Raw genomic sequence first — 68256 nt, 5'->3', positions numbered from 1 at the left:
CACAGCTGTAGAGGAAGGACTGGAATGGGACCAGCAAAGGAGGAGGCCAGACAAGACAGAGGCAGATCCTAGCCAAATGGGACAGAAAAGGGATGCTAGAATGACCTGTTGCCAGGGACCATGCTCAGGACCGCTATTGGAGGGAGCCTCTGATCTTCCCAGGAGTCAAGGAAGCCTGGGTGCATAGCCCCCCCACACTCCACATTACTCCAGCTGGCATAGCAGCTAAGTGGCCTGTTGGGATGCAAAGGCAGACTGTGTGATGACCAGGCACAAAGGAGGTCACATTTATCTTCCAGAGCCCAGAAGAGCCCCCAGAAACACAGACTTCCTGGTGGCTCTGTCTCCAGCCAAAGTCCTTGCCTTGGAGCCAGCTCTGCCCCTAGTCTGGCCAGCAAGACCCAACAGAATGCAGGGAGATGCTATGGCCTGGAGTTTTCCATTTATGCCTGCCCTCTTGACCAAGGATGCCAGGTGTGTGCAGCACACCTAGTGGGCGTCACCCTGAAAGGAGACACATTCTTCCACCACTCCTGGGGTCATGAGGGACACAGAGGCCAACCAGAGCAGGAGACTTCATCTAGAAGAAGACATAGGATCAAAGCCTGCAAAGTTAGGCCTGAGCGCAGGACTGAGAGACAAAGTAGGCAGAGAAATCACCCTAGCAAAGGTTCAGAGGAAGTCAGGGGACAGAGACACTTAAGCCTTCCATTGCTGCTGAGACCTAGGATGCAGATAGGGTTGTGGGGAAAGGCAGAGGGGGAGGCTGGGCCAACAGAGGTTTCTGTAGTTAATTTAGTGGCCACGCTTGGATCCAGGAAGGCCTGGGGTTGGAAAGACAATCTTCATTTAGTGAGGCAAAAAGGGTTTGAGTAAGCTTCCCGGAGTGTGGGGGGTGACAGTTGCAGGAACTGCTGAGCTTGCTTCCTGTCGGCTAGGACCAGAGGATGCACACAGAGAGATGGTGGGACGTGAGAACGCTAAAGCTGGGCTCATGTGCCTGGCAGGGGCAGGATCCTGCATGGGGTAGGGCAGTGGGAGGCCCCATCTCCACTCTTGCCTCAGTGCAAGAAAACACAGGCTGCTCAAACAAAAACAGCCGGGCAGCCTCCACCCTGCTTACAGAGAGAAGGCTGCATCTCCAGACACTGTCCCCAATGCCGTGTGCGCCCAATTACTCTTGGGCTCCAGGACTACTCCAAACCCCAACACCTGTTCTGACCACAGAGCACACAGAAGATGAACGAGGGAAGGTCGAAGGGTTAAAAAGCAGGCTCAGGAGTTGGCAAGTCAAACTACCAGAAGGGAACTGTCTGGGCTCAGAGCAGGCACCATGGAACAAGGCTTAGGGGCAAGACAGGGGTCCAGTGCTGGGATGAGCGCCACAGACCCTTCCAAAGGCACCGAGGGCGTTGGCAGCTCCATGCAGTCGCGCCACCTTGCTCATGCAGAGGGAGAGGTCGCTGTAAGTGTGGTTGGTTGTATGGACAGGCAGGGTTTGTGTGGGAGCCTGACGGGGTGAGAGGGAGGCTGCCCAGAATAAGGTTTCAGATGGTGCCGAGGTCTCAGCCTGGAGTTTGTGACTGGCTCTGTAGATCCCCCATCCCTACCCCAGCCAGGGGCTGTACAATCCCTCTCCCGTCCCCACCAGCACCATGTAGGTACCTAAGATACAGGCATGCATCCCTCCAGGTAAATCCTATTGTCCCTGTTTTGTGATGGAGACACTGAGGCTCAGACATGCACGCACTCCTTTGTCCAAGACTGCTCACTTCCAGCACCCCTGTCTGCCCAGAGTGACAGCAAGGAAACAGTTGAGAACACCTCCTCTGACACCAGACTGAGGGACTGGCACCCCAGAGGGACAACCAACAGCAGCAAGGACTACCACCTGAAAGAGTGAAGGCCACGAGAGTGCCCAGCTGGGGTGGCTAAACAAAACTTGCCAGGGAAACCCAGGCAAGCTCACACCTTAAACATAAGCTCTGGCTTCAGAAGACAGCTGAGCCGTCTGATGGAGAAAAGCCCTGCGGTGGGGAAGAAGAGGAACCAAGCCAGCACAGAGAAGGGAGCCAGGTGCCCTCGAGGTGGTAGTTCAGCCCAGGGTGGGAAATGTGAGGCTGAGCTATGCCAGCTTTGGGTGAGTTCAGCGTTCCCTGAACACACCCAGCCTCCAGGGCGTCGTCGAATGGGACAGAGGCACCCTGACCAGCTCTGCCCCAGTTCAGGGAGTCTCTGGAGACTTCTTCCAACGTTGATGTACGAATCCCCCAACTGAGAGACCACCCAGAAACATAGACAAAAAGATACCGGCTCCCATACGAAGAAGGCTAAGAGTGGAGGACCACGCGCAAGGCAGAGTGGCGCAGAGCACGGAAAAGTGAGTGTCCAGTCTGGTGCCAGGAGGTAGACCAAGCTGCCAGGGACAGAGACGAGAGCCAAGGGGGACACGAGGTGCGAAGTGGACAGGAGACCGACGGGCAGACCGACACGAGGATTGAAAAGCAGGAGGAAGGCAACATCCTCCCTTCGAGCAGGTAACGGACCTTGGTCTGGGCACTCCGCCAGGTGAGCGGAGGGCGGGGCCAGAGGCGGGCCGAGCCGGGTCTTACCTGTCCAGCGGGCGGGGAGGGGACCGAGGGCTCAGGGCCGAGCGCCTGCGGAAGCCGAGCGCAGCCGAGGGTAGAGCGGGACGGCGCCGAAAGGTGCTCGGGCGGCGAGAGGCTGAGCGGGGCTGCGAGGGAGGGAGGGAGCGAGGGGCGGGGACGGCGCTCGGGGAGGGGACGTAGGAGGGGCCGCGGGGCTTCGCGACCCCCCGTCGAGGGCCAGCCCCCGTCCGGGCCGAGCCCGGTGCGCTGCGGGCGTCGCGCCCTAGCCAGCTGCGCTCGCCGATCGCCGCCCGCTCCCCCGAGGCCTTGGCGCCGCCGCCAGGGCGCGGGGCAGACAAAGGAGGCAGACAAAGGCGGGCGCAGCCCCGCGGCCGCGTGGGCACCGGGCGAGGCGCGCCCTCTCCTCCCGGTGCGTAAGAGCCACCTTAGCTCGGCCCCGGGGCGCGTGGGACGGGTGGGGCACCGGGCAGCAGTGGCGCTTCTGGAGCGGCCCGGCAGGGGAGCGGGTGACAAAGGGTAGCGGCGGGGTGTTGCTGGCGGACCCCTCTTCCCCCCCCGCCCCAACAATAGGTCCAGGCTGCGCGCTCAGCTGCAGCAGCGTCTGACGGGGCAGGAGCCGGCAGGATCCCCAAAAGGATTATTCCGCCTAGGCTGTCAAATGGGACTGAAGAAATGCCCGCGGCGGGGAAGGCGGGACAGACAGCCGGCGCAGCCTTTGTAGCCTAAGAAAGTGCGCGGAGTGGGGGAGGTTCTCAGAGAAGTCCCTTTACCAAAAGAGGGTGTGCATGAGAACCTCAAAGTGATCGGACTTCACCCGGGTACAGATGACACACCTATACCCCCTTTCCCTGTAGGGGAGGAGAGACACACCCCCTCAACTTCACACACACACACACACACACACACACACACACACACACACACACGAGAGAGAGAGAGAGAGAGAGAGAGAGAGAGAGAGAGAGAGAGAGAGAGGGAGAGAGAGAGAGAATATGAATCTGCTTCTCTCTAGCCGGTCTTGCGCTCTACTCAACCCAGCCCATTCGGGACAAAGCCAGCCCTCGGGGCGGCTCATCCATCACCGCGCGGGGCGCCGTGTCCTGCCGACCCTGGGAGTCCGAGAATGCTGGGTTACGGGTCCCACGGCCCTCATAACTCACAACCGGGTCAATAGGGCCTCCGGCATTGCAAAGATCAAAGAGTACTGGGGCGGACCCGGCACGTGGGAAGCGGGAAAGGCTTCCATTTCCAGTGTGACAAATTGTGGTTTAGATGCTTAGGAGCGCGGCTCGACATCAGGCAAGATGCCTGTGTTCCTCCTCCAGTGCCAAACCTTGGGCAAATTATCTAACTTCTTCGAGCGCGTCATTGTAGGGAACTCGGGGGATTAAGGATTAATGGCCGTGGTCTGTGTAAGAAAAATGTTCTGAACCTCCCAGCTCACAAGAGAGGCTCCAGGGAAATTAATCCATTGTCATTGTGAGATTATCACATGACCATGGTGGGCACAGAAAGGCTTGGCGAGAATACTGGGTGCTTACTAACTGGAAGGTTCAAACCACTGCTCCTATTGAACACAGCTTCGTTATGACTCCGGAGCTTTCGAGAATGGACGGCAAAGCAGTCTAGTTCCCAGCACCCTCAAGGCAGCCCATAACCACCCTCAACTCCAGTTCCAGAGGGTTTTGATGCCCTCTTCTGGCCTCCCTCTTCTGACACACAAGAGGTGCCCAGACAAACATACATAGAAACAAATAAATCTTAAAACAAAGCAAAACAAAAGCGCTGGGCTTATAGTGCATACTTTAATTCCAGCCCTCAGAAGGCAGGGGTAGATCGCTGTGGGTTTAAGACCAGCCTGGTCTATACTGTGAGTTCCAGGACAGCAAGTGTAGAGATACCTTGTCCCAAAAAACAAACAGTTTGGCTCAGCAGTTAAGAGCACTGACTAATCTTCCAGAGGTTCTGAGTTCAATTCCTAGCAGCCACATTGGTGGTTCACAACCACTTGTAATAAGATCTGATGCCTTTTTCTGGCATTGTATACATAATAAATAAATCTTTAAAAAAATAGAGAGAGGGGCTGGAGAGATGGCTTAGTGGTTAAGAGCACTGCCTGCTCTTCCAAAGGTCCTGAGTTCAATTCCCAGCAACCACATCGTGGCTCACAACCATTTGTAATTCTTTTTTTTTTTAAAGGCTGAAATCAAGAACTGAATTTATGTAAAAAAAAAATAGGGAGAGCAGAAAGGAACTATACCAGAGAAGCAACTATATTTAATCTTTTTTTTAAGATTTATTTATTTATTATGTATATGGTGTTCTGTCTGCATATGTGCCTACAGACCAGAAGAGGGCACCAGATCTCATTATAGATGGTTGTGAGCCACCATGTGGTTGCTGGGAACTGAACTCAGGACCTCTGGAAGAATAGTCAGTGATCTTAACCTCTGAGCCATCTCTCCAGCCCTACATTTAATCTTAAAAAAATAAAAACAATGTGTGTGTGTGTGTGTGTGTGTGTGTGTGTGTGTGTGTGTGTATGTGTGTGTAATATCACAGCCTAGAAGAACCTTGTAAATATTATGCTTAGCCAAGCAAGGCAGATATAAGATGCTACGGAGGTCTAATTGCATTTTGGTTTGCTTGGTTTTTGTTCTGTTTTTCAAGTCAGGGTTTCTCTGTTTATCCCTGGCTGCCCTGGAACTGACTTTGTACACCAGGTTGACCTTGAACTCAGAGATCCACCAACCTCTGCCTCCACAATGCTAGAATTAAAGGCCTGCAACACCAACACCTGATGCAAATTTCTTTGTATTTTGAGCGTTTTAGTTTTTGCCTGTATGTATCTTGTGCACCATGTGAATGTAGCTCCCATTGGGGCCAAAATAGGATCTTGGATCCCCTGGAACTATAGTCCCAGATAGTTGTAAGCCACCAAGAGGGTGCTTGGAACCAGTCGGAGGTCTTTTGCAAGAGCAACAAGTGCTCTTAACTGCTAAGCATCTCTCTAGTCCATCTTTTTTTTAAATTAACATTTATTATTTTTTAAATTATTTATTTTTATTTTATGTGCATTAGTGTTTTTTCTGCATATATATCTGTGTGAAGTAATAGACAGTGGTGAGTCCCCATGTGGGTACTGGAAGTTGAACCCAGGTCCTCTGGAAGAGCAGCCAGTGCTCTTAAGCGCCAAGCCACCTCTCCAGCCCCTATTATTATTTGTGTTTGTGTATCCAAATGCAAGCATATGTGTGCTACTATGCATGTGTCGAGGTCAGAGGACAGCTTTCTGGAGTTAATTTTCTCTTTCTACCTATGTGTCCCAGCTTGTTGGCCTGACTTGTTGCTTATTGTTTTGATTGGCGAGAATGTTCTGGAATAAGGTAATGGCTGGCGATCCGACTCTGTAACTGTCCTAAAATCTGCCAAAGTACATAAAGAAAAATGCAAACTTTATAATTTATGGATTGCTTTTCAGTGAAGTAGTTATTCATTAGCCGAGTAGGGTAGTGGTGGTGCACCCATTTAATACCTGCTCTCAGGAGGCAGAGGCAGGTGTATCTTTGTGAGTTTGAGCTGGCCCAGAATGGTGGCCTCAGAGAGCACACAGGGCACACAGTAGGGCATACAGTGGTTCTGTGTATCTCTGAATGGAAGTTGCTACAATAAACCTTTCTAGTCACTATGCCAAGATACCTGAAGAACTAACTTAAGGGAGGCAGCATTCACTAACTGACGTTTGCCGAGGGCTTGGGGCGTCATCAGGAAGGGTAGAGGTGAGCAGTCCACATGATGGAATCTGAGACACTCTTTCCATGCCCAGGCCCATGAAATAATGCCATCCACATTCAGGTGTGGACCTTCCTTGCCTTCTAAAAATACCCTCCTTATCCAGATACTTCTTCCTTCCTTCTTTCCTTCCTTTCTTCTTCATCTGTTCCTCCTCCTCTTCCTCTTCTTCCTTTTTTCCAGACAGGTGTATCTGTCTAATTACCCTAGTTGTCCTGAAACTTGCTCTGTAGACCAGGCTGTCCTTGAATTCACAGAGATCTACCTACCTCTCTGCCTTCCAAGTGCTGGGATTAAAGGTGTGCACCACCACTACCGGGCGGACCCAGGTACTTCTAAAGCTAGCCTTACAGCCCATCGAAGCTGGTGGTGTAATGATATTTCATCTGTATTTTAATAAACACAGCTTGCCTGAAGATCAGAGAGTAAAACAGCCACACTGGTCAGCCATACAGACCAGGCAGTGGTGGCACACACTTATAATCTCAGTAGCTACGCTAATTAGCTATAGAGACTGGGTGGTGGTGGTACATGCCTTTAATCCCAGCCCTAGAGAGGAATATAAAACAGGAAGAGACAGGACTCAGCTCAGTCTCATTCTGAGGATTCCTGGAAGCAGAATCACCTTTTCAGTCTGACCTAGAGGTAAGAGGTAAGTGGTTGGCTGACCTTTGTTTTTCTGACCTTCAACTTGAACCCCAATACCTGTCTCTGAGTTTTTTTTTTTTTACTGTGCCCGTCTCTATCTTGCTAAATTCTTTTTTTTTAAGTTTATTAAATTATAAAAGTTTCCATTTCCGCCCCTCCTCCCAACACCCTCCCACTTCCCCCACTCCCTCTCCTCCTCCCTCTCCATCCCTAAGAGTAGTCAGGGTTTCCTGCCCTGTGGGAAGTTCAAGTTCCTCCCCCCTCCCTCCAGGTCCAGAAAGGTGAGTATCCAAACAGACTGGATCCCAAAAATCCAGTATATGCAGAGGAAACAAGTCCCAGTGTCATTGTCAATGGCTTTTCAGAAAGACTCCGGGCCAGCCACATTCAGAGAATCTGGTTAGTTCACGTGCTCATTCAGTTCCAGTCCAGCTGGCCTTGGTGAACTCTCATTAGATCAGTCTCCTTGTATCAGTGGGTGATGGCGCCCATCGCAGTCCTGATTTCTTTTTTCATTTTCTTCATCCTTCTGCTCCTCATTTGGACCATGGAGGGTTCCGTCCGGTGCTCCAATATGGGTCTCCGTCTGTATCGCCATCCAACGTCGGATGAAGGTTTCCTCTGCTCTTGCCCTCTTTGTTCACGTTCTCCTTCCTTCTGCCTCTTGTTTGGACCTAGGGAGCTAGGTCCAGTGTTTCGACGTGGGTCTCCGCCTCCATCTCCCTCCATCGCCAGATGAGGGTTCTATGGTGATATGCAAAATGTTCATCAGTATGGTTGTGGGCCAAGGCCGGTTCAGGCACCCTCTCCTCTGTCCAGAGAACAATCTGGGGATCTCTCCTTGGACCTGGGATCCCCTTTATACTCAAGTCTCTTGTAAACCATAAAATGACTCCCTTAGTTGAGGTATATACTTCCCTGATCCCATATCTATCCATTCTCCCTCCCCCCCATCCCAGTCCCCCGATCTTTCCCCATTCCTCCCCTACTCCCTTCTCTCTAACCCTCTCCCCTTCCAACAGCCCCCCCACCCCCCATGCACCCGAGGTTACCTGGCACTCTTGTCCATTTCCAATCTCTAGGAGGATAGCTACATCTGTCTCTGAGTTTTTATTAATCACACTACACGGTGATGTGTGTTGGCCCCTGTCACCAGCCAGCACATCCACGGAGGGATTGGTGTGTGGGGGCTATGTTCTAACTGAATGGTTGGACGTTGTCTTCTGTCACTGCCCTGAAGTGGAAGCTTTGGTGTGGGTCAGAGGTCAGCAGTGGGACCTAGGATCTGGGATAGTTGTACACATCAGGCCCTGCTCCAGAAAGCCAAGTGAGGTTGGAAGGATTGTCTACTGGTCACTACTTGTCATCTTTATGAATCTCATGCCGTGAGGATGTGTGTCCATCTCCCCCCAGAGAGCACCCAAGAGGCCTGTCTGTTGCCTCGAGAAATGGAAATGAGGAAGGGAGGATGCTAAGGATAAGTTATGTTTTGTTTTGAGACCCACTTTGTGTGTCTTAGGCTGGCCTTGAACTCACTCTGTAACTGATGTGAACTTTGAACTTCTGATCTCCCTGCCTCTGCCTGAGTGGTGAGATTACAGGTGTGTTCTACCATAGCACCCAGGGTATGAGATGCTGGGGCCAAACTGAGGGTTTCATGCATGTTAGGCATGCATTCTACCAATTTAGCTACATCCTAGACTCAAGGCGTCGTTTTGAAAAGCAGGGTGATTTTTCTTTATCCAGTGTGGTCCTTCTGAGGGCTTAAGTAGTCTGTGCAGAGTTTTTGTTTTGAGACAGAGTTTCACTGCCTTGCTTTGGCTGGCCTGGAACTCTCCACGTAGTAGAACAGGCTGTCCTCAGATTCAGTTATTATTTCCTCTGCCTCACCAGTGCTGGAATTTAAGGTCTGTGCCCCATGTCTGATGGTGTGTGTAGATCTTTTCTATTTGTTAGTCTTCATTTTTATTTATTGTGTTTGTGCATGCATGTGTATGTGTGTCTGTATGTGGATCAGAGGAGGACAGGGTGGGAGTGGGCTCTCTTTCATCATGTGGTCCCTGGGGGTTGAACTTATGTTGTCAGGCTCCTCAGTCCTGTGTGGATCTTATCATCGTCACATGGCCAGTCCGTAACCATTTATGCATCCTGTATTTATATAGAATTTTGTTTTATTTGGGCTGGAGAGGGTGGTTGAGAGCATTTGTTGCTGTTGCAGAGGTCCTGGGTCTGATTCCAAGCATGAATGTGATGACTCAGAACCATCCATAACTCCAGTAACAGGGAGTCAGAAGAGGGTGCTCTTCCTGACTTCTGCGGCATGGGGCACATGTGTGGTACACATACATACAAGTAGGCAAAACATTCATACACATAAAATAAAAAAGTCCAATAAGCAGAATTATATCTTATTTATTTTGGAGAAAGACTGTGTCACTCTGGCTGATTTGAACCTTGTGGCAAGCTTGCTGCCTCCCGAGTGCTAGGACTCAAAAGTGTACACCACCATGTCCAGATAACCCTTTGGGTTTGGATCTAGAGTTTCCCATTTCAAAGATGAGCAAGCTAAGGCTGAAAGAAGAAAGGTGTCTCCCGGCTGCATGAGCATCAGGGTCGTGGAGAGAAGCAAGTGGACACACAAGCGGGCTCCTGGAGGAGCAGCCCACAGTCTGGCCTTGCTGGCATCAGAGGTCTTAGCTTATTCTTTTTAAGGAAGCGGGGGACACACAGCTCAGGCCACTGGGCAGGAGCCTTCACGATCATATCTTCCTTTTAGCCGTTCACTGAACATGTGTTCTTGGAGAACCTGAGCTGGCCAGGCGCTAGGTGAGGTGTTAAACTAAAAAAAAAAAAAAAAAAAAAAAAAAAAAAAAAAAAAAAAGGAACCAGACAGACCTGGTCCCTGCTCCCAGTAGACCAGGAAGCTGAGGGAGCATCAGGGTGTCCTGGAACTGCCACCAGGCTGTGTGTGCTTGATTCCCTTTCTCTCTCCCTGCCCCATGTGTTTGTTTGCTGGGAACCTGAGACACTTGGGAAAGATGTGGTTCCTTTATTAATTACTCTGATTTATTTTGTACATTTATTTATTGATTGATTGATTTTGTGTGTGTGTGTGTGTGTGAGAGAGAGAGAGAGAGAGAGAGAGAGAGAAGAGAGCGAGCAAGCACAGTAGCATGCCTACTCTTACATGAGCCGATTTTCTCCTTCCACCATCCCACCATGTGGATCCTGGGAATTGAACTTAGGTTGTCAGGATTGGTGGCAAGTCCCTTTACCTGCTAGGCCATCTCGCCTGCCCAGATGACACTTTTGTGATCAATCCCCTCTGTGGACAGGACATTGGCTAGAGAAGCATGTCGCGAGTCTGCACACTTCCATGACGAGTGCTTTGCCCAATTCACTCTTTGTGTGTTTGTTCAGCACACCCTGAGAAGCCTCTGGCGCATCAGTGGAGGCTTAGTCTTTGCAGGGCTGGTGCTCACACGTTTTTATTATTTTATTTTATTTTTTTTCTAACTTATCTGTTTCCATTTCTGTATCTCTTGGGAGTGATTTTCCCTCTGTCCCCATTGAGGGCCCCCAGGGACCTGCTCTAGTTGGCAAACACATACACGCTCCCTTTTCTCCTTGACATCTGACTTTCCTTCCCAACCCCCCATTACTAGTGTCCTTACGGTGAAAAACATGCAAATAACATTGGAAAAAAACAGGCTCCTACCAAATGGGGATTCAAAAACAGTAACTCACTCCATAATGCAATCTCATCTCCCAGCCATCCATCACGCTGGTATGACTAAGATGAAAGAAAACCCCAGCTGGTTCCAAGCTATACCCCAGACTCTCCCCACCCCCCACCCACATCAGTGATGAAAAACGCTTCAGAAGCCCGGGGTGGGGGGGGTGGATAAAGGAGGATTCTGGCATTCTCCAACCCGCCCTGATGAAATCTCACTGCATTCAGGTATACAAAGCAGTCAGTTGGCCAGTCAGCTCTGTGAGGAAAGGGCTCTGTGGGACACGTAGCCATGTGGGCAGGGTTGCTGTGCCCACTCACAGATGTATCCACCCCTAAAGCCAAACCAGCCATTCTATGGTTAAGCACTGACCTGTTACAGAATTCAGGCACTCTCCGCTGGCAGTTCCCACATTTTCTTGGGCATACAAGTTCCCCAGGGAGCTTGTTAAAGAGCAGAGCACCGCTGTAAGCCTGCCCTGGTCAGGCGAGTCAGGGCAGCTGGGCAGCCAGGGTTTAATAGGGTCCCCGGAGGCTGAGATACAGACTTTTTAGGCCTGCATTTTGAGAACTGCTTTGCTCATATTTTGGGTTAATCCTACCCCTGGCCTACTATTTATCCCTCCGCGAGGAAGATGTAAATACAGGTTTGAAAGCTTCTGGGAAGGAGGGTGCGGGGATGTTTTAAAGCAATATTCTCTATGGAGACAGACTGAGACACTCTTATACCCCTGGAAGGTAGAGGCCAAGGCAGTGGTTCTCAACTTTTTTAATGCTGTGACCCTTTAATAAAGTTCCTCACATTGTGGTGACCCCCCCCACCATAAAGTTATTTTTGTTGCTACTTTATAACTGTAATTTTGCTACTGTTATGAATCTTAATGTAAATATCTGATATGCAGGATATCAGATACCGGACCCCTGTGAAAGGGTCATCCAGACCACTTCTTAACCTCAGGTTTCCTATCTGTTAAATAGAAGGCTGTGAGTTAAATGGGCTGTTTTACATCTATAGAGTGGGGATGTAAAGGCAGCATTTACTCCTAGGGCTAATGAAGGAACTAATATAAATCAGTTTGGGAAAGTAGAACACTGGCTGCTCTTCCAGAGGACAAGGATGGGGTGTTGGGTGTGGGGTTCAATTTCAGCACCTATATAGCGGTTCACAGTCATCTATAGCTCCAGTTCCAGGAGACCTGACGCCCTCTTTTGGCCTTCACCTGCACCAAGTACACACTTAGTGTTCAGACGTACGTGCAGACAAAACACCCACGCACATAAATAGATGGAGATCAGGGTTTGTTACATAAAATGGTTCCATATTATGAATGTAATTCTCGTACAACTAAAATGATCTGAGGCCCTTTTGGCTCTTCTGGAATTCAGTCCGTGCCCTCTGCAGGTAGGACCCCGGAACAGCACTACTGCCCGCCCCGTCAGCTAGCTGCGTGACACAGTCCTCAATAGGCTCATCGGCAGAAAGAAGACAGCCAGGAATCCACACCCTTTCTGAGGATTCTGCGAGTCAACCGACAGACACCCTGCTCAGGCGCCTAGCACTCGGCTGCTGCTTCCAAAGGTTAGCTATTGTGAAGCAAACGTGGGACATTTCATTCTTTGGGGAGGTCAAGCCCCAAGAGCACTTCGATTCCGGGTGGGGGTGGAGCGTCTCGGGTGCATCTCGGACCTCCCTTATCCCCGCCCCCAAGCCTGCGGATTCGCTTTCGGTTGGGCAGGCTGAGACTCCCGGGACGCTGACTCTGAACTAGCAGCAGATGTCGCTGCCCTCCCTTGGTCCCCAGCTGTGCTTTGCAGCTGGCTCTCACTTGCAGCTACATAAGGGAAATGCCCGAGAGGGGGAAACACAGCGATCCTGTGTAGAGGGCGCCGAAATCTCTTTATAGCTCCCACCTGAAGTCCAAAGGAGGCTTAGCTTACTCTCCTGAGATCCCTGTCGCTCAGGCGGGTCTCCGCCCCTAAGCCCCGCCCCCGAGGTTGCTCCACCTCTCCCAGCAGGGTGAGGCTCGGATTGGACAGTTTCGGGGTGGGCGTGACCGATGGCTGCGCTGGTTCCACGGGAGCATCTTGGTGGTTACTGAGGCCGGGGGGATACTGAAGGACCTGCCGAGGGTCCCGGCCGGTGGCTTCTGTCGCCCGAGCAAAGTTTCGTACCTGAGGCCGAAGCCCGAGCCGACGATCGGAGAGGAGCGCGGAGAGGGCGGGATTTCCGCCGGGAGGAATCCGGCCGCTCAGGGGGTGGGGCTTCCCCGACCGGGCTGCGTTTCCCGCGTGCGGGGCGGGGTGCCGTGGGTCCCTGCTGACACCCTCTGCGTCCTCCCCCCAGGCGGCCAAGGATGACCACGCTCACGCGCCAAGACCTCAACTTTGGCCAAGGTAGGGATCTGGGCCTGCAGGGCTTTGGGGTGGGGGTGTTCCTGTCTGGATCCCTGCTCATCAACTGTGTCTCCTCCACAGTGGTGGCCGACGTGCTCTCTGAGTTTCTGGAGGTGGCCGTGCACCTGATCCTCTATGTGCGCGAGGTCTACCCAGTGGGCATCTTCCAGAAGCGCAAGAAGTACAACGTACCCGTTCAGGTGAGCCCCGGTGCCCGGCTGGATTTAAAAACCTTTATTCTACCTACAAGCTCCCTCACTTCCCAACGGAGGCTCATAGCGGACAGCCTCCTGCCTTTCACCGCCACCAAGCTTTTCCCGCCCTGACCTCAGATGGGATCCTCTGGTTAGGGACCCTGGATAAGAGCTATTCCAAGCTTGCATTTTAAAGGGGTTTTCGAAGCTGGGAACCGTGGCTTGGGTAGAGCATTCCCACAGTGCCCAACACCTTTCTCTCCTCATTCTCCCTAAATTCTAAAGATTATTTTAAAAAATATTATTATTTATTTGAGATGGCGGTCTCACTGTGTAGGCATGGCTGGTGTGGACTTACACTATGTTGATCAGACTGGCCCCAGTGCACGGAAATCCTCCTGCCTCTGCCTTCTGAGTGCTGTGAACAAAGGCGTCAGCCACCATGCCTAGCTTTTTATTTAAGATTTGTATTGTGTGTGTATGTGCATGTGTCTATGTCTGCGTGTTTGTATGTAGGGGTGCCCACTGAGGCTAGAAGAGGGCATGGAAGCCCTTGGCATCTATAAGATGCCTAAGGTGGGTACTGGGGATCTGACCCAGGTAGTTGAGTGGAAAGGTCTGAACTGTCTCTTTAGAGCTTCCACACACCCCCGCCTTTTTAAAATCCAGATCTCATGTAGCCTAGCCTGGGCTCAGAACTATTAGGAACCTGGGGCTGACCTAGAATTCCTGATCCTCCTGCATCCGCCTCCTGAGTCCTGTGATTACTAAGGAACATTACCAAGCTTCCTGTTTTGTTTTCCAAGACAGGGTTTCTCAGTATGTCCCTGGCTGTCCTGGAACTCTCTATGGAGACCAGGCTAGGCTTGAACTTAGAGATCTGTCTGCCTGATGAATGCTGGGGTTAAAGATGTTCGCCACACTACTTGGTTCCTGGGTTTAACTTTGAAAGGTGAAAGAGTGGATGGCTGTCTCTCTCCCAAGTGCCTCTGCCATTGCAGTCACTCAGTCAGCCTGAGACTCATGACCTCTGACCACTGGGGGGTGGCAGAAGACATACAGCTACCAGAAGGTGTAGAGGAAGGTGCTACCAGGAGTGTCTTATCCATCTTCACCTTTATTAGATCTTCCCAGATGACATCATTAAGTTCAGAGATGTTAAGTAATCTGCCTGTGGCTACACAGCTCTTCCCCCTTCAACCTTCCCAGATAGGGTTCTCTGTATAGCCCTTGCTCAGGCTGATCTCAACTCAGAAATCCGCCTGCCTCTGCCTCCCCGAGTGCTGGTATTAAAGGCACATGCCACCATGCCTGACCCTGTGCAGCTTTTATTTTGTTTTTCAAGACAGGGTTTCTCTTTGTAGTCCTGGCTGTCCCTGAACTCACTTTGTAGACTAGGCTGTCTTCAAGCTTGGGAGAGCCACCTGCCTCTGCCTCCCAAGTACTGGGATTAAAGGCGTGTGCCCTCACTGCCTGGCTCTATACAGCTTCTTAATGTCAAATGCTAGTGCTTAGATGGAGTGCCTGTCTTTGAGTGTCTCTCCAGGGATAAATCCACGCACAGTTCTTACCACCATAATGGTGAGTTTGATCTCTCAGGCAGGGAGACCTTGGAAATGGCTGTTGTTTGTCCAGAACCCAGCAGGGGTGTGTGTGTGTGTGTGTGTGTGTGTGTGTGTGTGTGTGTGTGTGTGTTGGTGGTCTTTCCCCCATTCATCAACAGCCCTGTGGGGTTGTGTATGTGCAGATGTCCTGTCACCCGGAGCTGAACCAGTACATTCAGGACACTCTTCACTGTGTCAAACCACTGCTGGAGAAGGTGAGGGGGCCCCAGGTCCTAAGGGACACTCCATACCTCTTTGCTTCTGGGCTGACTCTGTGGGGAGAGCTCGTATCTCTTAACAACCAGAAGCTTCCACCCCACAGCTAGCACCAGGTTCCAGGGCACGTAGGTCACATCTGGGGTGGGCCAGATCTGGGTGGGGCCTGCTCTGGGTGATCCTGGGTGCCCTGGTCCGTCTCATGTCCCCATGGCCTGTCCCATCCTTGCTTCTCTGCTCCCCATTCTCTCTGGGCTGGCCACCCTTGGGATTTTTCTATTCTATCTTGTCCTGGTCTAAGACTTACTGGGGAACATTCATGGGAGCCAGGCATCTCCTACGAGACTATACCATGTCTTGGGAGCCAACTTGCACTTCTTGCTTGCTGGACTCCCAGGCAGCCTCAGCCAGTGCCCTGTCCCACCTCTCCCTGGGCCCCTGTGCATAGCACTGGAGCAGGGGTTCTTGTGCTTACAGAACGATGTGGAGAAGGTCGTCGTGGTGATTTTGGATAAAGAACACCGTCCGGTGGAGAAGTTTGTCTTTGAGATCACTCAGCCGCCCTTGCTGTCCATCAGGTGAGCCGTCACCCTCCCTCGGCTGGCTGCTGTAATCTCTCACTGGGATCCCTCTTCCAGCTCCGCATGACCTTAGTAAAGACCCTGAGATGGCAATACATACTGTTAGCATCTGAGACACACTGGCCACAGACCATTGTGAATGGTGCAGAGGTGACAGGGTCAGCCTGGGCCATCCCTGAGATATCCCAGGGAGTGGTGATTGTTAGTCCCTAGTCTTATTGTGTAGATAGAAAAACCAAGATCCAGAGAGGTGACCTGTGTGGTGTCACCTGGTGGTTGTAAAGCCCAGGACTCTGGTTACCATGGTTTCTACTGCAGCTACTCAAGTACTTGCTCTCTGTGCCGAGGTAGGGGTAGTGCTTAGCCAGGGGACAGGATCCAGCCTGTCTCCTGGCTAGGCAGCCTCCAATAAGCACTTTCTCCTCCTGTCTTGGGGTCCTGAAAGCATGCAGGGGCTTGAGCTGTGCCCTGGGTGTCTTCTAGCTTGCTGAATATTAGAACTGCCTGAAGGGACCCCTGCACCCTGCCTCCATTCTGTCACGGGGGTGGGCCTGGACGGGCTCTCTCAGGCACCAAAGGTATTTGGTCCAGTCTGCTTCCTGAGCGCACTGTGTGCTGGGGAGTGGCAGAGGAGCACAGTAGAATGGGAGACCTCCTTTCCCATTCCCAGTTCAGACTCCCTCCTGTCTCATGTGGAGCAGCTGCTGCGAGCCTTCATCCTGAAGATTAGTGTGTGTGATGCTGTCCTGGATCACAACCCTCCAGGTGTGATGCCCCACTCCCCCGCTGTTCCCCTGGTTACCTTGGCATGCTGTCTTCTTCCCAGTTAGCTGCCCTGAGCCACCCTCTTCTCCCCACCCTTCAACACTCTCCAGGACTAACTCTGTATTTCTAGCTCCCGCTGACACTGTCTTTTCCATTGTATACACTTTACATCTTGTGGGTGGCTCTGCCCAGCCAATGAGGGGCTTACCTTTGACCTTGACTAAGCATTCTCTCCGCAGGCTGCACATTCACAGTCCTTGTGCACACAAGAGAAGCTGCCACTCGAAACATGGAGAAGATACAGGTCATCAAGGTGTGTGTATGCGCGCGCATGCGTGTATGTGTACCATTTTCAGGGCGCTACCTGTGGCTGACACTGTTGTTTATGGCAGTGCCTGGCATCAAGCGGGCTCCCTTGCGCGTTACCCACCTGACCACATCCGTGTGTACCCAAGGGTGAGAAGAACCACAGTGGAGCCAGATGTTAAACAGCTAGCTCACCCTGGCTCTTCTGAACAGAGTTCTCCAGAGAAGGGCCCTTACCCTTCAACTTCAGAATCATTTAGCACCACACTGGGAATATAAATTGCTGGGGTTCCCAGTGTGCCCCCCATACAGTGTGGGTCGTAGAGGGGAGGGTTAGCCAAGTGAGGACAAACTGAGGTGTGGCCCCTTCTCACTGTCACTGATCCCATCTCTAGGATTTCCCGTGGATCCTGGCAGATGAACAGGACGTCCACATGCATGATCCCCGGCTGATCCCCCTAAAAACCATGACATCGGACATCTTAAAGGTGAGCTTTCAGGAATCAGAAGATGGAGGAAGCCTCCTTTAGGAGACTCAGGGCCCAGAACTAATTCCAGGCTAGAGCATGTGCTGTCCAAGGCCTGGGGGTTACCCTCTAGTTCCTACCCCTTCCTGAGTTTTGCCAGCAGATACCTCATGGTCTGACCAAAGCCGCTTCTCTATTAGATGCAGCTCTACGTGGAAGAACGCGCTCATAAAAACAGCTGAAGGCATGCCTGCCACCTGATGCCCAGCTGCCCCACTCGGGGACCCCAGCCAGGGCAGTGCTGCAGGGCCCCCCCGACTCCAAGTGCTCTTATCGCCTTGACATGTGGCCGCCCCTCTGGCTGGGCTGCTCGGTCCTGCTTGCCTTCTTGAGGCAGCCTTCCCCGGAGGCTAGGGAAGAAGAACACCAGGACAGACACCGTTTCTCAGCAGCCTCCTGGGGCTCAGCCGGCTAACACTGTCCATCTGAAATACTGTGTTGTGAATTATTGTTAATAAAGGGGCCCCAAGGGCTGACTGTATTGTCATTAACCAAAACAGGAGAAGTGAGTGCAGGGAAGCTGCTGGGGAGGCGGGGGTGCCGGAACCCCACCTACATGTAAACCCCAAACCAGGCTGGATTTACTGAAAACATTTATTACAACAAAATGTCAAGGCTGGCTTGATGGGTTTGCCGGAGGCTGTAGGGCAGGTGCTCCCGGGACTGGGGACCTGACTGCCGGCAGAGGTGGACAGACGGCTGTCAGAAAAAGTCTACCAACGGATGGATTTCTGCATCCAAAGCAGGGTGTCTTCCATCCATTACTACAGCTTCTTCAGGCAGAGGTCTGGCAGGGGCGGGGTTCTTGGCTGTCCTGTGGCTGATGATGATGCTGCTGTTGGTGACGCGGGGCCCGTACCAGCCTTTCCAAAACTGGGTGTCCTGGCCCCCATGTTGGAAGAGGATGTGGCGGACGCCTGGAGGGTAATCCGAGAAGGTGTGGGAGACCTGGGGAGGAGGAGAGAAGCAGCCATTGAGACTGGGGAGGAGGAATGTAGTGCCGCAGAACAATTGTCTGACTCCGGGGAAAGTGAGCGGCAGAGCAGGCAGGCGGGGTCTCACCTCCTTCCATGTGGCATCATTCCACTGCTCGATGGTCACAGGTGGAGGCTCGAAGGAGGCCAAAATGATGTAGTCGGCCGAGGCCAGCTGTACCCGGATGTGATAGGTGCAGCCGCAGTCTGCTCTGGGGGCAAACCTAGGGAGGATAGAGCCGAGGGTGGGTCCCCTGCTTCCGAAGGCTGGCTTTGGGGAGCTCCCATCTGTAAGCACCCCCTGTCCAGGACTGCTAGCAGGCTCTGCACTCCCTGTGTCCGGAAGCATCCATCTACATGTTGCCTCAGTTTTCCCATCCAAGAAAAGGGTGTGAGCTTGAAAACCAAAAAGGCTTTCTATGAAGATGTTGTCTTTCCAAGTCTGTCACCATATGGTACAGTAGATGGCAACCCGTGCAATGGCCTGCTTAGAGCTTGCTCCATTATCCCCAGGGGATTGGCCCCCAGAGTCTTGTGCCAGTGACTAGGCACAGAGGGGGAACTTGGGAAAGGGCAATAGGGAAGGGTTGAGGTTGGAGCTTAGCAGTGGAGAGTATGACAGCCCGAGTCAGGTCTGGGCTCCATCCATAGCACCAAAGAAATCAATACAAGATGAAATAACCAGAGGGGAGGAGTGGGAGGCACTATAAGAAGGCTGTGAGCTGCCACAAAATTCAGGAGGGCCGAAGTCCTCGGGTCCCAGGGCAGTTAGCTTATCTGAGGCCTTAGTGGCCATTTACGAACACAGTTGGAAGTTTTGTGCCAACTGTCACAGTGGCTTGGCGTGCCAACTGTCACAGTGGCTTGGCTGGAGGGAAGACACAGGGTGGGGACAAAGGCCACTCACCAGTCTTTAACCACAATGTCGGGCCGGAAGGTATCCATCAGCTCCTCCCAGTAGCCCTCAGCTTTGAGGTCCACTATCTGGGACTTGAGGCACATGCTGGGGATAGAGGACAAGACTTGCGTTGCCAGTGTGCTAAACAGGGTCCTTCCTTGCCAGATAGATGGCTCAAGGGCCCCCCACCCCTCACGGGACAGACCCTGGCTGAAGCTCCTCAGGTCTTTATGAGGGAAATGGGCGTTAGATCTGCTTTTCCTTGGGTAGTGTTTGATCCCACGGGACACGGTGGAGTGTAGCTGGCTCCTGCTCACAGCTTTATGTTCAGTGAGCTCCTGGTTACCTGAAACCTTCTCTCTGACTGCCAGCAACCTGCCACTAAGTTCACTGCTCCTGAACCCCTATTTGGGACTCCCTCCTTGAACTTCTAGAGGCCCCCACTTATCCTGGCAGTTGTCAGGGTCCCCCCGACTCTCTGCCCCCAGCATGACCTCCTCCAGCCTTCCAGCCTCTTCCACATCATTGCTTACCCATAAGAAGTGACAAAATACTTCTTGACCTTGGGGTCAGGAAAGTTTGTGCCATGTGCGCCAGGGAGGCTCTCCACCTTCCACTCATCCCCGCCATTGTAGTCTAACCGCCACGATCCCATGTTCTCTGGAGAAAATGAAGCGTAGGTGAGATTCCCTTCAAACTCTGCCAGCAGCTGTAGTTGCAGCCCTGAGGTACACCCTTTGAAGCCCATTCTAGTCCTGGGAGACTTCAGGGGGTTATGGATTAATCAGCTTGCTTCTTCTGGAGGGTACTCAGCAGCCATGGATAGCACCCCACCAGTCCAAGAGCATCCTCTGTGCCCTGGGTCCCCCGCATCACCTCTGACTTCAGTCTCACCCCTTTCTACTCTGCCCCAAACAATAGGACTGAGAATTTTGAGCTAAATCTCACTTCCCATATTGCCACGGGGCCCCACAACCACATTCAATCCTTACAGAATATGATCACGAGGGGTCTGTGATGGGGCAGACCTTAGGGCTGATGGGAGTTCCTCCCAGTGTGGCTGCTTACCTGGCCATTGGCTTTCCTAGGTTTAAGAGGAAGAGGCCCTGTTTAGCTGTGTGACCCAGATCCTAGGGGCCAAAGGAACCTACTGTTCCAACACCGTTAGATACCCTTTTCCTGGGCAAGTGCCAAGATGGCACATTGGTGTCCCCTGGGCTAGTAGCTGCAGGAGTCCTGTGTAGGGAGGGACCTCCAGGAATGGGGTCAGATCCAGGGACTCCCCCCGCCCTTCAGGCTAAGCATAGCAGAACTTGGAAAGCGCCAGTGTTACTTGTGGCCCCAGAACCATCACCTGGTGAGCTCTGCCATTCCACTCGCCCACCCCCCACGAGCTCACATCGTTTTCATGTATTCTAGGGGGCTCCCCAACACAGAACCAAAAGAGTGAGAGAATCTGAGGTGCTGGGAGATTTAAGCAAGGCTAGACATAGGGGCCACAGAAAAGGCAGAGTGGCTTGGTGGGGTCCTGAGCTGAGCTGGCAGCCTGGCTGGGCAGCTTCAGAGTGGAATCTGGGCCAAGCAGGGATTGAGTGTCTGAGGCACGGCCTGTGAGTCTGGACTGGTCTGAGCCTTGGTGATCCTCGGAGGATGGCCATTCTTAGCGCTAAATCAAGCAACACTTTAGGGTCCAAAGTACTCCACAATGTGGACAGCCACTCCCCACTGTTTGGGGACTTCCAGAATCATAGCGGGGACAGGGAAAATACGCCAGACATTAGGAGCGTACAGACAAGGCCTCTTTCTCCTTACAGAGTCCACGTAGCCCTAGCTGTCCCGGAACTCACTTTGTAGATCAGGTTGGCCTTGAATTTACAGAGGTGCTCCTGCCTCTGTCTCCCTAGTGCTGGGATTAAAGGTTTTCACTGCCACATCTGGCTCAGGCGTCAACCCAGAGAAGGAAGATGGCTAGGCAGGTAAGGGTACTGAGCTGAATCCCAAGGATCCGCATGGGTCCCTCAGTCGGCCCTCTGACTGCCACATGCACTCATCCCCCAAATCAGGCACACAGAATAATAGATGAAGGGGCTAGGCAGGTCTAAGGCCCAAACAGCAAAGAACCACACCGTGGTAAGTGTTGGGGACGTGGGAACATTGCAGGCAGTGTGGTCGAGCAAGCACAAAGGCCCCAGGTTCAGGAAAGTAGACAACAGGCTCTCAGGCAGCCTGGCCTTTACGACCCGCCCCCCACTCCCCGCCAGCCCACCTTCAGCACACGGGTTCCGAAGGAGGTTCCTCTGCAGGCTGCACAGGAAATAGAAGATCTTCCAGTCTTCCACAGGCTCTTCCCAGTCCTCGGTGATGAAGCCGTCTTGCAGGCTCTTGCGCTTCCATAGCGTCACCACATCGATGAGGTCTCGCCAGAGGCTGCAGACCAGGCGGCAGTTACACAGCAGCTGGCGGGCCGGGACGTGGGTGAACAGCTCCAGCAGAATGTTCTCGGGCAGCTCGTTGATGTTGACCATGGTGGCGACAGGAAGCTCTGCTTCCAGGCCTGGGAGTGGTCGAGGATGACAGTGGCGGTGAGCCCTGAGCAGAAGATCCGAAAGGACTGACTCCTCCCCTCCCAAGGTTCTAGAGCTTGCTAGGCCGGTCTTCCTCTGACCCGAAACCCTTAGAGGAAGCACTTATAGGGTGGGGGTGGGGTGGGGTGGGGTCCTTGAGATCGCAGGGACCCTGCTACTCGCCTTTGGCAAAGGGTGATACAAATGGTGTACCGGATTTGGTGGCTTGTGCCCCAGGTATCAAGGAGTCTGCTAGGGCCGGGCGGTGGTGGCGCACGCCTTTAATCCCAGCACTGGAGGGGGGGGGGCGGGGCAGAGGCGGGTGGATCTCTGTGAGTTCGAGGCCAGCCTGGTCTAACAAGAGCTAGTTCCGGGACAGGCTCCAAAGCTACAGAGAAACCCTGTTTCAAAAAAAACAACAAAAAAGTCTGCCTGGGCTACTCGGATTCTAGGTCAGCTCAGCCTGGGCTGGTTTTCAAAAGCCGCCACGAGAACAAAATTAAGCTTTTAAAAATTCTTTGCAGTGCTAGGGATGGAACCTGAGGCCTCATGCACGTCATTTGAACTATATCCCCGGCCTTGAGCCCGGATATATCAGTTCTGAGTCAGTTTGGGCAGCAGAACAAGACTTCATCTCCAAAAAAGAACAAAAAACAAAACAACCACAAAAAGACAAGATTCTTAAACTCCTCTCCCCCTCCCCCCATTGAAAAATAATTGTTTAGGAGCTGGGTTTGGTAGTGACCTTTTGTAATTCCAGCACTTGGGGGGTGGCAGAAAGAGGATCGAAGATTTCTAAGTCAGCCTGGGTTACAGGAAACTGTCCGTAACCCCTCACCCCAAACTGCTTTGTTTTAGATCCAGCTGGCCCCCTGACCCGGAAAGAGTCTTTCAGGGCCACTCCATAGTTCCTTAAGTTTTCCGTGTCTAGTCCTGACGTCACCGCAGTAAAACTTCGTTTTAAGGCCCAGGTGCTGATATGTTGCCTTGGGCGTTACGTGATTGGCAGGCCAGAATGGGAGTGTCTGTAAGCTCCAGGTCATTCCCGCCCCCTCACCTGCCCCAGGGGCGGGGTGGGCTGTACCGGGCTCTAAGCTGTCTCTCACAGGAGCACTGCTGCCTAAGCCTGGGGAAAACGCTTTCCCACCTACTTTCCGAGAAACAGAAACTCCCAGAAAGCTGGTGGCACGGGAAGGTGCGTGCCACTGGCTCCTGCCCTGGGGGAGTGATTACCACGAGGGGAGGAAAGGACCACAGGGATCTGGGCCATATTTAAATGCTTAGCCAGAGAGGCGGCTTCCAGGGGCTGGGGAGATGCTCAGCCTTTAAGATCACTGGCCGTTCTTTCAGAGGAACCGGGTTCAATTCCCAAACCCACATGACAGTTCACAACTGCCTAAAACTCAAGTTCCAGGAGATCTAACACCAATGCACATAAAATTAAAGGAAAAAAAAGGTGATAAGAGAAGCAGGGTACAGACTGTGATACGGTCTTCCAAATGCTTACCATTAAAAAAAAAGTGTCAAAATTATAAATAAATGAAGATCAGTGGCGGGACACCCTCATGGTCCCAGATAGCTCAGCGGGAATTTTGAAATTTTCGGCCCAACCCCATCAATTTATACCCTGTCTCAAAATAAAAAGTAAAAGTAAATAGGGCTGGGAATGTGACTCATTTGGCGGATGCTTGCTTGGCAGGAACTAGTTAGTACTTAGAAGCGAGAGGCAGGAAGACCAGAAACGAGCTGCCGGGTGGTAGCTTGCTTATCTAACACTTGGGAGACCCCAAGTTCCTCAGAAGTAACCGACAAAAACCCAGGTAAAAATATGTGGATTAAAAGACTTTGCCAAACTCCTGATCGCTGCCTAGTCACTGGCGCCGAGTGGGGACCTCCCACTGCCGTGGCCCTGGTGGCAATTCCGCCCCCAATGACACCTTCGCCCGCAACAAGCCACCTTGCAAAGGAGATAGCAGTGCCCCTGATGTGCCTGGGTGGAAAAATCCACGCTGGGCTCCGGCCGGCTCACGTTCGAACGTCCCTCCTTGGCGCCAGAAGCCCTCTGCACCAAGGAGAAGCCGGTGTCGCCACCGTTCCGGGCACTCGAGTACGGACCGCAGGCCCGGCGCCCCGGCGCCGGACTCGAGGACACCGGCCGCGCCTGGCCCGAGCCTCCCCGCGAGCGCGTGACCTCCGTCTCCGCCCCCCACCCCCGTCTTCCCTCCCCGATCCCCGTTGCCCCACCCGGCCGCGACCTGGGCACTGGGCGGCCGCAGCTCTGCTGGGCCTTAGGCCTGCACCTTGGCGACGAGCTCCTCGGTCGCCTCGCCCCGCCCCGGCCCGGCCCGGCCCGGCCCCCCACTCGCGTCACGCACCGAGCAGCGGCTCTCCGAGTCGGTGCGAAGATGAGCTCGGGGTCCTAGGGGCCCTCGCCACACTGCTGCTTTCCGGGCTTCGGTCTCCCCCTCCAGGCGACAGACGGCTCAACAGCCTGCTTCCACTTGGCTCAGCTTCCTTCTCCTGCGAAGGAAGCGCTACCTAGAATCTAATTCCTACGCCAGCAACCATTTATTCGCTCTCGCCCTCACCCACCCAGAGGGCCGTTTTTTCGATTTCCGGCTTTTTTTTTTGTTGTTGTTGTTTATTTGTTTTTCTTGTTGGTGTTTTGAAACAAGGTCTTTTTACTTGACCGTTGCTGTCCAGGAAGTCACGCTGTAGATCAGGCTGGCTTTGAACTCACAGAGATCCGGGTGGGATTAAAGGCGTGCGCCACCACCTGGTGTCCAGGTTCTTTCTGGCTTTGAGTGATTCTGAGGACCAAAACATTTTCTGGTCCTTGTCAAAATTAGCTCAAACGTTTACTAAGTGCCTATTTGAGGCCATCATCAGGGCTTGGGAAAGGTGAGTACAGCTCAAGGGGACGTCACTAATTCTGGTCAAGGCAGGTGACTGGTCCATCCCAGCTCACCCCCATCTATTTTATTGTTGAGTGAGATAATTAACTTGGACGAGTATTGAGCACTTACTGTGTGCTGTGCTCAATCTAAATCAGTAAGGCTCTGGGCAGGGGGACAACAGTAAGTGAATCCTGGCACAGCCTGCTTGGGCTGCCCAGATAAATTCACCACGATTGCCCTGAGGGCAAGAGGCCTGTAGCACTGAGGGCTCTTCCCCTGGAGCTAAGGGTTGCCATGACCACATCCCGAAATGGTCAGCCCCTCTCTGTAGCATGGGCAGCAGCGACACCCCTGCCTCCTTAGGGACAGGCAGGACTGTCCATGAACCCACCCTTCCCTCCAAAGCCACAGGGCACAAGGAGGCTGGGAAACGTTTTATTTGGCTGTGTGGTAGGAGGGATGGAGCAGAGCTGGGGTCAGGGGACAGTGTGGGAATGGAAGCTCCAACAGTTGAGGCTTGGACATCTCCAAGCCATAGAGAACTTGACCAGGTCCTTCTGCTCTGTTTCCCCATTCCAGCCCTCAAAATCCGGGTCTACCCCGCCCCCATCCTGACTGGGATTCCTCTGGGTCCTCTTGGGGGCCCAGATTCATTGGCGCCCACCTGGCTTTCTGGGATTTGCTGACGACAAGGACAGTCTGATCCTCCCCGCCTATCGGATACCAGTCCTGACTTCCAAGGCAACGCAAGGAGGACACCCAGGAGGACACCCAGGGCAAAAGCCACAGCTGACAGCCAGGCTGAAGTCTAGCTAGCAGAGAAAGCTTCCACCCCAGACTGTCCCCCAGTGTCTGCCTCATCACAGACAGTCCCCAAACCTGTCTGATAGCTTGCCTGTCCCAGAAGGAGTACAAGGTCGAAGGTACAGACAGATCTGGGCAAGCATCCGAGCTTGGGGATCTCTCTTTTGTAACTACGGAAACTCTTATATCCACCTAATCTCGGGTACTGCACCCCTTAGAAGGATCACCTTGCCGGAGCACTGACTTCTGGAGAGAGGAGTGCGTCCCAGACTCTAGAAGCTTTACAGAGGCAGCTAGGGGACCAAGACCAATCTGGGAGTGCCTGGCTTCTACCCTCCCCCTTCCCAAGCCTGGCCCTTTCTGATAGCTGTTTACCAATTAGGGTTCAGAGGATTGGGGCTCAGAGGCCATCAGGGCAGAGGGGGCCCGATGACGATGCTGCTGTTGGTGACTCTCGGGCCGTACCAGCCGGCCCAGTAATGAGTGTCCACGCCTCCGTGTTGAAACCAGATGTAGCGGACGCCGGGAGGATAGTTGGAGAATGTGTGTGAAACCTGAGGTGCAGACAGAAGGAGGGGAGCAGTCAGGGACTTCTATGTAAGACCTGTCTCAAAGAACAAAGCCAGGGGATGGAAGAGATGGCTCTGAGTTTAAAAGCATTGGCTGCTCTTTCAGAGGACCAGGATATGAGTCCCAGCATCTCCATGGCAGCTCCAGTTCCAGGAGATCTGTCACCCCTCCTGGCCTCCTAGGCACATAGGCAAAATACATATACACATAACATGAAGATAAATCTTAAAAAAAAAAAAAGGACAGCGAAAACAAAACAAAACAAAAAAATCAGAGCTGGGGATGTTAGATTCATTGAAAGTGCTTATGTAGCATGCTTGAAGCCTGGGATTCTGTTCCCAGCACCGTGATGGCACAGCCTCTAATTCCAGCACTCAGGAGGCAAAGGCCGGAGGATCAGAAGGTCATCTGTGGCTATGTATTGCCTTAGAGGCCCTCCTGGGATACTTGAGACCCTGTCAGAAAAGGATAAAAGAGTCGAAGCTGTAGCTCAGTGAAGTGCTCTCCCGGTAGAATAAAATGCATAAAGACCCGTGCTCAATCCTCAGCATAAACCAGGTGGTGGCAAACACCCGTGATCTTAGCCCTTGGGGGGCAGAGGCAGGAGGAGCCCGAACACAAGACTGTCTTCTGCTATGTAGTAAGTTTGAGACCAGCTTGGGCTATATGAGATCCTGTATCAGATAAACCACAAGTAAAAATAAAATTAGAATCACGTTTCTCAGCTTAGAAAGGGCTGGATTTTACTCAAGGTTCAACTGGCCAAGGACTTGTGTACATAAGGGCTCAGCTCACCTGCACTTTTGTTAATAAATCTTTACTGGAACAGTACCCACTTGCTGTCTAAAGCGGCTTTCTCACAGCAGCAGCAGAGCTGAAATGCTAGTCCTATGTTTGGGTGTCTGTGTGTGTATGTTTTTGCATGTGAGTGCAGTATCCACAGAGGCCAGAAGAGGGCGCTGGTGCTGGCAAGTTTCTCTGTGTAACAGCTCTGGCTGTCCTGGAACTCGCTCTTCCTAGGCCAGGTTGACCTTGAACTCACAGAGATTCACCTGCCTCTGCCTCCCAAGTGCTAGGATTAAAGGTTTATGCAATTAAAGGCAATGCAAGCACTCTTAACCTCTGAGCCATCTCTCTAGCCCTCCTGTCTGACTTAAACAACTTTTAAAATGACATTTAGCGGGGTGGTGGTGGCACACACCTTTAATCCCAGCACTCAGGAGGCAGAGGCAGGCAGATCTCCATGAGTTCGAGGCCGGCCTAGTAGACAAGAGCTAGTTCCAGGACAGGCACCAAAAACTACAGAGAAACCCTGTCTTGAAATGCAAATAAATAAATAAATAAGTAAACAAAATGACATTTATTACTGTACATGTGTGGATGCGCAGCAGTCTGAAGATGTTGGAGCTGGCGCTGTCTTTCCACTATGTGGGTCCCAGGGACTGAACTGAAGTCCTTAGTCTTGACAGCAAGTGCCTCTTCCTCATGAAACATTTATGTTGAAGGCCTCTGCCTGGCTTCTTGCTGCTGGAGTATTTATTTGTTCATTTTATGTGTATCCCTGGGTAGCCTAGAACTTGCTGTGTAGACAGGGCTGATCTTCTGCTTTTGGAGATCTGCCTGTTTCTGACTTGCCATGCCCACCTTGCCCAGATGTTTTGTTTCTTGTTTATGTATTTATTTATTTATTATTTTCTCAAGTAATTTATCTATTTTTATTTTATTGTGCATTGTATGTTTGTGTGTGGGTGTCAGATCTTGGGGTTACAAACAGTTGTGAGCTGCCATGTGGGTGCTGGGAATTGAACCCACGTTCTCTAGAAGGGCAGTCAGTGCTCGTAACTGCTGAGCCATCTCTCCAGCTCTGTTTTAACACCAGGTCTCTACAGCCTAGGCAGGCCTGGGGTGCACTACAAAATTCATGCTGGCTAGGAATAGTGGTGTACACCATTAATCCCAGCACTTGGGAGCCAGAGGCAGGAGGATCTCTATGTAGCTTTAGAGCCTGTTCTGGAACTCACGCTATAGACCAGGCTGATCTCAAGCTCACAGAGATCCACCCGCCTGTCTCTACCTTATGAATACTGGGATTAAAGGCGTGTGCTACCATTATCTGGCATTATTATTTTTTTTGGTTTGTTTTTCAAGACAGGGTTTCTCTGTAGCTTTGGAGCCTGTCCTGGAATTAGCTCTGTAGACCAGGCTGGCCTCGAACTCACGGAGATCCACCTGCCTCTGCTTCCCAAGTGCAGGGATTAAAGGTGAGTGCCACCGCCCCCTGCCTCAGACTCTTAAGTACTAGTATCACAGGCTTACATTACCACACCAGGATTTGTATCTGGCCTCAGTGGTAGAGCGCTTGCCTAGCATGTGTGAGGTCTCAGGCTCCGTATCTAATTCCACCAAATAAAAATAAAATAAAATAAAATAAAATAAAATAAAAAAAGAAAGACAGCATGTAAGACCATGGCGGTCTTCTCAACTGATGGTGGACAGGTGCAAACAGACCCACCACATGCGAAAATCCAGCTAAACTCAAGATATATTTGATAAACCCATTGCCCATTATAAAAAATATTCTAAGTAGAGTGCTGATGAGTGCAGAGGCTCCAAGACTTCCTGTGGGGTCACATTCCCATTGTAAAGTAAAATTTAAGTTGGAGGTGGGAGTGGGGGGCATTGGAGAGTTGGCTCATGACTAAGAGCACTGGCTACCATCAGGGTTCAATTCCCAACACCCACACAATACAACAGGGTGACTCACAAGCTCTTGTAACTCTAGTTCCATGGGATCTGACACCCTCTTCTGGCCTTTTCGGGTACTGCATGCATGTGGTTCACACACAGGCAAACCACCCCCACACAGAAAATAGAAATAAATAAATCACAAAAATAAGTTGGGGACTCTTGTAGGGATGCTAGATATTACTGTAGTAGTCACACATTCTGGATGTTTTCTTTCTCCTCCTCTTTTAGGTAGCACATGTTGCTCTAGATGTTGCTATATATGGCCTCCTAATCCCCTGCATCCACTCCTCAAGTGTTGGGATTCAGACATGAGTCACCATACTTAGCCCTGAACATTTCATTTTATTTTTCTGTGATACTAGGGTTGAGCCAGCACATGCTGGGCGGGCACTCCACCCTGATTGTTATCCTCAGCCCTCCTTTCTCACTGTTTCCAATTTTGGAACAAGGTCTCCCTAAGTTGCCAGATAGCCTTTACTTATGGCTGCCTCATTTTCTCAACACTGAGCATTTCTGGGGGTATAGCCTTCATCTATCTATGTATCTATGTATCTAGCTATCATCTATTTATATATTCATATTTATTTACTTATTTATTTTGGTTTTTTGAGACAGAGTTTCTCAGTATAACCTTGGCTGTTCTGGAACTCGCTCTGTAGACCAGGCTGGCCTCAAACTCATTGAGATCTGCCTGCCTCTGCCTCCTGAGGGCTGGGATTAAGGGCCATCACCACCACCCGGCGAATTTATTTATTTTTATCGCATATATTTTAGATTTCACTTTATCTTATGTGTGTGAATGTTTGCCAGCATATATATATATAGGAACTATTTATGTGCCTGTCACCTGCAGAGGACTGAAGAGGGGATTGATCTACTGCAACTGGAGTTATAGATGGTCTGAGCCTCCACGTGGGTGCCGGGATTCGAACCTAGGTCCTCTGCAAGAGCAACTGTGATGGGAACTGCCGAGGTTATGCCCGGTTATTTATTTAGAACTGGGGATGGGCCAGGGCCTCATGTATATTAGGCAAACAGTCTGCCACTGACACATCCTTTGAGGAAATTTTTTTGAGTTGAGCCTCTCCTAGTCTCCCGTCCCTGATGGCTAAGCCGGAAGCTTCCTCTTATTTTTTTCTGCGGAAGCAAGGGAGGCTGAAGTTTAGCGGAGCAGAAACCCAGGTGAGAGACGGCAGAGTTTGGGTCTGCGTCCTGGTCCCTGTGGGATCCGTGGCCACATACCTCCCTCCACTTGGCGTCGCTCTTCTGCTGGATCGTCACCGGGTCTGGCTGGAAGGTCCCCAGTGGTGCGTGCGCCGATGACAGAAGCTGAACGCACAGTTGGTACTTGGACCCGCAGTCTGGCCTGGCTGCGAACCTGCGGGTAGAAGAAGGAAGGGCTCCTGAGGACCTGGGAGATGGGGGGCAGGGCAGGGGTGGGGCGCCTGGGCGGCAGGCCCCCCCCCCAGACCCTCGCCCCATCACTCACCAGTCTTTGACCTCGATGTCCGGTCGGGTGGTGTCCATCAGTTCCTCCCAATACCCTTCAGCCTTGAGGTCCACCACCTGGGACTTGAGGCAGGTGCTGGGTCAGGGAGGAGGAGGGGCTGGAGTTCAGCATGGGACCCCATGTTAGGGCTTGGGCTCCCCCCACCCGAAGGCCCTAGATCTTACTAATAGGAAGTCACGAAGTATTTCTTGACCTGGTCATTGGGGAATTCCTTCCGCTGGTCTTTGGAGAGATCTTCCACCTTCCATTCGTCTCCTCCGTTCACGTCCAGGCTCCAGAACTCAAATCCCTCTGTGGGGAGAGCAGAATCTACCATGCAGGAGACCCCTCAGGGCACCTTCTCCAAGTACTGCTTCCTCTCAGAGGAGGGACGCCCCAGCTGCCCTCCAGCCCTGTGCTTTGGCATGGTAGGTGGCACATTAGTGCCTCCTGTATGCTCTGGGCGTTGGGAAGGGGCGTCCATTGGGAATCTTGGATGAACAGACCCCAGCGGTGATGGAGAGCGCTCTGCCAGACAGACTTGCCTCTTTCTCAACTTCAGCAGACATGGGCTGTGTGGCCATGGGCGCATTACTTTCCTTCTCTGAGCCTTGGTCCTCTTGTTAGCTAGAATCAAGCACAGAGGCACACACCTGCCATCCCAGTAGGCCGAGGCAGGAGGATATCTGTGAGTTCAAGGCCAGTCTAAGCTACATATTGACTACCAGACCAGACAGGGCTACATGGCAAGATAGCAAGACCCCGTCTCAAAAAAGCCAACATAAGGCTGGCAAAATACCTCATTGGGTAGAAGCGCTTTCCAAAAAGCCAGATGTCATGAATGGATACCTCCCAATCCCACGTGGTGGGAGAAGAAAACGGACTCTTCCAAGGTGTCCTGACTTTCACATGTGCAGCCGTAGCATGCACAGCTCTCCCCACCCCACACACCTAACACATGCATAAATAATTGTCAAAAGAGAAGGCTCTGGGTGCCCTAATCCCTTAGGCTTTGGGCCGCAGATTGTCTCTATTGCATGGTCTTTGTGTTTCTATTTTTTTGTTTTGTTTTGTTTTTTTGAGACAGGGTTTTTCTGTGGCTTTGGAGCCTATCCTGGAACTAGCTCTTGTAGACCAGGCTGGCCTCGAACTCACAGAGATCTGCCTGCCTCTGCCTCCCAAGTGCTGGAATTAAAGGTGTGCGCCACCACTGCCTGGCTCTGATCTGTTCTTGGAACCACAATGCAAAAGAGACTTCATCCCTAGGCAAGATTCCTTCTGGGACAGTCCCCACAGGCCTAACCCAGGGTCTGTAGGTGAGGACAACAGACTGTGGCTTCCACTTTTGTCTTTGGCATAGTCTGGTCTAATTGGCCACCATTTCTTTTCCTAGGAAATGTTTTAGAAGAGGCTACCCTCAAACTCATGACCCTTCTTCTGCTTGTCTCCCCAGTGCTGGGATTATAGTGTTAGCATCATTACACACAGCAGTGATTGGTTTATTTGGAGTCTCAGGTAGCCCAGACTGGCTTCTAATGATGATCTTGAACTCCCTACAAGTGGGTGTCAGCATACCCGGCTGAGAAATAATCTATCACAAACAGTACCCTTGGCCTCAGGCTACCCATCTGAAAAGAGGGTACATTAATAGTTCCTACTTCTAAGAATTATTGTGAGAGGAGTAAAGGCCATAATGTAGTAAGGGCTCACAACTAGTGTTCAGGACATGTCCACTGGTCACCTTATAGAGCATGTGTCCTGTCAAGGCAGACACTCTCTGCACCCACCTTCTGCACACGGGTTGTGAAGGAGGTTCCTTCGGAGGCTTCGCAGGAAGTAGAAGATCTTCCAGTCAGCCACAGGCTGGTCCCAGTCCTCGGTGATGAAGCCCTCTCGAAGGCACTTGCGCTTCCAGAGGGTCACCAGGTCAATGAGGTCTCGCCAGAGGCTGCAGACAGGTCGGCAGCGCAGCAGCAGCTGGCGGGCGGGGACGTGGGTGAAGAGCTCCAGGAGAATGTTCTCCGGCAGCTCGTTGATATTGCCTACAGCCATGGCAGCGGCTCCTGGCCTGCTCCTGCGGGTGTTGGAGAGCTGCGCTAGACTCCCAGCCTTCTCCCTGGCACCGGGCATTTCCAGCACCCGGGGATAGAGAGAGTCCTAACTCAGCTGGCACCGGCTCTCTCCAGTCACTGGCTGCGCTGACCTTCAGTTTCCTCTGTAGCAAACCGGGTGGGGAATGGTACTACCCTCCAGGAGCAGGAGCAGCTCAAGGTGCATGGGCTAGGGAATCTCTCAGGAAATGGTGAGCTCTGATCTCCCCCAACCCGACCCTTAAGGACAGCTCTGTGGCGGACCAAGGAGCTACCCAAGGTCACACAAACAGGAGAGGAGGGAGAAGCAACTCCGGCCCTTACTGAAGGCAGAGCCAGCCATTTTCAATAGGCCGGCAGTCTTTTAAGAAGAGGACGACAATGGTCGGCCTTGTGAGCTCGGTCTGCCACTCTTCGTCCTCTCCCATCCCACCAGGGGGAAAAGGCGAGAGAAGATGAACGGGGTTATCACTGTCTCAGGACCCGTCACGGAGTACAAAAGGCTCAGTGACGTTCTCAAGATCTCAGAGAACATGACCTGCTTACCTGAGACTGGGGAAAGGTGGGCGGGTGGACAGGAGCCTTCCTATCTCCCTCCCGCACCCCGGTGGTTGGGCTCCAGCCGGAAGCTGCCCCTCCCCCCCCGCCCAGGGCCCCGGCAGTCTCGCATTTCTTACGCGTGACCCTAAAATGCGCCACCGGCTCAAGATGAGATTCAGACCTCTGAGCACCGATGGCGTCCCCAGCCCTGGTCTTCGAGGTCTCACAGTGCAGTGGGGGGTAAGCCCCCGAGGCCTGGGCCTTAACGGCGCTTGGCCTCCAGGATCGCAGAACGGCACCAGCCCTCTCCACCCCTAGGTCCCTGCCCACTGCGTCTCCGTCCCCGCGCTGCGTGCTCCACCTCCCGCGGTCACCTGCGACCGGGAGATCTGTGCAATCCCGCCAGGCCGTGAGGCTGTTTTGCCCGGGTCGGCGTGGCCGGGGATTACAGACCTGCCCACTCCTCGCCAATCCTCCCCCGTCCGGGGCACTCAGTGCCCTTCTCCTTCGGTCACCTGCGCTTGGTTGTGTTGCGTGACCGGTCCTAGCCTTGGAGCAGCACCCTGAACACGGCCCCGCCCACCGCTCAGCAGACCCCGCCCCACAACATCGATCCCTCTTCCTCCCCGTTCTCCTAGTCACCCGCATTTAGCCGCGCTGCGCCGTACCCCCGGTTCTTGGGGCTGAGCCATCCGCGCCAATGGTGGCCCGGGGTGCGATCCGTCCACAGTTGGGCATACCACGCCCCCGCCCCACCCCATTTCTCTTGTCACCCGCCTTTGATCCGGCTGCACTACAACGCTGGGGCTAGGAACTGCGCCTTTCTGCCAATGCTGGCCCAGGATGCGGCCCCGCCCACTGCCCTCAAGGCCCCGCCCATATCCCCTCTAAGCTCCGCCTCACCCACGCACTCCGGGAACTTGCCCCCACCGCAGCATAGGAAAATTACCTGGGGGGCGGGAAGTCGCTGACACCCCCAAACTCCATTTGGCCTGGTACCCGCACCCTCTCCTTCCCAGATGCCCGACCCCTGGTGTCCTTCCGCAGTCACCCTCCAGGCACACCGGGAGCCTACCCATTCCGTGGGTGCCCCTCCCCAGTACCCGGCTCCTCCAGGAAGCCGCACCTTGGGCTCCGGGGGCGCGGGGCTCCCGGCCCCCAGCGTGGGGTCAGAGGCTGGGCGGGGCGCGCGGGGCCTTTAAGAGGCGCAGTGGCACGGACCAGGCTGACGCGGGCATCTCCAGGACTCGCCACCCGCAGCGCTCGGGTTCCTCTCTGTCGACGGTGCCGCAGCGATGGATGGAGATGGTGATCCAGGTAGCCGTAGCCGGCCCCACTCGATCGCGCCAGACCGGGGAGACCGGGAGGACGAGCGCCCCAGACGGCGCTCAAACTTTCGCGACAGCAAAACCCCGGAGACAGTCTAGGGAGCAGTTTTCTGCTTGGTGTCTTGGTGTGGAGGGAGGAGGACGCCTGGGTCTCCAAAATGGCATCGGAGGACTCTGGCATCCCAGGTTCCAGACTTCTTTGGGTTTGAGAGCCGGGTTCTTGCAAGCTTTCCATCAACTTCTTCCATTTGCTAGTTCTGCCTGCCCTCCCTTTCTCACGAGCCTCTGGACTCCCCGCCTGGTTCTGGGGCTTATCAGCCTCACTTTTCATCCATACAAGATTCCTGAGGGACTCCCTCCTTTGGAGGGGCCGCCTTGTGTCGGGTTAGTGGGCTGCTCCATGGGGACCAAGCTAGCGGTGGGTAGTAGGTAGTTGGGCTGTTTTTGGAGGATGCTCTGGGACCTCAAGGATTGTCCAGTCATCTTTTTTGGCACCAAAGACCCCACTCCTTCCCCCTTTCAGCTCCCTGCTGGGCCTGTAGGGGGTTGTTTGCTGAGTCAGGCTAGAGAGCTGCCTGCCATGACCCTCACCCCTTCCTCACAAACCACTCTTTAGGAGAGGCGAGGCCCTCTAAGGTGGCCAAGCCACCTTCCATAACTGAAGCCCTTTCCAACTCCCAATCCCCACCAACATCATCTACAGGGCTCCAGAATAGGCTCCTGTTTTTCACCTAGGGCCCAGGAAGTCCCTGGACTCAGGGGCCCAATCCAGGTGAGTGAGTCAGCGTGGGGTCAGTGTCTAGGGTTAGATAACTTTTCTACAGCAACAATGTGGCGAGTTGTGTGCCAGAGAGCAGAGTGGGGGGGAGGGCTGTAATCGGATCTGGGACCTCAATGCCAGGCCTAGGGGCCAGGAGAGAGGACTGGGTGAGGTGCATCTTTCCGGGAGCATCAGGTATCCGCTGGGGCCAGGGCAGGGCTGGGGTGGTGGTGGAGAGGTGAGGACATTGGGTCCAGCTCTCCAGAGAGCTGTGGGAAACAGGATGGACAGGCGGTTTCCCTCACTGCTTGATAATGCCCGTCCCAACAGAGGAGTGAACCCCTACATATGAAAAAAGGGGCCAAAAAAAACAACCCTAGAAATGCAGGGAAAGTGGTGTGTGTGTGTGTGTGTGTGAGAGAGAGAGAGAGAGAGAAAGAGAGAGAGAGAGAGAAAGAGAGAGAGAGAGAGAGATTCACCGTGGCTGATGGAGAACTCTGGGTGTTCTAAAGAAAGAGGGTAAATCCTGATTCAGCTTTTCAATGCAGACAGTGTGGGGATTGCTGGCTGCATCACATCAGAGGTTTGGGGAATAGGCCACCTGTCCCCTCCCCGCCACGGGCCGGCTCTCCAACTGCTCTGGATTTTCAGGGCCCAACCTTCAGGAACTCTGAGAGAAGTGACCTCCATTCCCCAGGGTGGCTGGGTCCCCTCCCCGCTGGCCCTCTCTCCTTCAGAGACACCGGGCACTCAGTGTCTGCTTACTCAAGGCTTCCATGGCCCAGATGAGGCGGGCTGAGATCCAAGTGATACCTAGCTGCCCACACTGTCCTGGGTGTGCAGTGAACTGACCTCAAGAACACAGCCTGAGAGACATTGCTTCCTCCCTGGGGCCTTGCCCCCACCATGGGGTCAGAAGTTCCCACTGACTTTAGCAAGAGTGGCTGTCCCTATGCCCTGCTCCTCTGTGGGGGAGGGGGTGAATATCAGTATAAATTTGATGGTCTAGCACAATGCTGACTCCATTTCACAGATGAGGAGACTGAGGGTGAGGGATGGGAAAGGGGGGCACCCTTCCCTCATTACCCAATACCTCTCTCCCCGTTGGTTTTCCACCCCTACTGTATACAACATTGGCTGGCTGGGGACAGCCAGATCGCTAGCCCATTCTCTCCATTCTGAGTCCTTGGGTCTTCTACCCTAATACTGCCAGTGGGACCTACACCACTTTACTTCACACCTTCAAACCTGAGCATTTTCATCCACAGTATCAAAACCAAGATCTGAATACTAATGCAACAAATTCTTTTTTGCTTGCTTTGTTTTTTTTCCAGACAGGGTTTCTCTGTGTAGTTCTGACTGTTCTGGAACTCATACTGTAGACCAGGCTGGCTTCGAACTCACAGAGATCCGCTTGTCTCTGCTTCAAGTATGCTGGGATTCAAGAATGCTGGGATTAAAGGTGTGCACCACCACCCCTTGGCTGAACACATTCTTTTGGTAACACTGCAGCTGTTAATGCTGGCTCTTGTGCTGGACCAAATACGTTCAAACACAGACTCCAAGTACTTATAAGTTGTGTGGTCCTGGACCTTGTCACCTCCCTGTCCCTTCATAAAATAGATGGTTTGAAGGTTTAGGAAGTAATTCAGATGCTCTGAGCAATACCTCATGCTTGCTAAGTTCTGATAAAATACAGTAGCTCCCCACTCCACACTGGGGGCTAGGCACTAGAAGAAAGCAGTGTCTCCCAGGCCACGTTCTTGTGGTAAGTCCATTATACACAGACATTGTGAATGCCTTTGGGTGTGGGCTGGGAAAGGGTGTACTAAAGGTATGTCCAGGAAGGCTTCCCGGAGGAGGCAAGGGACCCAAAGGTCTGGGAGGGTACTTAGGAGAACTGACCCACAAGTACAAGATCATCAGTAACCCCAGATACTTGTGGGTGCCTACTAGCCCTGTGGGGGAAGCTGCAGCTGAAGCAATTCTTTTGGTTTAGGCGAAGTGTCTTTGGCTCTCCCTTCTTGGGGTTCCTCCCTGGGCACAGTTTAGGGCCACAGATCTCTCTCTCTCTCTCTCTCTCTCTCTCTCTCTCTCTCTCTCTCTTTCTCTCTGTGTGTGTGTTTGTGTGTGTGTATGTGTGTGACAGCGAGACAAGATTTAACTACTAGTCCTTCTTGTAACTCTCTGTGTAGACCAGGCTGGCCTCACACTCACAGAGATAAACTTGGGTGTGCCTCCCAAGTGCTGGGATTATAGACCCTTGCCAGCAAGTCCCGGCTAAGAACTTCTGGCCCCCTGCCGTGATTGCCTCAGAGTAGGACGGGGGGGGGCAGTTTGGGAGTCACAGCATTCCCTTACTCCCCGGTCCTCAGAGAATGGGAGCCACCCCGAAGAGGTGAGCCCAGAGGAGCAGCCAGAGGAGGCGGGAGCCGAGGCGAGTGCAGAGGAGGAGCAGCCCCGGGAGGAGGAGGAGGAAGAGGCCGAGGCGGTCGAGTACCTGGCCCAGTTGCCCGAGCCGCTGCTGCTGCGCGTGCTGGCCGAGCTGCCAGCCTCGGAGCTGGTGCAGGTCTGCCGCCTGGTGTGCCTGCACTGGAAGGAGCTGGTGGACGGCGCCCCACTGTGGCTGCTCAAGTGCCAGCAGGAGGGGCTGGTGCCCGAGGGCTGCGCAGATGATGAGCGGGACCACTGGCAACAGTTCTACTTTCTGAGCAAGCGGAGGCGCAACCTGCTGCGTAACCCGTGCGGGGAAGGTGAGGGCCACACACCGGAGTGCTCATTGTCCCCTCTAGAAACGGTCCTTGGTGCCAGCCCACTTCAAGGTTAAATGAGATGAAACACGATGTAATGCCCAGCCCAGAACAACCCTCTGCTCCCTGGGGAGCCTTCCCAGGGTATCTACTCTCAGTGAACTGCGAGTGGACAGGCCCAGTGGACACTGGGTTCCGGGCGGGGGTAGAATGAAGAAGTGCCTACAATCCCATCGTTCATCCTCTGCCCACTGAGACCTTGAGAAAGTACCCACATTCACTCCGCTTCCCACTGCCAAAGCAAGAGCCAGCCCTGCCACAGCCTCAAGTAGGGGCCTTGTGACCAGAGTAGGACTGTTGTGTCCCCACAGAGGACTTGGAGGGCTGGTGTGATGTGGAGCACGGTGGGGACGGCTGGAGGGTGGAGGAACTGCCCGGAGACAGTGGGGTGGAATTTACCCAAGATGACAGCGTTAAGAAGTACTTCGCCTCCTCCTTCGAGTAAGAAGAAGGGGCAAGGTGGGGGAAGGGGGAAACAGGGGTCTGCGGGATCCTGATGCCTCTTCCCCCAGGTGGTGTCGCAAAGCGCAGGTCATTGATCTGCAGGCTGAGGGCTACTGGGAGGAGCTGCTGGACACCACCCAGCCTGCCATCGTGGTGAAGGACTGGTGAGCGGCTGTGGAGGGGCTGGGTCAGGACTAAAGAGAAGGGAGAATGGCCGTGTGCCACACTTCAGTGTTGCGGCCACGTGGCCCACAGGTCCGCAAGGGTTGACAACGCGTAGAAAGCTATTTCCTGCCTTGAGTTTAAAATGTTAGCGAATGTGTGCACGCTTGCCTTCGCTTAAGGCAAGGCTTACACCCTACATGTACACACATATCCGTATACTGTCCCATTTCTGTGCGTGTGACCGTCCTGACAATACGTACTCCCTAGCATGGCTTTGATTCCAAAGTTGGGTCTGGCTCATTAGTCCCTATCTTTGGCTCTGGGGCCCAGTTCCCTCTTCTCTGTGGCCGCAGCTTCCTTATCTGTGCAATGGGAACACTGGGGTGACATTGGACAGGTATGGATGCTGGGCTGGGCAGAGGAGATCTCTGGCAGAGTGAGGCTCAGCAGATGAAGCCTGCGCTCCGCCACTCCCCTGCAGGTACTCGGGCCGCACGGATGCCGGCAGCCTGTACGAGCTCACCGTGAGGCTGTTGTCGGAGCACGAAGATGTGCTGGCGGAGTTCAACACTGGGCAGGTGGCAGTGCCGGAGGATGGCGGCTGGATGGAGGTGATCCTGCAGAGTCGGGGGCGGGGCCGAGGCGAGGACATCCTGGGTGGAAGCTCCGCCCACAGATCTCCAGCGCAGAGAGGGTGGTCCCGGGCTCGTGGAGCCACCACGAGCTCTAAATGGTCTTAGACACAGATAATGTGTCTAAGAAAGTGAAACAGTCTTTTGCTTATTATAATACAAAGCATACTACAGGCATACAAAACAATCCTACAAGTCAGGCATTTATAGAAAGGTCAAATTGAACTATAAAGGATATGCTGAACAAACATAAATGGAGAAAAAATACCCCAAGTACAGGCCGCAGTCAGAGCTAGGGCCGGGGCGTTGCGCCTGCGAGGGGTGACAGGGACAGCCTCAGACCTCTGAGACTGACGCAATATTCCTTCATCCCCAGATCTCCCACACCTTCACCGACTACGGGCCAGGCGTCCGCTTTGTCCGCTTCGAGCACGGAGGGCAGGACTCGGTCTACTGGAAGGGCTGGTTCGGGGCCCGGGTGACCAACAGTAGCGTGTGGGTGGAACCCTGAGCGACCCCCACCCCCAGCCTCCCTCTAGGGGCAGAAGCCTGGGGTAGAAAGGCCTTAATTTAGTTGGTAGCCTCCTCACCTGCCTCGTTCACGCCTTGCACCTGCCTCTCCCCCGCCCCTTCCTCTAGCCTGGTCCCCGAGGAGAAGGATTTGTTGCTTTATTGTGGAATGGCTTCCATTTGCATCTCCACGGCTGTCGCTTCTAGAATGTACGATCCGAGGGGGGCATGGGGCTGCTGCAGGATCCCGAGCACCTAGCGTTGTGCCTGCCTCAAAGTGGGCACGCAATAAATATTTGTCCAAAGGAGATAATGGAAGTGCAGATGAATGGACGTCTCCCCGTCTCCACCGCTGTCTCCCGAGGGCCCCTGGCATGGCCTGGAAAAGTACTTGGTGACAGTCCAGCTGCTCGGGTTTCCAGGGGCTCTTGGGTTGGTATGGGGCCAGCTGGGCCTGGGCAGGCCTGCGGACAAAGGCTAGGATTGTGAGACCAAGGAGGGACTGGTTGAGCCTGGCGCCTGAGGACATCCTAGCTGCCCAGAATCCACAACAGGGCCTGGTAAGGGAGTGTGGGGTGCCTGCCCTGTACACCCCTCTTGGCCCAGCAGTTAGGCTGTGTCTTATTGCCTTGTCCTCACCCCTCTCTGGAGCGGTTTTGTGGGGGCCCCACCAAGTTTGGTTACAACGTTCTCTTGGGCATAGAGATGAAGTCTGTGACTTTCTCCCTCCCTCCCTCCCTCCCTCTCTCTCTCTCTCTCTCTCTCTCTCTCTCTCTCTCTCTCTCTCTCTCTCTGTGTGTGTGTGTGTGTGTGTGTGTGTGTGTGTGTGTGTATGTAAGTAAGAAGCTTGGCTACCGTTTTCATTCCTGCTTTGCATTAACCTTCCTGGACAGGACGGGTTGGTCTTGTCTAGAAGCTGGCCTCATGTGGGGGGCAGGCAGTGGGAAGGGTGTGTTTAAGCTGCTTGCTTTCTGGCATCTCAGCCCCTTCTGAGAAGGCTCTGTGACTGACTGTGTGTGTGTGTGTGTGACGACGACAGTTCTTGTCACCATGTTCTGCCTTTAGTCCGAGGTTTGATGCCACCTACTGGTGAGGTGGGGCAGCCGCCAAGCTGGGGCATGCCCGCCTTGGTGTCTCGATTCTGACACCTATTCCTTCCTCCAAAATCCTGGGGCTGTAACCCAGAGCTCCATGGGCCTTGAAGTGAAAACATTCCGTCCCTCGAAGAATCAGCAGGCTGCCACAAGCAGTGAACCCTGACATGTCTTGGGATCTTCTGTCTAATTGCTGCAAAGTCTCTGCCGTGGGGCACTGTCAGTCAGACAGGGAAGACACACTTTGACCCCACGACGACATGTGTGTGTCTGCCACATGTATTCCGGTGCCCAAAGAAGAAGGCCTTAGATTGCCTGGATTGGAATCACAGGTGTCTGTGAACTGCCTGATGTGGGTGCTGGGGTCTGAACGTGGGTCCCCTGGGGAGACAGTCAGCATGTGCTCTTAACCTCTGAGCCGTCTCTCCAGTCCCACACCGCTCTCTCCAGCTCTCCCACTCAGCCCAGCCCTTTCTAGGGGAATTTCCAAGTCTGTGGGGAAGGCAGGGCTCACCCTACCTCAGTTGTGAATCACAAGGGAAGCAGTTGGTGGCCTTGGGCTTGGAATAGTGGAAGGAGACAGAAACTCACGAGCTCCTGGGCTGAAATGGATGATAAGTAGGGAGGAGCTTTAGGGCCGAGTTCGTACGTACGTACGTACGTGTGTGTGTGTGTGTGCGTGTGTGTGTGTGTGTGTGTGTGTGGCTTACCCGGCTCAGAGGAGGGAACCCAAAGCTCTGATGCTGGGTTTTCTGCCTTCAGGTCAAAATGGCTTCTCAAGGAGCAGAAACCCACAGGAGAGACCTGAGGAGTGGGGCAAAGGGCGCCCCAAGCAGGAGTGACAGTTAGATTCAGTAGTTCAGGGAGACTGGCTGCCTGACTGAGAAGTGGAGGTCAGGTGGGGGCAGGTGGCATGCCTGAGTCATGGGGCACAGGGCACTTGATGTCCACTCAGCGATGAGCAGAGATTGCCACCGTGAAGAAGCAGAACCAGGAGAGACCCTGGTGTGTCTGGTGGCAAACCCCTACTTTATCCCTCTGTGCTGCAGATGGAACCCACAGCCTCCCGCACGCTGGATGAGTGCTCTTAACCACTAAACTACACCCCAGCCCACAGTCCCCCCCTCATGCTGGACGAGCACTCTAACTACTGAACTACACCCCCAGCCCTCTTGATACTTTTTAATTTTGAGACCGAGTTTTCCTAGTTGCCTTGACTGGCCTTGAACTCATTCTGTAGCCCAGGCTAACAATGAACCCACTAAGTAGCTCAGGCTGGCCTTGAATTTGTTATCTTGCCTCATCCTTCCCAGTAGCTAGGATTACAGGCCTACAAAATGTGTGCTCCTGACCCTAGACACATGGCTTCCCTGGATCCTGGGAGAGAGGCAGGGAAAAGAGAAATTGGGGAGAGGAGGAGGCTCAATCCCCACATTCACTGACTCAAGCTGTGACTCCCAAACTGTCCCCCTCCACGTCCTGCTCTGAGGCGACCATGGTGGGGGCCAGAAGTTCTTAGCCGGGACTTGCTGGCATTGGCCTATAATCCCAGCACTGACAGACAAGTGCATCTCTGTGAGTGTGAGGCCAGCCCGGTCTCCATAGAGAGTTAGTTAAATCTGACCAAGCAGGCAGCCTCTGCTGGGTCTCACACTGGAGAAGGAGAAGCATGGTCACAAACGACCAGATGAAGGCAGCTGCCAACACGAGGTGGCGCTCTCCCCACACACCAGGCAACCTTAAGAGCTTGGCCTGTCACATATTGAGTTATAATAACCTCATATGTGGGTAACTATGTGGGGTGCCTCATATGTGGGGTGGGTAATTAGTTTCTCTTAATGTCTGGGCATGGTGGTGTATATCTTTAATCTGAACACTCTGGAGGCAGAGGCAGGTAGATCTCTGTGAGTCTGATCTACATAGTGAGTTCTAGGACAGCCTGGACTACACAGTGAGATTCTGTCTTAAAACAAAAACCAAAAATAACCCCCCCAAACAAACAAATAAACAAGCAAAACCAAAAAATCCTCCTATACAAAAACCCAAATCAAAAATAATAGCAAAAGATAAAATTTAAAGATTAATTTTTTTTGTATTTGAGTGTATGTCTCTGTGTGTAAGTCACATGCATACGTGTGCCCCAGGAGAGGGATTGAAGTTGCCTGTAGTCATGAGCTTTCTGACATGGGTTCTGGAAACCGAACATGGGTCCTCTGGGAGAGCAATGAGTGTTCTTAGGTGCTGAGCCATTGCTCCAGCCCCAATTATTTCTGTTTTTTATGGCTGAGGAAATTGAAGCACAGACAAATCAGGCACCTTTCCCAAGCACAGCCCCCTGGTCACACAGCCTCCTGGTCACACAGCCCCCTGGTCACACAGCCTCCTGGTCACACAGCCCCCTGGTCACACGGCCCCCTGGTCACACAGCCCTCTGGTCCTTGTAGAAGAAGAATTCTGCTCAGCTGTGTGGGCATTGATTACTAGGGTACTGTCAACAAAACTAGATCAAGGGTGGTAATGTCACTTGTTCAAGGTGCTCAGGAGGGTCTCTGTGAAGCGACCTTTGAAGACAATGAAGAGGACCCAGCTATACGGAGCTCTAGGAGAAGAACATCATAGCATTGGCAAATGCAAAGGCCCTGGGGTTGGGAATGAACTTATCTAAACATTAGAAAAGCAGCCAGCGCGCCGGGAGTGGTGGCTCACAGTCTGGTGAGCATAGAGATGTAGGTGGTGACCCAGAGAGTCTCCTGAGGGCTCACTGTGCGGCCTGCGCTGTGCGGTGTGAATACAAGCTTCCTGTAGCGAGGGGGAGTTGCTGGGAAAGGGGAGCAGGGGCGGGGGGGGCAGACACCACAGTTTCCAGTCTTGCCTGTGAAATCACGTTTCCAGAGAACCCTGGATGAGAGGATGGGAACAGTGAGGACGGTGTTGTCATCACCAGCAGTGTCTGCAGGGACACCGGGTGCATGCTGAGGCTCATCCCACCTGCTCACTAGCCCCTTCTGGGAGACGTCCATACGTCATGTATCAGTGACTGTTCCATTGCTGTGACAGCACCCGACCAAAGCAACTTAAGGGAAGGAAGGGCTTATCGCCACTCACTGTGTGAGGGTGCAGACCACCAAGGCATGGAGCAATCCAGCATGGAGGCAGGAGGTGGGGCTGCCCACGTGTGGGATGGGGCTGCCCACGTGTGGGATGGGGCTACCATGTGTGGGGTGGGGCCACCCACATTAGGTCTTCCCATCTCGTTTAGCCAAATTTAGAATCTCCCTCTTACAGACAAGCCCAGAGACTTGTCTCCTAGGAGTTGCCAAGCTGACAGTGTTAACCTTTGCATCTTGTCGTCGGTGGGAGAGGCTATGTACTGGCTACTCACGTGGTCAGAGGATGGAGAAGCTGCTTCCAGCTCCTCAGGGGTGGTCTAAGTCAGCACTATATAGAATCAGACATGGGCTCCTATTGGAGGTCCAGGAAGGAACTGGGGCAGAAATGGGTATGGTAGGGATGGCGATTTCAGGGTTCTGGCATGGAACATATCTCAGGCCGATTGAATGAGTCTTCAGTTCGGGTCCTGAGACATTTTAATTATTGTGGGGGGGGGGTTCATAATATGTAAAATGAATTTCCTTGTGGATTCCTGGTGATTGTCTCCGTTTTAAACTTCGTAATGGAAATCTCTCTCTCTCTCTCTCTCTCTCTCTCTCTCTCTCTCTCTCTTTTAATTAATTAACCCTATGTGTGTGGATGTTTTGCCTGCTTGTATGTCCTGGTGTCAAGAAGGCCTGAAGACATTGGATCTCCTGGAATTGTAGTTACAGAGAGTTGTGAGCTGTTCTGTGGGTGCTGAGAACTGAGCCCAGGTCCGTGCTCTTAACCGGGGAGCCAGAAACTCTTTCCTCTTTCCTTTCCTAATTGATTTGTCTTGTAAATATGGTTTTCGTTGAGGGAAGGAAAGGACAGTTCCTTTTAAAACCACCAGATGGCAGCATCGCATCACCAAGGCATTGTTCAGCTTGGCAGCCTCAGTTACGGGGTGGGTGGGTGGGGATTTGAATCCAAACCCCAGGCAGGATCCTGGCTGAGGGTTGAGTCTCCATCCTCGAGGGTGGGCTGTGCTTTGAAGAGGCTCAATCCAGGGGTCTCTCCACGACCCCGCCCCACGTCCCCTGTTTTAGACAGACTCTCGATGCCTGAGGTTGACCTTGAATATCTGAGTTTCCAGCCCCCATCCTCGGGGGCCCGGGATTGCAGGTAGCCACCACGCCCGGTTTAGGTGGGATCGAAGCCGGGGCTCCACGCATGCTGGGGAAACACTATACCGGCTGAGCTGCTTCTGAGGCTCAGTCATCAGAGGCCCAAGCCTTCCAGGACCTACAGGACCCAGAAGGGCTTGGGGGTGGTCTTTTGGGGCTCCTCTACTTCTGCACCCCAGGAGAACCCCGGGCCTTCCTTGAGCCCCCTCTCCTAAAGTGAGCACAGGATACCCAGCCAGGTCTGATCTAATCTTCTGTGAGTAATGACTCCACTATTCCCTCTTCCCCTAAATTAAACCTAATCTTGTGTTGACTCTGCTGAACAGGGAGAATAATGCAGAAGATTAAGACGAGATGGTAGTCATTCTCTTCCAACAAAAGCCAATTAATTGCTGGTAGGATTATCTCTCTGAGTTAGAGCTGCCTTCAGCCTCGCCGACAACCAGGGTGCTTCATCTTAGGTCTGTGCTGACGCAGCAGGAAAGATTCTGGGGAGATATAAGGAGGAACTGCCTGGACAAGGAAGGGGCTGTGAAGGGGGTGGAACTAACCATGTGATAGGACTGTAAGTCAGGGTGGAGCCCCGTGGAGCCCCTTCCCAGCTCCCAAACGTGCACCCTGTATTTGCTTTCTGAGGCCCTGCCACATGGGTCAGTGAATGTGGGGATCGAGCCTCCTCCTCCCCCCAATTTCTCCTCTCCCTGCCTCTCTCCCAGGATCCAGGGAAGCCATGTGTCTAGCTAGGGTCAGGAGCACACATTTTGTAGGCCTGTAATCCTAGCTACTGGGAAGGCTGAGGCAGAAGGATAACACATTCAAGGGCAACCTGGGCTACATAGTGGGTTCATTGTTAGCCTGGGCTACAGAATGAGTTCAAGTCAGGGCAACCAGGAAAACTCGGTCTCAAAATTAAAAAGTGTCAAGAGGGCTGGGGCTGTAGTTCAGTGGTTAGAGCACTCGTTCAGGATGGGGGAGGCTGGGGGTTGGAGTGTTAGTTCAGTGGTTAGAGCACTCACCCAGCATGGGGGAGGCTGTGGGCTGGGGGTGTAGTTCAATGGTTAGAGCACTCGTCCAGCATGGGGGAGGCTGTGGATGGGGGAGGCTGTGGGCTGGGTGTAGTTCAGTGGTTAGAGCACTCGTCCAGCGTGGGGGAGGCTGTGGGTTCCATCTGCAGCACAGAGGGGGAAGAAGTAGTGGTTCACCACTAGATACACCTGGCATTGCTTTTTCTCTACAAAGAAGCAATTTGGGATCCCTAGTGTCCTGCCCTGACATTCCCCAGCTTGGCCTGAGGTCTCTGTACCCTAGACACCGTGAACTATGGAAACAGAAGGGCTGTAGAGGCGGAAGAGGAGGCTGCCTACACTCACAGGTCTGAGCTACTTCCTTACACGGCCCTCCCAGAGATGTCCCTTGGTCATCCTGATGTGTACAGGCAGAAACCGGGGTTCAGAGAGGTCCCCACACTGTATCCTGCAGGGCCCTGGGGGTCCAAGGGATCCCCAAAGCAGTGCCACGGGGCTGTGTACACACATCTTGCGGATGAATGAAGTGCTATTTCCAGTAGGTGGGAGGCCATGGCAGCCTGGTCCCGTCTCTCTGGCTCTCAGATGTGAAGCCATGGTGTCGGTGGGCTGTGTGGTTCCCCGTCACAGCCCCGTGGCTCACCTCGTCTTTCTGCTCCGTGGGAAGCCTACTGCCTCATCTGGAGAGCTCAGCTTCACTGTCTTTGATCCATGAGTCAGTGGTATTTTCCGAACCCAACAAAAGTGTCCCCAAAGGACAGTTTAACAGTCCAGACTATGTCGCAGCTGTGTGGCTGGCACACTAAGCACCGTTCATCTCTGGCCGTAGTTAATCCTCTCCTCTCCTCTCATCCCACCCAGAGACCCAGAGAGGGGCAGCCGTCACACAGCATACAGCAAGGGTACTGGACTCAGGGGATCCCAGTCCCACAGAGGACGGGGAGCTTTGCCAAGAGTCACTTAGGCCGAGTGGTTTCCTGCATCCCATAGACTATGCTTAGACCTGGCCTGGGGCATACACCTGCTCATATGAACCTATTTAGCACCCGAGCATTAATTAAGCCCCCTCTGTGTGCCAGGCACCTTGTTATGCTCCCAGGAGACAGCCATGAGCCAAAGAGCCCTTGCTCCCAGAAGCTCAGACTGATGTGGGGATTTTTTTTTTTTATTTTTAAAAGGGGAATTACTACCACAAATGACAGAGACATGTCCTCTGCCACATGGGGTTGTCAAAAGTCCCAAGCAGTTCTTCTTTGGAGGGGGCTTAGCTGGAGGAGCTCAGAAAAGAGCAGAATCCAAGTCTGTAGAATAGCTGTGGGGCAGTGAACAGGCTGCGTGTGGGCAGCCTCTTTAGTTTGGATGCTCAGTCAGGGAGGGCTACCTGGAGGAGAAGGTGAATGGACCCTTGGTCTCCAAATGGCAGGGACAAAGAGGCTCCCTGTCAGGGAATGTCTTCCTGACTGACCAGTGTTCTGGGATGGTTCAGGGACCCTTGTGGGTTTACTGTCCTTAGACAGTGATTGAGTGTGGGAGGAGGTGGCCTCAGGCAGTGGGAGCTGTGTGAGGAGAAGGGTCTTGTCAGGAGACCCTCAAGGTAAGAATCCTAAAGACAGATAGCTCAGAAAAAAAAAAAAAGCAAAAGAACAAAACCGAAAAACAAGGAAGAAGGAATCGGGAGGGGAAAATGATTTTTCTGGGCTGGCGTTTCCAGGGGGATTAAATCTTCTTTCTCGTCACCACCGAGTGGAATAATCCAATCTATGAGGTGGAAGCCCCCTCCTCTTTATTGCAGCGTCTTTGACCTAAGCATATCGGGCTGCGCTTGAAACCAGACCATCCCGGGGAGGGAGAGCCGGAGGGAGGGAGTGCCAGCCCCCGGACCAATTACTCTGCTCGCCGACACCAGAAAAATGAATTATTCCCCGAAAGCAGCCTCCTCAGCTGATGAATTCTGCACTGCAGAGCTGCGGAGTTCTCCCAAATTGAATCGAAGCTTTGAGAGATGTTTAAAACCAGGTGAAGTGTGTTTCGGTGGAGAGGGGGCTCTGACAGCCTTTGGGGGGGGGTCTTCTGCTGCTGGCAGAAATCCTGGGAGGGAGCGAGGTAGAAGCCCACCTTCCTGCTCCAGAGGTCCCTGTGCTCCACTGGGGCGAAATGCTTTGTTCCCAGCCCGAGGCTCAGAGAGGCCAGGTTGTCTGTCTGAGGCCACACAGTGAGCGGGTAACCATGGCAACCTGGTACCTTTCCGTCCCTGTCCTCTGGGCCTTGCTAGAAACGCCTCCTCAACGCTCTCCCTCCCTGGGAAGCCCAGATTGAACGCGCAGGCACTGAGCAAACTCCTTCGCATTCTGAATCACTGAATCTATAGCTGTGTGACCCGGAGCACGGAGCTCCATGTCTCTGGGCCTCCGCTGCCTGACCCCCCCGCTCCCAAAGAGGCTAAATAAAATCCGGGATTGCCACCCTGACAGCTACAAATGACAGAAACATTTGTCACTCCAAGTGGCCAAGTAAAGCAAACTTGGCATTTCAGTCAGAGTCCCCTAAAGGCACGGAGCTGATAGGGTGGGCGTCTACAGTGAAAGATGTACCAGGTCGGCTTTCAGGCTGGGCTCTGGGTAGTCCGGCAATGGCCGCCTCGCGATGAGAAGGCTGAGAGTCCCGTAGTTGTTGAGTCAGCCCACGAGGCTGGGTGTCTCAGCCGTCCCACTCTGGCGCTGGCGAACTGGAGGATTCCTGGAGACCTACGGGTCATTAGTCTGCTTTGAAGCCATGAGGAAGTTGCCTCTAATACCGATAAAGGAATGCCTCGGCCGCAGAATAGATGAACTTGCCAGCCAGAGTGAGGGCAAGCAGACTAAGGGCAAAGAATTCTTCCATGTCTTTCAACGGGGGCTGCTGCCAGAAGGCATGGCTCGGATTTAGGATGGGTCTTTCTGCTTCAAATAATCTGATTAAGAAAATCAGTCATAGGAGTGCCCAGAAGCTTGGGTTCTAGCTGGTTCCAAATGTAGTCAGGTTGATCACCAAGGTTAGCTATCACACTTGAGTTCACGTAATGAAGGAGTGACTGGAATATTTCTTTATTATTTATTTCTTTATTAATTATGTGTGTGTGTGTGTGTGTGTGTGTGTGTGTGTGTGTGCATGCACACTTACAGCATGAGTGTGGTGGGTATGGACACCAGCTGTCCCTGACCAGGAAGGATGTAAATGAGCAGAGCCAAGGCTAACAAGGCCTCTGGGTTTCTCTGGTCCAGCCTGTTCATCAGGGACACCCACCTTCCGGGCCTTCCGGAGAGATTGAAATTTGGCTTTCTGAGAGGTGACCCAGCACAGAATTCTCCAGCTCCACATGCTCCTGACCGTGGGAGTCTGGGGAGACTGTGCTACAACTTGACAAGGCAGGGCCAACCCAGTTGTCTATTTCACAGCTAAGGAGACAGACTCGGGGAGATGCACAATTAATAAAAACCCAGAGACAGAAATTGGGGTTCAACCTGAAGGTCAGAAAAGCAAAACAGCCAGCCATTGGCTCCTACCTCTATCTCAGTCTGAAATGGCGATCCTGCCTCCAGGAATCTCAGAATGAGACTGTATGTGAGAGCTGTCTCCTCCTGTCTTATTTTCCTCTCTAGTGCTGGGATTAAAGGCATGCACCACTACCACCCGGTTTCTATGGCAAACTAGTGTGGCTACTGGGATTAGAGATATGTGTCACCACTGCCTGGTCTGTAAGGCTGACCAGCGCGACTGTTTTACTCTCTGGTTTTCAGGCAGGCTTTATTTATTAAAATACAAATGAAATATCACTACATCAGGAGGACATGACAGGAAGTGCTGGGTAGCCCCTGGTCTGACTGGTGCCCAACACCTACCCAGTCTTAGGAGTGTTTACCCCAGAGACTCAGAGGAAGAGGGTGCTGAGCCTTGGCCCATGAGCACGTTGGGGCGCCCAGGGCTCGTTGGGGGCCCACAGGTCTTTGAGTAGAGGCCAGCAGGGCATGTGGATTCTCAGCACTGACATCAGCCAGCACCAAGGCTGGACATTATTAACACCTGCTCTCAGTGAACTTTCCTGGTCCCTCTGAGTTCCGGCTTCCATGGCAGCCTCTGTGTAGGGCTCTGCTTGGGGTCTCAGCACTATTCTAAAAAACAATATGTATTATAAACATGGATATGGTGTGTGTGTGTGTGTGTGTGTGTGTGTGTGTGTGTGTGCACATAATGCATGTGACAGAGTATGCATGTGGGGGTCAAAGGTCAACTTTCAGGAATCAGTTCTTTCCTTCTACTGAAGCCTCTGGAAATTGAACTCAGATTTGTACGGCAGGGGTACCGCCCTCTCCTCTTTTGCATAGACAGGAGAGAACCGAGATTCAATGGGGTGGGCAGGGTTTTACACACACACCGTCATACAGCTGATTAGCGCAAAACCATACTTCCATCCGAGTTACTTTAATCTGATGGGGGAGGCATGGCCTCCACACCCTGTGAGCACTGAGCCCCTGAAGCCACTCTGGTCCCTCTGAGAGGTTGGATCTGTGTTCACGCCTGAGACCCCCAGAACTCCTGGGTACACACGCACAAAGGCAGAGGGGAGGGAGGGAGGGATCACAGCGTGACTGTTCACAGGAAGCCACATGAGTGCCCACGGGGGCAAGGACATCCGATTGTCGTGTCCCCATTTCCAGCTTCTAGAAAGAGACCTAGAATTCACTATTGGTCTTTCCCCGCCCCTTTAAGCACTTAAAGAACAGACCAGAACTGATAGCTAAATTAAACCTGCTGAGAGCGCCTGTTTAATTGAAAATGCCATCTGTAATTTAAATGTCAGAATCGGGGATGGTTATTGCGGCCGCCTTGAAGGCTGGGGCTCATTTCACAGTTTCAAAACAGACCAAGAGAAACAGCAAATGGACCATGGCCTGCGGCATTGTGGACCGATTAATAACTTCTCTGGTCCTGCTGAGCTCTGGCTTCCATGGCAGCCCTGTACGTACGGAGTCTCTGGATGGGGGCTGGGATCTTGAAGCGTGGGCGCAGGGGCTCGGCCCTTGTCTCACCCCCACACACTTCTGCTCCCCCTTCACCCAGCATCAGGACAGCCTAGACAAACTGCAGGGCTCTCCTTCTTCCTTGAGAGTCACTTTTGCTTTCCTAGGCTGACATTCTTTTCTATGGCGTCCCACACAGCCACGATTCCTACGGTCAAAGGCAATCAGAGAAACTCACCCACTTGGGGTTCCTCTCTTCCAGGTCGTCCCTCCCTTGGTGTTCTCTGACTGTTAGCTGTCGATCAACAGACAGACTTAGGAGGGAGGCTGGCCATGGGCAAACATGCTGCCTCCTGCTAATTTTGCAGGGAATTTGGACATGGGGTCTTCAGGGCTCCCCAAGTTCAGGGCTCTGTTCTTTATGAAGATATCCAGTCTTCACACACTAGTGTGTGACACACTAGTCCTCAGAATCCCCATTTCTCTATGAGGTTTTTAGGCAACTGGAAAGTTGACCGGCCCCTAGGCCACAGCCTTGCTTGCCCCTGTGTCTGGAAGCTTGGTCAAGCGCTATCTGTGGGGACTTCTGGGGTATGGGAAGACATGACGCTGTCCTGGAGGTCAGTGGAATCAAGAGTCACCTTGTTCCCAATGCCTGTCATCTGGAGTGGGGGTGGGGTCTTGAAGGTAGGGATTGTTTTGAGAGTGGGTGGAAAGAAAAAAACAAAAGCAAAAATGAAGCTTTGCTTGATGCTAGGTGCTGGAAATTGGGGTGACAGTTGAGTTCTGAGTCACAGTGGCTGCTGGGATGAAATCTCCCCTCATTGGAGAGATTAGGGGTACAATGAGGCAGAAAGAGCTAAGAAATCCACAGCCTGGGACTGGAGAGATGGCTTGGAGGTTAAGAGCACTGGCTGCTCTTCCAGAGGTACTGAGTTCAATTCCCAGCACCCACATGGTGGCTCACAACCATCTATAATGAGATCCAGTGCCCTTTTCTGGCCTGCAGGCAGACATATAAGCAGAACACAGTGTATATACAATAAATAAATAAATCTTAAAAAAAAAGAAATCACAGCCTGTTCTGCCTCACCCTTCCCTATTCCCCCCTCTTCCTCTCCCTCTCCTTCTGAAACAGGGTCTCATGTAGCTCACATTGGCTTCAAACTCTCCATATATCCAAGGATTGCCTAGAACTCCTGATCCTCCTGCCTCCAGCTCCCAGCACTGGGTTTACAGGCACACACCACTATTCCTGGTTTATGGGTTGCTGGGGATCTAACTCAGGACTTTATGTGTGTTGGGCAACTCTATTAGCTCCGTTCCAGGCACCTTTCTTCATTCTTTATTCGTCCAGCAGGTAATCTTTGAAGGGCTATTGTACGCCAGGCAGATAGGAAAGGGTTAAGTGATAAGGTTGGGAGACATCAGCATTGTCATGGGTGGGTCGCACCTCAGTCTGGAAGGGCAGGTAAATCCAAGATTTGGGATCTGAAAGGGCAGAGGGAAGGTTCTGGAAAGAACGGTGTCTGGAGGACTGTGAAATGCCAGGTTGGCGTGTGCCTCTCCGCGTACTTCACCTGTGAGCTGATTCTGTCCCAGGAAGGTGATTGACAGCAGTGGACGGAGACATTCCCCTTCGGGGACAACACTATGATGTAAGTGTGCACCATCATGAGTTCTATGTGGGGCTGAAGATGGACCACAGAGCCTGGAGCAACATGGGGAGCTGGGGGGTAGGAGATGCCAATGGGCAGAAAGCTGGGAGGTAGGAGGTGCCAATGGGCAGAAAGCTGGGAGGTAGGAGGTGCCAATGGGCAGAAAGCTGGGAGGTAGGAGGTGCCAATGGGCAGAAAGCACCTCCTCACATGTCCCCCTCCCTCCTCCTGACCATGTGACCCCACACAGTGGCCACCACCAGAAGCCCTGACTAGCTGCCTCAGGGAGCAATCTCTTGCCCTGATTAACTTTCTGTCACCTCAGAGCTGAGTGCTGAGGCCTCTGTCCCAGGGAAGGATGCTAGGGGCTGAGATGGGAAAGGCAAGGGAGGCCAGGCATTTATTCCTGGGCCTTTGCCACCATGAATCACAGGAGGCTCTAGATGCTTCGGAGGTTCCCAAGGGGTGGCTTGCTGGGTGACATGTTCCGGGGTCGAGTCATGATTCAGACTGCCTGCCACGGACATGTGGGCATGTTGTGCCCTGGGGCTGCCGGTAGCTGGGCGCAGCCACCTTCTGCTTCCAGGGTGCAGCGATTCCTCATTCATCTGGGAAGCCCTCGCTGAGCTCCAGTTGACTCTGCTGTGCCTGGGGCTGGAGGCTGGGGAGAGCGGAGAACCAGCCCAGCCTGGTCCCTGTCCGCACAGGCCTCCATGTCCTCTGCCTTCTCCTAACCCTGTAGGTGAGGTTGCCCTGGGCACCGGCTGAGGGCGGGTAGAGTCTTAGATCTCTGTCCTGCCCCTCTCCCTCTCATCACTGCTCTGTCAGCCTCTGTCCAGACGGCGAACAAGGTATTCAGGGGCCGGGGATATAGCTCAGTTTGGGGAGTGTTTACCTAATATACACAAGGCCCTGGGTTCAATCCCCAGAGTCCTATTAAACTGGATGCCCACCTGTAGTCCCAGCCCTTGGTGGGTGAGGTCATCCTCAGTTATCAACTACACATGAGATCAAGACCAGCTTGGGTCACAGGAGAGCCTGTCTCAGAAAAAAAAGGGGGGGGCGTTCTGAGAAGATGGCTCAGTGGGTAAGGGTACTTGCTTCACAAGCACGAGGTCTTGAGCTTGAATCCCCAGCACACACTTAAAAAACCAGGCGTGGTCATGTGTAAGTCCAGCACTGTGGGAGGTGGAGACAGGAAGGTCACTGGGGCTTGCTGGCTGCAAACTTAGTTCGAGGGTCAGTGCGAGACCCTGTCTAAAGAGAGCAAGTCAGAGACTGACAAAGCAGTGTCCAGACCCAGTGTCCTCGTTTGCTTTACAAGTGTGTGTGTCCAGACGCACATATATTTACACACCCTTGGGCACATATGCTATACACACACATGCACAAAGCAAATGGATGAATGAATGAATGAACAACAAAACATTTAAATTCTAAGTGCACTGATAGTTAGAAGTTCTCTGCCAGGACCCTCTTCTCCCAGAACCCTCCTCTGCCAGGACCCTCCTCTCCTGGGCAGACACAGGAGCCCTTGTCTCCAGAGCACTGGCTAAAACCTCTCTGCCTCCCTTCCTATCTCAATTGCTCCCACACTTCCCAGATGAAGAGCTGTGTCCAGGGTTACCCCTCCATCACTAGAGTCTCTCAAGTCTGCTTCACTGATGCTAGGTTGGTGGCTTGAAATCGGCCTTTGTGGGCAGATTTAACACTGTGGCAAATGACAGATGCTAGGAATCAGGGCATTTCCACTTTAGGGAGCCAGTCAGGATTTGCCCACAGGTCTGTGCCTGGACCAGGACTCATAGAGAGAGGCAGTCAAGGGTGGTATCTCTTTGGAGTATTCCCCGATGCCCCACCTCCTGATGAGTGGCTGTTCCCAGTGCTCCCAGGAGGAGCTGGCGTTTCTGCCTCTGCCTGGCCACCTTCAGCATCACAGGTGGTTTGAAGATCGGGAATGTGGCTCCCTGCCACCCTTCCCTCCCACACCCAAGTTAACATGGAGATAAGACCTTGCAGCTAATTGAGGTCTTGCTCAAGGTTAACTGGTATTTTTATTGGTGTGAGTGATAGCTCTTTCTGGGTCTGAGAAAGAGGCAGGAATGTGATGATGCTGAGCCAAGAGGGTCCTTCCCAAAGGGAGCTGAGACGCTCCGATATATACTCTACAGCTGCTATCTCTCCCTTCCCTGCCGACATCTCAAGAGCATCCTGGGCATCCTGTCTGCGGTGGGTTTCTCTGTCCACCCCCAACATATTCTCATTAGTTTATTTCTGCTTATTCACTTCTTTTTAAATTGTGTGTATATGTGTGTGTGTGTGCATGTGTGCACATGCATGTAGAAGCCGGAGGACAACCTCAGGTGTCATCACTCTGCTTTTGGAGACAAAGATTCTCACTGGCCTGGACTCACCATAAAAGCGAGCCTCAGAGCCCCCCCCCCCCCGCCCTCTCTGTCTTTCCTGATAGAGATGGGATTACAAGCTACAAGGTTTGGATTTTTAAAATTAAGATTTTATTTGCTAATTTAATGTGTATGGGTGTTCGGCTTGCTTGTGTGTCTATTCAACACGCATGTACCTGATGTCCATGGAAATCAGAAGAGGGCATTGGCTCTCCTGGAACTGGATCTACAGATTGCTAATCTACCCCACGGGTGCTGGGAATTGAACCTGGGTCTTTTGGAAGAGCAGTCAGTGCTCTTAATTGCTGAGTTACCTCTCCAGCCCGATTTGTAAGTGGGTGCTGGGGATCGAACTCAGACCTTTACGCTTTGCAGCAAGCCCTTCCTTGACTAAGCCTGCTTTCTTGCCTGCTCTTCAAGATGGGAAGCAAAGGACAAAGGCATTGCAAGCTGCCACTCTGCTGCTTCCTGCCCTCAGCTCTTCAAGGGCACCTCATCATCCTGGCTCCCATTCGGCTTACTTATCTATTCTATTTACTTATCTGCTTTGAGACTGGGTCCCGTTCTGTAGTCCAGACTGACTTCAAACTTGAGATTTTCCTGCCTCAGCCTTCGTACTTCTGAAATTCTAGGTGTGCCCTTCCCACCTGGTTTTGGATGTGATACAACTATGTCTTGCAAAGGTTCACATGACCAGAAGCTTCATCTCCAACATACTGATTCAGAGTTGTAGAGATTTTTTTTTTTAACATGTGATACTGAACGAGGTCTTGGGCTGTCATGACCTCTGAGCTCAATTCATTCGTTATTCAAGCTGGATTAGCTCTCACGAGAAGAAAGCATTATTGCTTTTTGTTTATTTGTTTGTTAATGGCTAAGTGTGGTGGTTCACACCTGTAATTCTGGAACTTGGGAAGCTGAGGCAGGAGGGTTGTTTTATGGCCTGGCCCCAGTTTCCTGCTGACTCAGCACATGGTCTATGCTGCATCTGCCACTGGCCCTCACCAGAGCTTAGCACACACCACACCGCACTCTTGGATCTTCAAAACTGTGAGTCAGATAAGCCCCCAGCATCAGGAAGAGGATGGATAGTCCGTGATCTAGACAAGATCGTAGCCTTTGCTATGGCTTTCAACTCTGACACCCGGAATGCTCGAAGAAGGCCAAGGTGAATCAACATTAGTTCCTCAGAACCAGTTTGTTTTTAAAATAAAGATTTATTTGTTTATTATGTATACAGTGTTCTGCCTGCATGTCTGCCTAGACGCCAGAAGAGGGCACCAGATCTCATTACAGATGGTTGTGAGCTACAGAGTGGTTGCTGGGAATTGAACTCAGGACCTCTGGAAGAGCAGCCAGTGCTCTTAATCTCCGAGCCATCTCTCCTGCCTTGGTTTTTGGTTTTTCAAGATAAAGTTTCACTGTGTAGCTAGAACTCGCTCTATAGACTAGGCGGGCCTCAAACCCAGCAATCCACCTGCCTCTGACCCCCGAGTGCTGGGATTAAAGGTGAGCATGGCCACCGCCAGGACAGAATCCCGAGTTTTGTGCTCTCTTTTGATATCTATTAGCTGTGGATCACAGGGAGGGGACAGAAAGGGGAGCTTGGACCAGCAATGGTGGAAGCAATGGACACCACTTCTCCTGACCCCTAACCTGGCCCTTCTTGGTCTCATTTATTTAAGGACAATGTTTCTATTCCGTGTGAAGAAAGTTACATCTGTTCTTATAAAAAATTGTAGTTTTTGTTGGAGAAAACATTGGAGAACTCCAACAGTGTCAGAGTGAAGCCCACAGCCTCGGCTCCTTCTGGTTCCAGAGTTAGCCCCTCCCATCTGAGCCCAAGACCCGCCCCCTCTGGTAATTATAAGTAACATTAAAACTGCCTCCTGGAGCAAGTTATTACTTCCAAGAATAATAGTCTGTTACTACAAGAAACTAATTAACAGCATGCAATGAGGGGGAAAAATTCAATTAATTAGTGGTTTAATAAGCGCTCCCAATGACTCAGGCCCAGCTTGGGCCTCAGGGTGGGAGAGAGGAGACACTCAAGGGCTGGGTTGGGGATGGGGGCGAGTGTGGGGCTCAGTGCCCTGTGGGGCTAGGACGACCCCCGAGGCCCAGCAGAGCCCAGGAGGAGAGCACCCCACCATGTTCAGCCCTGGCTTCGCAGGGTCCCTCCTGGACAGAGGCACGCTGGCTTCCTTGTCACTGTGCGGAGTGCACTTAGGGTGGGTTGACCCTGTATGGTGACTTTGGGGACATGGGAGTGACTTGCTTTTCTTTGTCCTGGGTGCTAGAGTGCTTGTGCCGGCTGGGGCACACTTGTGGAGCTCGGTTTGCAGGGGTTGGTTCTCTCCCTCCACCATGTGGGTCCTGGGAATTGAACTCAGGTCGGCTGTCTGGGCAGTAACGGTCCCCATCTGCTGAGCCAACTCCCCAGCCCCTCCACTTTATAACAGGGTCTCTCACTGAATCTGGAGCTCACCGATTAGCTGGGCTGGAGGACTGCCCTAGGGTCCTTTCTCCTCTCTCAACGCTGGGGTTACAGGTGTGTGCGGAGGCCCTGGCCTATGAATGAGGCTGGGGATTGAACTCAGTTGCTTACATACAGCAGTTTACTCACTGAGCCATCTCTGTCATCCCTGAAGTATTTTAAAACAAAAGTCTTCAGCTGGGTGGTGGTAGCATACACCTGTAATTCCAGCACTCGGGAGGCAGAGGCAGGTGGATCTCTGTGAGTTCAAGGCCAGCCTGGTCTACAAAGCGAGTTCCAGGACAGCCAGGACACAGAGAAACCCTGTCTCAAAAAACAAAAACACAAACAAACAAACAAGTCTTCATAAGTTCTCCCCTCCAGACTGACGCTGGTCCTACTAACCTAACAGCCTGTCTGTTCCACCCCAGTGCCTTTGCATAGACTCTTCCCCGTGTTAAGAGTTCTTTACACCTTTCTACCCTCTTTTTTCCATTTAAAAATTAAAATTTATCTTAATTATTGTGTGTCTGAGGGAGAGGAGAGAGAGAGAGAGAGAGAGAGAGAGAGAGAGAGAGAGAGAGAAAGAGAGAGGTGCTTGTGTGCTGTGTCTGTGGTCAAAGATAGCAGGTCCCCTGGAGCAGGAGTTACAGGCTGTTGTGAGCCACTCAACACGGGTGTGGGGAACGGAACTTGGGTTCTTGGGTTGTCTGGAAGGACAGCTGCCTAGCTTAGAAGTTCCTTACAATTCTATTTGCGACTGTATCCCAGCGTGTAATCCTAGGCTAGAATCTGCTATGCACCAGGCTGGCCCTGATTTCACGGAGCTCCACCTGCCTCTGCCTCTGAGAGCAGGCACACCCAATTTTCCCAGCCCTCTCTTCTCCTTCAGAACTCAGCTTGAAGTTGAGATCTTTCTAAATGTCTTCTTTGGTCTTAAGCTTCCACTGGCCGCTGGGTCTCCCCCACGCCTGGCTGGGTCTCCAGGTCTTTCCCTTCGTGGTCTCTCTGTAATGATAATGTTACTCAGGAAATTGCTCCATGTTAGCTGTGACTTCCCCTGCCCTGTGGAACCTGGCATTTAAATCAGAGCTCAGTACGTCCCCACAGCATCAGAAGATCAGCAGAGGGGTCTGAGCGTTGGTGCTCCCAGGGAGGGAAGAGGACGGTGCTCCTGAGCACGGACACGCATGGAGGTGTCACACCTTGTCCTTGATGAAGAGTCCTCCCACCTGGCTGCAGTTGACCTGGGGCAGCCGCTAAACTTGGTGCCTGCTGGTGGTTTGCCCCGGCCTGTCTTCTCCAGGCCCTGCGTGCTACCTATCAAAGTAGCTGCTGCAGGCCAGCCGTTTCCAGAGGGAGGCCAATAGGCGCTTATTGAATGTATGGCTTTAATTTATGACAATTCTAATCCCATTACGGGTTCCCTTTTGTCTGTAGCCCGCACAGCGGCAGAGTTTAATTACGGCCAAGCAAGAGTTCCCCGACACAGGGGACTTCGCCTGCCAGCCTCTACCCTCTCCAGTTGTCTGAGGGAGTTTGGTGACTCTGCAGAGAGTATGTGGCTCGGGGGGAGGGGGGCTCACTGGCCCCGTGGTGGCGGCATCATAGCGCTCCGTTCAGCTTCAGCTGCACCCCACAGGGTACATGATGACCGCTGCTGGATGACGATGAGGACCGCGGTGCATGACTGCGCCGGGCCAGACAGCAATGTGCCCCCTGCACAGCTCCTGAGACAGGGGTGGGGCGTCCTGGGATGGCAGGAGGGAGGGCAGCTCAGGGGCCTGCTGGGGGATGGATTGAAAGGCAGCGAGAGGGACCCGGAAGTGCTTTCCTAGCAGGTACCAAACCCTGGGCCCCAACCCAGTGCTGCACAGAACCAGACCCCGAGTTCAAGGTCATTCTCAGCAATGGTGAGGTTTTGGCTAACCGGGATTTTATGAGATCCTGCCTTAAAAGAAAATGAAAGAAAACAACTCTCCTGGGGTGACCTGTGCCCCCAATGCTCACACTAGAAACAGAGTTGTCTCCGAGGATGCCAACGGAGGCAAACTCAAGCCAGGCTCAAGCACGTGGTGATGATGTAAATGATGATGTAAGGTCCTTTCCTGGTGTGTGGACGGACCACACTGCAGAGTGGACTGGCTCAGGGGTCAGGGGTCAAGGTGAGGTGCTGATCCCTGGCTGGCAAGGAGTCCCTGTGTGGCTCCAGGTTACAACCTGTGTGGGATGCTCCGTTCTCGGATCTTAGGGGCAGAACTCACAGCCGCCTAATTCTGAAGGAGGACGCTTCCAGGATGGAGGTGATGGAGGTTTCCAAGTCCTGTGCCCAGAGAAGGGAAAGGGGCAGGCTTGGCCCTAGTGCTGAGGGACAAACAGGAAGAAACAGCTCCTGCCGGTGGTCAGGCAGCCTGCGAGGGACAAAAGTGTGAGAAGATCCAACAGCACACGGAGAGACCCAGCGTCAAGCGCCTTCCCACACTGGGACGAAAGGAAGACCACAGTCTAGGGCCTCTCCCCCACAGGCAGGGTGGCCAGGCAAAGGCCCCGGAGTGGGGCCAGCATTCTGAGGCTGCAGGCTGCGAGGTGCGGGTTAGAACCAGCCGGCTTTGGAGACTTGTGGGGCTCATGGGACAGCTTCCCGGGAGAGGAGGTTTGAAGGAAGCAGAAGGTGTGTGGGGTTTTACCAATCTGCGGCTTGAATCCTGATTCCTTCCAAACCAGATTACATGCGGGAGAGGCGCAAGGGGCAGTGTGGGGTGCAGGCTGGAAACCCAGACCCCTGGGAGGGCAAGAAAGGGGCTTACATAAACAAAGCAGACAAGGAGAACAGAGGGTGTGGTAGGGAGCACCCAAGGGAGGAGCCACCCCTTTGCCCCAACCATCGTCAGCATGAGAGAATGCTGTTTGTTCTTGCTTTGTCCGATGGGCTCAGTCTTCCCATGTCTACATCTGTAAAATGGGCACAGTAAGAAGGTCTGCCCCATTGACTTGGGGTGCAAGTTTGAGTGGGTAAGTGCAGTGCTTGGCACAGTATCTGGCATACAGTAAGTAGCAATTGCTTTCATTAGCAATCATTGTTGTGTTATCATTCTCTAGGGACCCCAGAGACTAGCTGTGTTCCCTTCCATAATCAGGACAGTCAGAGAGGGGTGTGCAGGCATTGCTTTTGGTGTTTTAGGGGTCTTTGGAGTTCCCTGAGTGTCTGGTCACAGTCTGGATGGTGGCTGCACCGGGAACGTGTTTTGATCTGCACAGGAAGCAGACGCGGGAAGCGTGGCTGAATTGTCTGGAATCACCTCTTCCCAGATACACACACACTGGCAGAAAAGATTAGTCAGGCTTCGCTGGGCTGGGAGATGGAAGCCAGGAGTCACGTGGTGTGGGGTGCACCGATGTCAGTAGGAGGAGGGGCTCACTATAAACTTGAGATTTGGGATTATGTTCAAGGACAGAAAACGGAGAAACAAGGTAGGGAGACAGGGACACGGCCCAGTCATCCCCTGCATTCATGAATCCTGCTGGGGCTGGAAGAAAGAGACACCCGTATCTGACGTGGCCTATGCCAAAGAGCCGTGCCTGGCCTGGAACTCACTACGTAGACTAGGCTGGCCTTGAACTCAGAGATCTGCCCGCCTCTGCCTCCACACCTGGCTTAACTGAATTCTTGAGCCTTCTGCTTCTATTTTCCAAGTGTTTGGATTACAAGCACACATCACCATGGCTGGTTTATGTGGTGCTAGGGATGGAACCTGGGCTTAGCACATGCCAAGCAAGCCCCGTAACCACTGAGTTATACCCGTAACCCTGCACGTCCTCAGAGTGTCTCGCCAGCACTGTTTGGGAGAGACAGGCATAAGACAGGCCGTTTCTGTCCCTAGTTCAGTGAACATCTCACTCTGACTTTCTGTCCCTTGAAGGGAACAGTGACTGAATTTCTTTCTTTTTTAAATTTATTTATTATGTATACAGCGTTTTGCCTGCATGTCTGTCTACCTGCATGAGAGAAGAAGGCATCAGATCTCATTATAGATGGTTGTGAGCCACCATGTGGTTGCTGGGAATGGAACTCAGGACCTCTGAAAGAATAGCCAGTGCTCTTGACCTCTGAACCATCTTTCCAGCCCCCAATGACTGGATTTCTATTTGGGGCATCTGGACTGGCCTCCTTTGCTTGTCTGAAGTCAGCTGAACATATGTTTTATCCAGTTGCCGCAAGATAGCTGCTGAGCCCAGGCTGGACCGCAAATCTGCTGGCGGCTATTGCCTCAAGTTGTCTTATGGCAGATGGCCCATGTGGGAGTGGGACCTTCCAGCTGGGGGCGCACCTGGGAGCGGAGCCCTCTTTCTGAGGGTGTTGGCACTTTCTGGGGTGAGGCACACGGAAGATGAGCTTGGTGGTTTGGGTGGGAATCCAGACTTGGCCGCCTTGGTCCCTTGGAGACTGAGAGCAGCAGGTGGCTCTGGACAGATTAGGCTGGCTTCTCTGGGCCTCAGTCTTCCTTCCTGCAGAATGGGTGTAGGGTAGATGTAGGACTAGCCACTGTGCTCCAGGCCCACCCCTTAGCAGAGGAATGAAGCCAGATAGTGGGGCTCAACTGGCAGAGAGGCCCCTGGGGCCTCTGTAGGAAGGCAGTGGGGAACCAGCAGCTGTTGGGGTGGGAAGGGAGCCTCAGCTGACAGGAGTCACTCAGGAGCCAATGGCCTTGCCTCCCACCAAGACCCAAACATCAGGGAACCTGGTGGCTCAGATATAGCCCATGAAACACAATACAAACCTGGAACTGGGGTGTAGGCCCAGAGTCCTGCAAGTCTTCCGCCATGGGGGTCCCCATCTGGGAGAACAGGACCGGAAGAACAGGGGTTCCAGGGAAATGGGGAGGTGACAGCAATGGGGAAGCCGCAGGATGATGCGGGTCACACTGTGATCACCCAAGGGCGAGATGACCGATGTCCAACTGGGCGACGGCACTTCCTGGACCACACCAAGTGGGCACTCCACTCACCGCTGTCTCCCGTGAGGACATCTGCGTGGGGACACAGGGCAAGGCTGTGGAGGCTGAGCCTCTGATGGGCAATGCTTTCGCATTGTTTGACTTCCTGTGCCTCAGTTTCCCAGCTTCTGAAAGGAGAATTGTGCAGTGCCCAGCATGTGGAGCACAATAACAAGCCACCCTCACTGTGGCATCATTACGTGGAGGATTGGAGGGCATGGGCGTATTAATGGTGTGCCTGGGGGCAAGACTGGAGTGGGCGCTGAACCCTCCTCATGGCTGTAGAGCAGAAAGGAGACCCTTGGAGCCAGGCAGCGGACTCCTGGGTGGACATGAAGGTCCACATTCCATCTCCAGTGAAATCACTGTCTTTCTCGGCTGTGTCCTGGTAGGAGACACACATACTGGCCTTTGGGTCTCTCTAGTTGAGGTCCCAGCCATGCCCTAACCAGGACTTCTGCTAATCAAAGCCTCAGCTCCGCGTCTATAGAACACGGTGATAAGTCTACCTGCTGGCATGCTGGAGGTTTGCAGGGGAGGCTGAGGAGGCAGCGACTCCAACAGAGCCAGGAGCACCACTGGAGAGATTTACCATCAGAGACTCGGACCCAAGTTTGTTCCTTAACTGTCACTCACAAACTAGGTGACTCTAGGCAATTTCCTCAACTTCCCTGAGCCCCAGGCCCTCCTCACTGGTACAAAAATACGGCTCGCAGATTTATATTAGTGTGGGTTCAGAATGAGACTCTATATTCCAGGTGTCCAACTCAAGGATGAAGTGACCAGAAGGGAGCGCTATATGGGGCAGGGTCGTCAGGATGGATGCACCCTCCTCCCTCCCTCCTCTGCCCAGCCTGTGGTCTGTCTGGGCTCTCTGTTTGCCCCTTGCCTGACAGCACAGTCACACGCACCACAGTGACAGGGAGGGACTTTCTTTCCTTTCATCCATGCTTTTTGCTTCCTGGTCCCTGGTGCTCCACACAGTTCCCCCTTCCTGTGATGCTCACCATTCTAATTAAGTGGAAAAGGCTTTTACGCCATACAATTCTCCAGTTATGAATAATGATACTGGCTCATAAATGAAAACCGCTTTTCTATTTAAATGCTCTCTCTCTCTCTCTTTTCCCTTCTGACTTTGGGGGAAAAAAGGAAGCAGGAACCCAGGGCTCTTGGGTCATTTGTGATTTGTTCATTTTAAGCAGAGCCTTTAGCTGTCTCTTAGTGTGGGGCCCCCAGTTAAATGCAAGGATGTTAATTACCTTGCAGGGGTCCATGGGGGAGAGATGGCTGACTCCCGGGTTAGTAGAAGTTTGGTTGGGAGACATGATTCTCTTCCATTAAGAGGAGAAGCCTGGCCCAATGAGATGCTTTGAAGATAGATGTGAGGTCCCAAGAATTAACACTGAGGCCATTTCCCCAGAACCTGAGAACTCTAGGGGTAGGGGAGGAAAGGGGGGAGGCTATGGACCTGGGGGAGGATCTACACAGAAGTGGTAAGTGTGCTTAGTGAGGAATGTGCTAATTGTCTGAGGAACGTATATTATTAATTCCCCGACTTGATCGTCTCATATTTATAGCCCGTGGATATGTCTAGCTATTGTGTGTCATAGAGAAAGCCAGAGGAACTGGGGCGATGGCCCAGGGGTAAAGCGCCTGCTTGTTACTCAAGCATGAGGCCCTGAGTTCGAATTCCCAGCACCCATGAGCATCTGTTACTGCAGTCCTGGGGAGGCGGAACCCCTGGGGTTTATTGACTGCCAGTCTAGCTGAATTAGTGAGTTCCAAGTTCAGAGAGACCCTGTCTTAAAATAAAAGAGAAAGAGGTAGGTAGGTTCATAAACGCCTCCCCATCCCCAGCCCAGTTTTGAATCTAACTTTTAAAAGCAGAATTATCATCTTTGGACTGAGGAGACGGCTCGGCAGTTAGGACCACTGACTCTAGCGAAGAGCTCTAGTTTCGAGTCCCAGCACACAAGGCTGCTTACAACCTTCTGTAACTCCAGTTCCTGGGAACCTGACACTTTCTTCTGGCCTCTGTGGGTACTGCATGCATGTGGTGCATAGACATACATGCAGGCCACACACACACACACACACACACACACACACACACACACACACGTGCACATACGGCAAATAAATCTTAATAAAAATAAAAGTAGACTATCTTTTATATATTTTGTGATCATTTTGTACATCTTAATTGTGAGTAACTTCAACTCTTCCCTCCTCCTCCCAACAAGAACCCCAAATGCTCTAACACACATCCTTTCCTCCTTTATCTTGTTGAGGGATTAGTGATCGTTGGTGACTTCTGGGGAGGGAGTGTCGCTGTTCTTATGGGTTCTGCCGCTGGCAGGTGAATCACAGTCCGGTGAATGGTCGTACACCCATAAGCATGTGAGCAGCTCAAACTGGACTTGGTGGGTTATTTAAAAGGGAGTTCTGGAGAGATGGCTCAGTAGTTACGAGCACTTGCTACTCCTGCAGAGGACCTGGGTTCAGTCTCCAGCACCCACACGACGACTCCATAACTTTAGTTTTAGGGACTGACGCCATCTTCTGGCCTGTTTGGGCACCAGGCACACATGTGCACAGGCATAGAAAGATTCAGACAAAGTACTCGTTCATATAAAATAAAGAATAATGAGGAGGGCTGGAGAGAGGGTCAGCGGTGTGAGAACTGGCTGCTTTTGTGGAGGATCTGGGTTCAATTCCCAGCCCCCACATGGTGGCTCAAAACTCTTTATAACTCCAGGTCTGGGGATCTGATGCCTTCTTCCAGCCTCTCTGGGCACCAGGCATGCATGTGGTATACACATACACACTGGTTTTTACATGTACACACCTTCACATATATGTACACACGCATACACATGCACACACAAACACAAGAAAGCCAGACACAGGACACGCCCCTTGACTCTGGCCTCCAGTGGCAGATGGCAGCCGAGGGGAGTGAGCTGACTGGATGGTGGCAGACACTGGGATTCATCCAGCTCTGCTGAACACCTCCGCCATTTTCCCTCCATCTCTGCTGTATGGACACACCGCCTACTCTATTATTTACGTACTGTTTTTATTTTCGTTGACTTTCTTTAAAAAACTGAAATTTAGTTTAAAGGGGAATTTTACATCACCGCAGTAAAAGGAAACCGGCACCCCAGCCATAAATTCAAAGAAACATAAAAATGAATACACGGCTATTAAAATAAAAAATGCCCATTTCTGCCTCCTCCAAAAGCGACTCCCACACAGCACAAGCTGTAGCCTTTGCGCCGAGGATACTGGGACAGAACAGAGAAAACACTGCTTGCCCTTGTGGTCTGGCATCACTGGGAGACAGAAGAGGCAGGGGACAGGCGGTCAGTCCAGGGGCCTGACTCTCTCTCTCTCTGCACTGGCATAGCTGAAGCCCAGAGACTGCAGGGGAAAAGGCAGACCCGGGAGTTTCCGAGCATTTTGGACTTCAGGGAGTAGTACCGTTCAAATGATATGCAAATTACAGATATGTAGATTCCACACCAGCCAGCCTGTGGTGCTCTGGGGGAGGGGCAGCTCTGCGGTGTGGCCAGGGCTCCCAGTCTAACTTGTCCTAGCCGGTCCGAGGATTTACAGCAAGACCCAGAGGATTCTACAGAGAGCATTGGCCTGGGAGCCTGGATGGAAACAGCTAAGGCTGCTGCTACTCAATCAGGTGACCTTGGATGGCCCCTGCAGCCTCCCTGGACCTTAGCTTCTTTGTCTACAGGTAAGGAGGCTGAGAAAGAAGCAACTAGAGATGCAGGGATAGTCTAGTTTATAAAGATTTCCCAGCCGTTTGGATGAAATTAACATCTAACTCTACTGACAGAAGAGTAGGTGCCACCGTCGTATGGTTGGGCCTTGTCTAATCTACAGACACGGGCAGAAATAAAGACACAGCCTCCCCAGTCAGGGGAGAGTCTGCTGAAGATGACCTCAGACTGTTGCAAACACCTTCTTCGGAATCTCATGTCTGCTGGCACAAACTCCAGATTTTGAACGGGACAGTCTCCATGATCCAATTCCTTTAATTAGTTTCTCTCTCTCTCTCTCTCTCTCTCTCTCTCTCTCTCTCTCTCTCTCTCTCTCCATCCTTCCTCTTCTTTCTAACATGCATGCAACACCTCTCTCAACTGCCAGGCCCGCTTCTCTGGAGACCTTCACTAATGCAGACCTTGCTTTAGTTACTTTTCTATGATTCTGACTGAGTTACCGGCACCTGCAGCAGAGGGGAGGTCTACGTTCCTCAGGGTAGAGAAGACATGGCAGCTCAGGACACGGAGAGGAGGAGACAGGAGGTGGTCAGGGATGGTAACATCTCCAGGGACCTCTCCCAGTCACCTGCTTCCTCCAGTTCAGCTCTACCGTCTCTGAAACAGCACTTTTATCTGCATCTCAGTTAGGGTTTCTGTTGCTGTGAAGAGACACCATGACCACGGCCACTCTTGCAAGGAAAACATTTAATCGGGATGACTTGCTTACAGTTTCAGAGGTTCAGCCTATTATCATAGCGGGGAGTATGACAGTGTATAGGCACATAAAGTGCTGGCTACACCTGTTTTTTTTTTAAATTTTATTTTTCAAGACAGGGTTTCTCTGTGTAACAGTACTCATTGTCCTGGAACTCAGTTTGTAGACCAGGTTGGCCTTGAGCTGACAGAGATCCGCCTGCTTCTGCCTCCCAAGAGCTGGGATTAAAGCTATGAGCCACCACCACCCAGGCTTGTGCTGGCTCCATCTTGATCAGAAGACAACAGGAAGTGGGCTGAATATCACACTCAGTGAAGCTTGAGCAAAGAAGACCCCACTTCCTCCAGAAAGGCCACAGCTATCCCAGTGAGCTACCCTCCTAACCGTGCCACTTCCTATGAGCTTATGGGGGGCCAGTCACATTCAAACTGCCACAATCTGAGACCAAGCAATGGATTATGAGCCAACTGGGGGATGTTACATATCCAAGTCACAGCAGACCCCTGTGGCTGCTGGCCCTGGTGTCGGCAGGCAGTACAGACAGAACCGGGTGCTGAAGGGAAGGTGGCAGTTGGTCTCCGTTTACTGCCTTTCTGTTGTGCTGATGGAGACTCAGACCACAGCGAATTTATCAGTGTGTTTCGCTGCGGGTCCTGTGTAAGGCTGGCCCAAGGGTTGTCTGACTCAGCGGCGCCAGAGTCCACACCTTTTTCCTCTGCTTTATCCCCGGCATTAATTTTGGTGGGAGAATGGCTTCCCTCATGGTGATACAAGGGCTGCTCAGTCCAGATCTACCTCCTTGTCTAGAAGGTGAGGACTGTCTGTGTCTCACAATCATAGCGAGGGTCCTGAGTGCAGGTGGCATGACCCACCCACTTGGAGCCAGTAACTGAGTCCAGAGGAATGACAAGTATTGGCCAGTTTGGGCCTTGTTTGCCTGTCCAATCACTCAGAGAGACGCTTGGGATGAGGCTGGGGGAGAAGATGGCTCAGTAAGTAAAGTGCCTGCCATGGAAAAACTGGCATGGATATGAATGCCCAGTGTGGGCTTGAGGGAAGGGTAGGTGGATCCTTGGAGTTCATTTGAGCTCAAGGTTCAGAGAGAGATCCTGCCAAAAAAAAGAAGAAAGAAAGAAAGAAAGAAAGAAAGAAAGATAGAAAGAAAGAAAATAAATAAATAAAACAGGCAGAGACACTCAATATTAACTTATTAACTTTTGGCCTCTACATGTACACATGTATGTGTATACCTACACACACAC

The 68256-nt window shown here is 52.6% G+C and overlaps 4 protein-coding genes across 11 annotated transcripts; 2 read left to right on the top strand and 2 right to left on the bottom strand.

Moving 5' to 3' along the window:
• The first annotated feature begins 12215 nt into the window (after positions 1 to 12215).
• Positions 12216 to 17866, top strand: Mad2l2 (mitotic arrest deficient 2 like 2). Its single transcript, XM_048461610.3, has 9 exons — positions 12216 to 12361; positions 13127 to 13176; positions 13258 to 13376; positions 15118 to 15189; positions 15668 to 15768; positions 16442 to 16536; positions 16776 to 16849; positions 17238 to 17330; positions 17510 to 17866. The coding sequence occupies exons 2-9, from the start codon at positions 13137 to 13139 to the stop codon at positions 17549 to 17551; spliced, it is 636 nt and encodes a 211-aa protein (XP_048317567.1). The 5' UTR covers positions 12216 to 12361; positions 13127 to 13136; the 3' UTR covers positions 17552 to 17866.
• Positions 17867 to 17945: 79 nt separating this feature from the next.
• Fbxo6 (F-box protein 6) lies at positions 17946 to 24313 on the bottom strand. Of its 5 annotated transcripts, none has more exons than XM_087906879.1 (6): positions 24181 to 24313; positions 21508 to 21795; positions 19775 to 19901; positions 19251 to 19346; positions 18432 to 18567; positions 17946 to 18317 (listed from the first exon to the last, which is right to left on the bottom strand). In XM_087906879.1, exons 2-6 carry the CDS (start codon positions 21764 to 21766, stop codon positions 18072 to 18074), a joined length of 864 nt encoding a protein of 287 aa, XP_087763005.1. In that variant the 5' UTR covers positions 21767 to 21795; positions 24181 to 24313; the 3' UTR covers positions 17946 to 18071. The 5 variants fall into 5 exon arrangements, with proteins under 5 accessions (XP_087763005.1, XP_087763006.1, XP_087763004.1 ...); XM_087906880.1 differs by having other exon boundaries at positions 24106 to 24223; XM_087906878.1 differs by lacking the exon at positions 24181 to 24313 and adding an exon at positions 24061 to 24150.
• An 810-nt stretch (positions 24314 to 25123) lies between these two features.
• On the bottom strand, positions 25124 to 32387 carry Fbxo44 (F-box protein 44). Of its 4 annotated transcripts, XM_085690293.2 has the most exons (6): positions 32101 to 32387; positions 30855 to 30940; positions 30499 to 30623; positions 30314 to 30409; positions 30067 to 30202; positions 25124 to 26060 (listed from the first exon to the last, which is right to left on the bottom strand). In XM_085690293.2, exons 1-6 carry the CDS (start codon positions 32363 to 32365, stop codon positions 25917 to 25919), a joined length of 852 nt encoding a protein of 283 aa, XP_085546419.1. In that variant the 5' UTR covers positions 32366 to 32387; the 3' UTR covers positions 25124 to 25916. The 4 variants fall into 4 exon arrangements, with proteins under 4 accessions (XP_085546419.1, XP_048317501.2, XP_048317507.3 ...); XM_048461544.3 differs by lacking the exon at positions 30855 to 30940 and having other exon boundaries at positions 30499 to 30625; XM_048461555.3 differs by lacking the exons at positions 25124 to 26060; positions 30855 to 30940 and adding an exon at positions 26309 to 26531 and having other exon boundaries at positions 30499 to 30625.
• Positions 32388 to 33616: 1229 nt separating this feature from the next.
• Fbxo2 (F-box protein 2) lies at positions 33617 to 39905 on the top strand. Its single transcript, XM_087906877.1, has 6 exons — positions 33617 to 34260; positions 37407 to 37784; positions 38153 to 38282; positions 38354 to 38449; positions 38932 to 39061; positions 39459 to 39905. The coding sequence occupies exons 1-6, from the start codon at positions 34239 to 34241 to the stop codon at positions 39591 to 39593; spliced, it is 891 nt and encodes a 296-aa protein (XP_087763003.1). The 5' UTR covers positions 33617 to 34238; the 3' UTR covers positions 39594 to 39905.
• Positions 39906 to 68256: the final 28351 nt, after the last annotated feature.

Source organism: Myodes glareolus, chromosome 6, assembly GCF_982192425.1.
Source record: "Myodes glareolus chromosome 6, mMyoGla1.1, whole genome shotgun sequence".
In the NCBI taxonomy this organism is placed as follows: Eukaryota; Metazoa; Chordata; class Mammalia; order Rodentia; family Cricetidae; genus Myodes; species Myodes glareolus.
This window is presented reverse-complemented; position numbering and strand designations above follow the sequence as displayed.

Excerpts from the sequence above, each read along its gene's own strand:
- Fbxo6 (XM_087906879.1), bottom strand. The coding sequence starts at position 21,766 with ATGGTCAACATCAACGAGCTGCCCGAGAACATTCTGCTGGAGCTGTTC. Across the intron at positions 19,347-19,774 it reads TATTTTGTCACTTCTTATGG|CATGTGCCTCAAGTCCCAGA; the intron begins GTAAGCAATGAT and ends CTCTATCCCCAG. Across the intron at positions 18,568-19,250 it reads GACATTGTGGTTAAAGACTG|GTTTGCCCCCAGAGCAGACT; the intron begins GTGAGTGGCCTT and ends TATCCTCCCTAG.
- Fbxo2 (XM_087906877.1), top strand. The coding sequence starts at position 34,239 with ATGGATGGAGATGGTGATCCAG. Across the intron at positions 34,261-37,406 it reads GGATGGAGATGGTGATCCAG|AGAATGGGAGCCACCCCGAA; the intron begins GTAGCCGTAGCC and ends CCCGGTCCTCAG. Across the intron at positions 38,283-38,353 it reads TACTTCGCCTCCTCCTTCGA|GTGGTGTCGCAAAGCGCAGG; the intron begins GTAAGAAGAAGG and ends CTCTTCCCCCAG.
- Fbxo44 (XM_085690293.2), bottom strand. The coding sequence starts at position 32,365 with ATGGCTGTAGGCAATATCAACGAGCTGCCGGAGAACATTCTCCTGGAG. Across the intron at positions 30,410-30,498 it reads TACTTCGTGACTTCCTATTA|CACCTGCCTCAAGTCCCAGG; the intron begins GTAAGATCTAGG and ends TCCCTGACCCAG. Across the intron at positions 30,203-30,313 it reads GACATCGAGGTCAAAGACTG|GTTCGCAGCCAGGCCAGACT; the intron begins GTGAGTGATGGG and ends TTCTACCCGCAG.
- Mad2l2 (XM_048461610.3), top strand. The coding sequence starts at position 13,137 with ATGACCACGCTCACGCGCCAAGACCTCAACTTTGGCCAAG. Across the intron at positions 13,377-15,117 it reads AGTACAACGTACCCGTTCAG|ATGTCCTGTCACCCGGAGCT; the intron begins GTGAGCCCCGGT and ends GTGTATGTGCAG. Across the intron at positions 15,769-16,441 it reads CCGCCCTTGCTGTCCATCAG|TTCAGACTCCCTCCTGTCTC; the intron begins GTGAGCCGTCAC and ends TCCCATTCCCAG.